This window comes from Coregonus lavaretus (assembly GCF_964263955.1).
Source record: "Coregonus lavaretus genome assembly, chromosome: 2".
NCBI lineage: Eukaryota > Metazoa > Chordata > Actinopteri > Salmoniformes > Salmonidae > Coregonus > Coregonus lavaretus.
The window spans coordinates 41,812,136-41,873,083 of record NC_139989.1 but is presented as its reverse complement, the minus strand read 5'-3'; the positions used below and the strand labels follow the sequence as shown (position 1 = coordinate 41,873,083).

Sequence of the window (60,948 nt, the reverse complement as noted above, 5' to 3'; positions counted from 1 at the left end):
TTGGAGTCATTAAAACTCGTTTTTCAACCACTCCATAAATGTCTTATTAACAAACTATAGTTTTGGCAATGACACAAGTAATTGTGCATGACACAAGTAATTTTTCCAACAATTGTTTACAGACAGATTATTTCACTTATAATTCACTGTATCACAATTCCAGTGGGTCAGAAGTTTACATACACTAAGTTGACTGTGCCTTTTAAACAGCTTGGAAAATTCCAGAAAATGATGTCATGGCTTTAGAAGCTTCTGAAAAGCTAATTGACATTATTTGAGTCAATTGGAGGTGTACCTGTGGATGTATTTCAAGGCCTACCTTCTTTGCTTGACATCATGGGAAAATCAAATGAAATCAGCCAAGACCTCATAAAAAAATTGTACACCTCCACAAGTCTGGTTCATCCTTGGGAGCAATTTCCAAATGCCTGAACGTACCACGTTCATCTGTACAAACAATAGTATGCAAGTATAAACACCATGGGACCACGCAGCCGTCATACCGCTCAGGAAGGAGACGCGTTCTGTCTCCTAGAGATGAACGTACTTTGGTGCGAAAAGTGCAAATCAATCCCAGAACAACAGCAAAGGACCTTGTGAAGATGCTGGTGGAAACAGGTACAAAAGTATCTATATCTACAGTAAAACGAGTCCTATATCGACATAACCTGAAAGGCCGCTCAGCAAGGAAGAAGCCACTGCTCCAAAACCGCCATAAAAAAGACAGACTACGGTTTGCAACTGCACATGGGGACAAAGATCGTACTTTTTGGAGCAGTCCTCTGGTCTGATTAAACAAAAATAGAACTGTTTGGCCATCGTTATGTTTGGAGGAAAAAGGAGAAGGCTTGCAAACCGAAGAACACCATCCCAACCGTGAAGCACTGGGTTGGCAGCATCATGCTGTGGGTGTGCTTTGCTGCAGGAGGGACTGGTGCACTTCACAAAATAGATGGCATCATGAGGAAGGAAAATTAGGTGGATATATTGAAGCAACATCTCAAGACATCAGTCAGGAAGTTAAAGCTTGGTCGCAAATGGGTCTTCCAAATGGACAATGACCACAAGCATACTTCCAAAGTTGTGGCAAAATGGCTTAAGGACAACAAAGTCAAGGTGTTGGAGTGGCCATCACAAAGCCCTGACCTCAATCCTATAGAACATTTGTGGGCAGAACTGAAAAAGTGTGTGTGAGCAAGGAGGCCTACAAACCTGACTCAGTTACACCAGCTCTGTCTGGAGGAATGGGCCAAAATTCACCCAATTTATTGTGGGAAGCTTGTGGAAGGCTACCCGAAACGTTTGACCCAAGTTAAACAATTTAAAGGCAATGCTACCAAATACTAATTGAGTGTATGTAAACTTCTGACCCACTGGGAATGTGATAAAAGAAATAAAAGCTGAAATAAATCATTCTCTCTACTATTATTCTGACATTTCACATTCTTAAAATAAGGTGGTGATCCTAACTGACCTAAAACAGGGATTTTTTACTAGGATTAAATGTCAGGAATTGTGAAAAACTGAGTTTAAATGTATTTGGCTAAGGTGCATGTAAACTTCAACTGTAGGTGTGTCCAAACTTTTGACTGGTACTGTATGTCTAATATTTTCTATTTCACACTACACTCTTGCAATAAAAAAAGGTGATTTGTGTTGGTGTATAAGTCATATTCAAGCATCATGAATATAATGAACTAAGCTATAGTTTATTATAATATTCCTGAAATTCATATAAAAAATTATTTATCATACTCTTCAGTGCAGTCAAATCAATCTGTCTCACCCTTCTCAGAGATTGTTAACGGAAACTAAACAGTGGTTTAACTCATTGTGATAACAGTGCAATTGCAATATCCAAATGACAGAATCCGATACCTAGAGTGGCGAGTCAATTTATCAGATGTAGCCTACCGCTGCCAAGCTTTTAGTTTACAGTCACGCGTAGCTATAATTTCTTATCAGCAAATGAGAATGGCAAAGATAAATGATCTATTTAGTTTGCATACAATGACAATACTGCATTAAAGCAGACCTAAATCTGTATTCTGATGCATTTATGTATCGTACAGAAAAAGGAGACTAATATCTGAATGTTGGAATGCTCCCATAACCTAATAAGAATTATTTGACCACTATGGGACTTCATCATGCATATGAGAATAAATAGTGGGCAATTCTCAGTTGAAACAATAACAAAGCGGTCCCAGCCTCTGTTTTGTTAAAAGCTGAGGGATGGGCCTGGAGAAATGTAACCACTCATAAATTAATAGACAGCACTATAGATGCAAGGAATCCAATAACTAAAAATTATAGTTTTAAGCATATTTTGAGGCTATACAGTTTTTGTTTCTATGTTTACAAACATTGGAATAAAACAAGCTTACATTTTGGGTTCTGATGGGGTACGACAGTTGAACTAAGCTCATGAGGCATTGCAAGTGATATTCTTCAAGAATAAATGAGTTAATATAATTAATTTATAAGTCAAAAAATGGATGTAGCATCTGCGGATTGTACCTTTAAAGATTTAACAAGCGATTGAAAATGAATGCAAACTCCTCAATTGGATCCATTGTCATATACATAAGAAACATTAGATGCACAACAAACATGATATAAAAACAAAATCCTATCTACATGGAAATTGCATGAGAAATGAAGCCGTAGAAAATAATTAATTACATGAAGGCCAAAATCTAGGCCTGGGAAGGCCAAAATGACTTATCTACATCTATTTACATAACACATTTTGACAACTATTGTAAAACAATATTATTGTATTACCATGATAAATAATCTTTATGTTGGGAAGAAATCATTCATACTCCACTTTTTAAAAAAATATTATGAACAATATACCTATGCCAGGGAGAGTAAGGCATTTTACAAATATGCTGAAGCACTGTCAGTGACAGAGGATATGAGGGAGAATTCACATTGTTCTGTTCTGTCCTGAGTTGGTTGGGTCCTCTTGCATAGTTTTACCTGTCATCCACTGTTTGACATATTCGGAAGGGGAACTGCCTACCCCACTCAGTAAAGCAGAGTCTATCTGCTCCTCAGAATCAAAGTTAGTGTTCACAGGACTGCTACAGTCAGACTCAACAAAGACTCCACTGTCAATGGTGTCCACACTGTCCAGATCCAGCATCATGGGAGGGTAGCCGTCCTCTGAGACCAATGAAATCTGCTCTGGTTGATTGTTCCGGGCCTGTAGCTGGAGCTGCCACTCCATAGCAGGCAGGCCCGTTGATGCCCGTCTTCCACTCTGCCCACATAACCCTCCTTCCTCTTCTGCCCCAGCACCAAGAGGGCCCTCCACCTCACTGTCCATACCTCCTCTGCTGCCTCCAGTATATTGGGAGAAGCTTCCCCCACCTTGGCTGCACTTGTAGGTCTCCCAAGAACTCCCTGACAAAGCTCCTTCCTCCCCAGATACCATCACAGTTTCGATGGAGATGTGTCCAGCGGAGTGACAGGCGCCCTGGTCCCCACTGCTGCTGCTGCTGTCTTCCTCCACACTCAGCCTGGACAGCCCGAGGATGTCTAGCTGCTTCTCAGTCATCATCTGTGTAGGTGTTTTTTCCCCCAAAGGATCCAGCTCACTGAAGATGAAGACAGGTCCAACCCATTTCTGCAAAATATAATGATAAAATGGATGATTAAGGTGGAATAGGTACACTTGAGGTGAAAGGTAGGCCCGCACTGTCCAGAAACAAACCTTGCCCCTATAGGCTCATACAGTATATACTGTATGCCATTTAGCAGACGCTTTTATCCAAAGTGACTTAGTCATGCATGCTTACATTTTTCACGTATTGGTGGTCCCGGGAATTGAACCCACTATTCTGACGTTGCAAGCGCCATACTCCACCAACTGAGCTACACTTGAATGTAAAAGGTTGAATGAGAGCTTATCACTATTATTGGTAGCAGGTCATGGTAACCTCAGTTGTCAATATGAAAATCGATCACAGAAAGAATGACCTTATATTTATATATATATATTTTTTGTTTACATTTAGTGAACATTTAGAAATGGTTATGAAACTGATGGCAGTTATTTTGCACAACTCTGAACCCTTCTAGAGCAAGATGTTGTCCACAGATATGCATGGGCAAGCTTTTGCATGAGAATACCTTATCTGGGTGAAGAGCAATTCAGCAGAATCCAATCACTGTTTTTCATCTGAAAAGACAGCAGTAAGTGGCCATACTGCACCGCTAACAGCTGTCAGAGAGCTAAAGAGAGAGGGCATTTAAAAACATCTACCTGACTGTGCTTATCATATATTTACAAAAATGCTTTCTTTATATAATGTAATTAGCTGTGAGGTCATTTTTATACTATATGATCAGGGACTTGCTTTATGTGTGTTCATCACTGACATTGAGCTTATGCTATAAAACAGCATAGTTAGTACAGCAATGTCATGCTCCTCAACTATAACCAAACCCTGTGGACATCCTTATAACTATGAACTTCTCACAGAACATCTGTGCAGTTCAGAAAAATTTATACTGCTGAGTGAAAGGGAAACCTAAAGTACATCCTTTATTTTTAAAAAAAAACAGATTTGTTTAGGTTTACATTAGGTTGAGCAGAAATACGATCTAATGTGTCTCATGTATGGCAGAGAAGTGAAGATACCAATCTACAGTTCTTGTAGTGCTTGCAAGATCAGTGTCTCATATCTGTGGGCTGCTGCAACAGGATGTTTCACAGGTTCCAGTAACTCTGGTTTATCTTTCATTAGCTTTTTTAATCTTTTGAAACTATTGCCTGCTAAATCTTTTGAAATGATGTGACTGTCATGTGACATGGCATTAACTACATATGAGGACACCAACAATTATTCTTGATCTGTCCGAGTTCCAATCGCGCCTGCTTCTTTGTGAAAAGTGGTGTGTTCGTTATGTTCACCTTCGTCCCCCAGATTTGCCTTTTTCGTAGCACATTCACCAGTCTCTCAAACGGATAACTCTGCCCTCTCGGGGTACAGGCCGGGGCCTGAGACGTGAAGCGAACTACCCAAGCTCGGAGTCGGCTCAGTTGAGTAGGCAAAACTAGAGATGCTGCTCGGCTGCTGACTGTGTTTGCGAGATGCCGGACAAAAGCCGATTTTAAAACCGTCCCGCGACTCCTGCCGTGTCTACAGACATCCCTCAAACAAACAAAAACCGACTCTGAGAATGAGCGCACAACTGGTAAATAGTCGCTTCTAGATATGTCAGTCAGTCAGGTGGCTAGCTGCGGGCAGAGACTTATATCGCAGTAACGTTGAAGGGATCAAGCTATTCGGCATCCTTGGGACGTCCCTAAAGCATTATAGTTGAAGTGTAAAATAGTTAAGGTAAGGATAGGTTAGGGTTATGGTTAGGGGAGGGACGTCCCAAGGACCCCGGATAGCACTAACCAACGTTGAAGAGCTCTGGCTAGTTTTACTTAGCCAACCAGAAGGATGAAGTAAGAAGCTAACGTTAAACGGAGCCTACCTCAGCAGGAGCAAAACATAGGCTACTAAGTTATCATAATAACTTTGCTTTACAGCGAGCATGCTACTGAGACATTGGTGTGGCGATCAGTGGTGATCGAGGCTGAGGCAGGCTCCAATGCATGCAGGAGGAAGCAGATGAGAGAGAGTGGGGAAGCAAGGAGAGAGAGGTTAGTACAGTGGTTCCCAAACGTGGGGTCTGGGCCCCATATCTGTACTAATCTTTTCAAACAAGTTAGGAACTTTTTCAATATGAACATCTCCACAGGGCCTATCATCCCTATATGCCTACATTAAAATGCAATCAAAATGCAAACAATACAGTTATAAAAATGTAATACGTTTTAGTTTATATTGGTGAATGTTCATCTTATCCATTACTCACATTTTTTTTAGAACTTCATCACTGATATTAATACAGAATCATAAGTAATATTCTAATAATTCATGTGAATGTGATAATACGATCATCTTTGTGCAGTGTTGGAAAAAGTACCCAATTGTCATACTCAAGTAAAAGTAAAGATACCTTAATAGCAAATGACTCAAGTAAAAGTGAAAGTCACCCAGTAAAATACTACTTGAGTAAAAGTCTAAAAGTATTTGGTTTTAAATATACTTAAGTATCTAAAATACATGTAATTGCTCAAATAAAAGTATCAAAAGTAAAAGTTTAAATAATTTCAAATTCCTTATATTAAACAAACAAGACAGCACCATTTCTTGTTTTTTTTTAAATGTATTTATGGATAGCCAGGGGCACACTCCCAACACTCAGACATAATTTACAAACGAAGCATAATAATAATAATAATAAATAATAATAATTATTGTGTGTTTAGTGAGTCCACCAGATCAGAGGCAGTAGGGATAACCAGGGATGTTCTCTTGATAAGTGCGTGAATTTGACACATTTTCTGTCCTGCTAAGCTTACAAAATGTAACGAGTACTTTTGGTTGTCAGGGAAAATTTCTGGGGTAAAAAGTACATTATTTTATTTTGGAATGTAGTGGAGTAAAAATAAAAGTTGTCAAAAATATCAATAGTAAATTACAGATACCCCCCCAAACGACTTATGGAGTACTTCAAAGTATTTTTACTTAAGGACTTTACACCACTGTCTGTGTGCTCCATTTGGATGTATGTTTGTGTGAAACTTGATTAGTAATGCCTAGGAATACAAATGTGAACACTATCCACTGAGTGGGCAAAGCATTATGAACACCTTCCCTTTCCATGACATAGACTGACCAGGTGAATCCAGGTGAAAGCTATGATCCCTTATTGATGTCACCTGTTAAATCCACTTCAACCAGTGTAGATCAAAGGGAGGAGACAGGTTAAATAAATATTTTTAAGCGTCGAGACAATTGAGACATGGATTGTGTATGTGTGCCATTCAGAGGGTGAATGGGCAAGACAAAAGATTTAAGTGCCTTTGAGCGGGGTATGGTAGTAGATGCCAGGCGCACCGGTTTGAGTATGTCAAGGACTGCAACGTTGCTGGGTTTTTTACAGTCAACAGTTTCCCATGTGTATCAAGAATGGTCCACCACCCAAAGAACATCCAGCCAATTTGACACAACTATGGGAAGCATTGGAGTCAACATGGGCCAGCATCCCTGAGGAATGCTTTCGACACCTTGTAGTCCATGTCCCAACGAATTGAGGCTGTTCTGAGGGCAAAAGAGGGTGCAACTCAATATTAGGAAGGTGTTCCTAATGTTTTGTAAACTTAGTGTATGTAATTTGAGGAAATTTGAGTATGTAAAGAGTTGATGATTTTATCATTTTATCATTACAACTGACTGAACAATAGTTGATGCTACGTGTCAATGAGAATCATTTCTCATATTTCCCCCCTTTCAGGGGTATAACATTACAGTTGTATTGTTAATAGGCTATGTGTTTGTAGATCAATTGAGGTGAATGAACCTACAGCAGCCAAGGTGATAATGGCTGGGGTCATTTTTGCTTATTTTTGCTGTTCTCCGAATAGCATTTGAACGTTTTTTAATTGTATAGAAATGCAGTAATGCAAACTTTTTTTTTTTATCAGGACCTCACTATAACTCAAACCTAGTTACGGCCCTGGTCATGGACACTTCTTGGAGTCTTTTTCTGATATTTTTCTAAAGAGAGTTCTGCCTATAACCTCATGCCAGACTCTCTGCAGCCACAGAGGAAGTAAAATATTTCAGCGCTCTTTTGAAATACTTGCATTTTCATAATTTTTTATGAAAAGATTATCTACATCTATCCACAAATGATTCATGAAAATCTATTTGTTTTGTGTAATGTGTGTGCGTGTGCATGTGTGTGTGTGCAATAGTTCTACTCTGGATGATATGAAAAGGGATCTTTTGGACTGATATTCTGAATAGGCAATTGTGTTTGTTTTGACACCATGGGTTGTTCACTGACTTCAGACACAAAATCTATGTCTCTCTCTACACATATTCTTTCCCATGGACATCACTTCCCCCTACTGGATGTTAATGTAACTGCAGTTGAGAAACCAGCAGGGGCCTCATTTATCAAAGGTGCATATGCACAAAAAAGACTATTGCGTATGACACAAGGGAATTAAAATAATGGTAGGCTAATAAAATCTTTAAAACATAGCCTAGTGATAAAACAGATGCATTTGCCATTGGCAAGGAGATAGCTTAGCAACATGTAGACTATGTTTCTTTGACTTTTATTATATGGGCCTGAATCGTGATCATATTTGGTGGTGTGATGGAGACATGTTAGCTGGGTGGGGTCGGGGGAATGGGATGGGAGGGTGGGGGTGGTTTTTGGAGGCCCACTTCCTTTTTGTTTCTTTTTTTCTTTACATTCTGAATGTATTATTACTTAAACTCTAATACTATATTTTTCTGAGTAGCAGCCCACAGGTACAACACAAATATATGTGTGAAATAATGAATGGAAAACATGATATGAACAGAATATTAAATTATATGAACGTAAAAAATACAACAAATAAAGAAAAGTGGTCAAAAAACTAATTCCGGTACTAAAGTACAAGTGTAGACCTGGTTTGTATGAATGTTAAGGCTTGGGCACTGGGGTAGACCTGTTCTATATGAGTGTGCCCATGGATTTACTTGGTTTATATGGGTAATGGGGTGTAGGGATACACAAGGCTCATAAAGGCAATGGGTCTGGATGGATGTCGATTTGCCTATTCAAATACTTTCTGGCAGCAAGTTTGTGGTAGGAAAAAAAGTGAATGGGGCTGGGGCATATGTGTTATACCACTGTATTATGCATTTATCTATGACATGATTAGCGGAATACTTGGGGGAATACAGACCTAGGCAAAGTGGGGAACAGGGCTGAGATAAGCAAGTAACAGGGATGAGGTATTTTGGCAAAGGAACTGGGGTCTATGGGTAAGAAATAGGACTTATAGGGCTAGGATACAGGTGTATCGGGACTTGATTGTATCAATATTAAGGTATTGGCATGAGGGTCTTAGGGTAAGGGCATTGGGGTAACAGGGTTGGGGTGTGTGGGTAATTGGGTTTAGGTGTGTGTGGGGTTACTGGGTTGAGGTACATAGATATTGGGGCTGAGGAATAGGGGTTCATGTCTGTTAATTTTATTATAGGCATAGCACTGTATGTTCCCAATATCACATACCTTTTTCACATACAGTGCCTTCAGAAAGTATTCATACCCCTTGACATTCCATATTTTGTTGTTACAGCCTCAATTCAAAATGGATTACATGTATGTTTTACTCACCCATCTACACACAATGCCTCATAATGAATAAGTGAAATAATTAAAAATGAAATACATAAATAGCTAATTTACACAAGTATTCACACTCCTGAGTCAATACTGTAATCGCTGCCAAAGGCAATTCTATCATCAGGGGCCTCATTTATCAACTGTGCGTACATTATCAACTGTGCGATTACAGCTGTGAGTCTTTCTGGGTAAGTCTCTAAGAGCTTTCCACACCTGGATTGCGCAACATTTGCCCATTATTATTTTCAATATTCTTCAAGTTCTGTCAAATTGGTTATTGATAATTGCTAGACAACCATTTTCAGGTCTTGCCATAGATGTTCAAGTAGATTTAAGTCAAAACTGTAACTCGGCCACTCGGGAACATTCACTGTCTTATTGGTAAGCAACTCCAGTGTAGATTTGGCCTTGTGTTTTAGGTTATTGTCCTGCTGAACAGTGAATTAATCTCCCAGTGTCTGGTGGAAAGCAGACTGAACCAGGTTTTCCTCTAAGATTTTGCCTTTGCTTAGCTCCATTCAGTTTATTTTTTATCATGTAACACTCCCCAGTCCTTAACGATTACAAGCATACCTATAACATGATGCAGCCGCCACAAAAATTGAGTGGTAATGTGTTGTATTGGATTTGCCCCAAACATAACACTTTGTATTAAGGACAAAAAGTTAATCGCTTTGCCACATTTTTGCAGTATTAATTTAGTGCCTTGTTGCAAACAGGATGCATGTTTTGGAATATTTATATTCTGTACAGGCGTCCTTCTTTTCACTCTGTCAATTAGGTTAGTATTGTGGAGTAACTACAATGTTGTTGATCCATTCTCAGTTTTGTCCTATCACAGCCATTAAACGCTGTAACTGTTTTAAAGTCACCATTGGCCTCATGATGAAATCCCTGAGAGGTATCCTTCCTCTCTGGCAACTGAGTTAGGAAGGATGCCTGTATCTTTGTAGTGACTGGGTGTATTGATACACCATCCAAAGTGTAATTAATAACTTCACCATGCTCAAAGGGATAGTCAATGTCTGCTTTTTGTTTTACCCATCTACCAATAGGTGCCCTTTTTGAGGCATTGGAAAACCTCCCTGGTCTTTGTGGTTATATCTGTGTTTGAAATTCACTGCTTGACTGAGGGACCTTACAGATCATTGTTTATATGTGTGGGGTACAGATATGAGGTAGTAAATCGAAAATCATTGAGTCCATGCAACTTATTATGTGACTTGTTAAGCACATTTTTACTCCTGAAATTATTTAGGCTTGCCATAACAAAGAGGTTGAATAGTTATTGACTCAAGACATTTCAGCTTTTCATTTTGAATTGATTTGTTAATACATTTCGAAAAACATAATTCCACATTGATATGTGTAGGCCAGTGACAAAATAAAAATCTCAATTTAATCCATTAAAAGATCTGGCTGTTACACAACATAATATGGAAAAAGTCAAGGGGTGTGAATACTTTCTGAAGGCACTGTACTTTTCTCAATACAATAATAATAAAAAAGCAATATGGATTACACTAAGGGTTACTAATGACATTAGATTTGCATTTGCATGTCTGGGATTTTTTGGAACAGATCGGTTAAAACATTCTGCCCACACCTCTACAGAAATGTGATCAAATTTGCTATTGCACTTTCTTGTAAATTAGAAACGTACATGGCCTAGTTCCAACATTTCCAAACCATACAGCTAATTATGGTATTTTTGTTACCATAAAAAGTGAATGGAGGGCGTTTTCCAGGTGGGATTGTAGCGCTCTTTCCCGAGTTCACAAATATAGTATGGCTCTGATTTATATATTTTGTTGCATACACAAATCCTAGAACCTCCACGAATGCAATAATTTAGTAAGAAATGTAAGTAGAGTTGATAAATGAGGCCCCTGATGATACACGGTAATGGGATTACACTTTAGATCTAGGTGGCAGAGGCTGTTGATCTTGCTATTTTTTTAATCAACACATTTGTTTCCTTCATCAGGATATAATTATAGTCAGGCGTGAACGTAAGCCGGTATGGTAAATAGTGGCAGTAAGCCATACCGGTAAAACATTAGCCCATCACAACAATTTAAACAAAGATAGCAAGAAAACTGTAGGCTATTACACCATAATGTATCATTACCGCCTGTCAGTCGCAATAGAAATGAGCGAATTTACTTAAAAACGTGTGGTATAGGCCTACGCTCCAAAACGCTGTGAGGTTAGATGTGAACAATGACATTTTGCCAAGGCAGAGATGACTGGCCGAGGCCGAGACCGAGACGCGAGTGGGCAGCAAGACGCATCAGGCTACAAGAGTAGACCTATTATGACAATCACTAAATGTCATTGCACTTTTTGGTGTTTTGTAGCCTAACAGATGTCTCTTTCCATTCTTCAAATGGCACAGTGCACTGTTTGGATGCTGGGATTATTTTGTGGACAAACGTGCGCAGGTAGCCTACTTTTTGAAGAAATTGGCTACAGATCTTCATGCGAATATTAAGAAATCTGCATAAAACAAATATGCGCATTTTCCCACCAGAGATGTGTTTCCATCAAATTGACTTGTTGCAGATAAAAGGCTGTGCATGATGATGTAGTGCACATAAAAAAACATTTTGCGTTTAAATTCCCATGTACCCAATAAAAAATACAAGTTAAATGGGTTTCCATCGCATTTTCAACTCATGTTTTTTTCACAAAATAATTTCCATGATAACTTGTGGCAGGTAGCCTAGCGGTTAAGAGCGTTGGGCCTATAACCGAAAGGTCGCTGATTCAAATCCCCAAATCGACTACGTGAAAAATCGGTAATGTACATGTGAGCAACGCGCTTAACCCTAATTGCTCCTGTAAATCACTCTGGATAAGTGTCTGCTAAATGTAAATATAGTGTGCCCTCTCTGGTATTGACACGTGTGCTCTAGCCCAGGGGTTCCTAAACTTTTTCACTCAGGCCCCCCCATCCCACGTCTATTTATGTGTGCACAAGTACTGTTCATCACACAAACCCCTCTTTATTCTACACATTTTGTCATGGGTTGCAGAGAGCATTTAGCAGTTTTAAAGCTCATTTTCTTGTAATTCTATACATTTTGCCATGTCTAATGTGTATGCATGTGATATTTGAGTGACTCGAACATTACTACAAAATCTATGGGCTAAAAAATCTAGCAAAAAAACATTAGCTGACATGGGCTAGTTGATATGGACATTTATAACAAGTTATAAATAACTCTCTAAGGTATGCAATGACAAGAGGAAAATTGATGATGCACTACCCATTTTCGGAATTAGACCTACTATTACATTATTTAGCAGACCCTCTTATCCAGAGCGATTTACAGTTAGTGAGTGCATACATTTTTCATACTGGCCACCCGTGGGAATCGAACCCACTTCCCTGGCGTTGCAAGCGCCATGCTCTACCAACTGAGCTACAGGATGGAATTACAGCTTTCAAGAGTACATTAAAAGCCCGACTGCGTTCCCCCACAGTTTGGGAACCACTCACTGCTCTAGCCAACAGCGCTATCTGCGCGCTGTTGGCTAGAGCGCATTTATACCCTACATGGTGCGATTATATGGACAAGAGCGAGATTATTAACATTTTCAAACGGCAGCCAAGCATCGACTATCATGTCACCTGAATAAGACCCTAGCTATTTATTGGAAAGAAGCATCAAGCTCATAACCTTGCACTTTCACCACCCTGTGAAGTTAATCATAATGTATTTCATCTGTAGTTTAATAAACTAAACTGCTTGCTTTCCCGACAAGTCATAGTGGGAGGAACACACAACATGTTATCGCGTGACTCCAAGTTCACTTCGAAATGATGGTTATTATATCAATATTTGCACAGAAAAGCGTTTCCACCGACATTTCTCGCATAATTCATTTTACTTACACAAAAAGATCTCACTTTGTCTAGCATATTTTCATGCCTGGTTGTATTCATGACACATTAAAAGGCAATACATTTTTACAGTTAAAAATGATATGTTTTTACTATTCACTAAGCATAGTGAATATGACACCTTCATAAGAGTGTCATTTGTTTTGTAAATAATAAATAAAAAAGACAAATCTAAAAAGATAAGTGGTTACCCAAACCTGTCTGACTTTCTGGAATATTTATAAAATACTCCTCTAAGCGGAAAATATTTAAATATAACCCTAGCAAACATCTGAGTTTAGATTTCTACCTGTGGTATTTTCCATTGGGGGGTGAACTGCTCTGATGTAGTACATCAACTCAACTTCTACTGAGCATCCACCCACATATGAGTTGAAAAACAAGCCCTTGAAGCCCCTGCAGACTGAGTCATTTGAATGCCCCCCTCATATGTGTAGTCATTGTGGGATTTGATAATGGGAAAGTCCCATTGTTGGCCATGCTGAAGTTCCCCCTATAGGCAACACCTGCTGGAGGGGTTTAGAACAAGTCCCGCATACACAATGAGTTATTTTAGTTTTGCCTGTATTTTTACCTTAAAATCCCCTCCATATGTGTGGTAGAGAGGCTTGAAAAAGTCCTCTGGGCTTGGGGAATAGTTCATCAAGTGTAGCCTCTTCGGCCACAATCTGCAGGGAAGAGATGTAGAGGCAAAGTGACAAACAGGCAAAGATGTTTTCACAAAGGAAATGATATGTGAATGTAATGCATGTGAAGGTGACATAAGCAGAACTATTCAGGTCTTCACAAATACTCTTTCACTTTTCATTTCTGGGAGGATGGAATTTTTCTCTATGCAGGTGTTATAATATGTTTTAAAGGGTAAATGGTGTCATTTAGAGTGTCTGACACTTACACCGTGCTATCGTTGGTTAGGTTTGGTGTAATAATAATGTAGAAGCAGCTCTGACTTCCTGTGTCTTCTAACCCCTATATCTACATGGTGTATCTGCAAGTAAAGAGCATCAGCTGTGGTGTCTGTGTATGTGGGAGGTTAGGTCAGGAAAGTGTAGTCTATTCACGCTTTCTGTAAAAACACCAAGAGGCTGAACATTTCTAGCCTGTTCACAGATCAATTTGTGCTTTAGCCAACTGTTGTGTTTGTTCAAGGCATCTGACGAAAGTCAGAGAAGTTGGATATAGCATATATGATGGTGACCAGGCTAGAACATGTGATTTATTGGCAGACCTGAAGAAATTGAGGATACAAGTTGGTGTCTGATCAAAAATGCTTATCTGTATAAAAACACTGTTCAATAGCAAACACTTACTGTTGCCTGAATGATCATAAATAAGGCATACTCACATTTTAAAGAGGTAGCACAGGCAGCACAGGATCAAACAGGGGACAATGGTCAGTAAAACGGGCCACTGCCACCAAAACTTATCATCCCCTTCTGTAAATATACACATAGTGTATAGAAAGAGATAAACATTTTACTCCATTTCATACATTACTATAACCTGAAAAATGAAGTCCCAATCCAATATATCCAGGAAGAGCATGTAACGCAGATCAGTAAAATCTCAACTTGCTGCATTGATGTACCTGTAGTCCTCCATTCTACGGTGGAGCTCCATTCGCTCCAGGGACCTTGGTAGTTGGACACAGGGTTCACTGAGGCCTGGACATTTGCCACATACTCAGTTCCTGGTTGCAGTGTAAGGTTGTTTAGCACTAGGTACCTCCGGTCCTCTCTTACAGGGTAATAGACTGGATCCTGTAGGTCAAAAGAAAAACTCATATTTAACAGTTTGAGGGAACTGGTCTTTCACATACTGTAACATTTTATTGGAAACATGTAACATAGCAAATATATTTAGTTTACCTTTAAATAATGTTTTGTTCTAATCCGCACCCTGTACATGAACAGTTTATCAAGGTAAGTGTTTTCATCCATCTGCCAAGTGATGTTGTAGCTGTCAATGTTCTCTGTTACTTGCACATTGACAGGATGCTGCGGCTTCACTATGGAAGAAAAGGCAGAGAAGCTTGGGTTGGAACCATTATATGAAAAAGGCATGGATTCAAGTGCACACAGCTCAATCATTTGTACCATATTAGCTTTCAAATGGGGGTGATACATAAGAACCCAGGACACACAGTCCCCACCACACAACAATCCTCATTGTAAAGACTGTTCAACACTGTCATTTCAAAGCTGTGCAAAGTTCAAAACTGTTGATAAAAATGTGTCACAGCAGAATAGGTCTTAAGACACCATACTCAATCCAGTAAGTGGTTGATAAGATTATGTTACTGCTAATGATAAACACTTCTTATTCATGTCATATCTTGTCACTGAATCAGAGGCGATGTTCAGGGGAAAGTACCAACCATCCTAAGACATAGGCCTACTCCACTTACCTAATTGATACAATTTCCAGTCAGTTGAGTCATCCGTTTTCATTTTGTCTTCTTTTCCTGTGTGCTTTACTCTTGCAGTGCAAGTAGTGTCAGAGGATATGTACATGTAAAAATCTTCTGGTTGTATTATGCACCAGCTTTGTGAGGGTGTTATTTCACAGCTATCATTCACTTGCCCGTCAAAATCTCTGAAAAGAGAGAAGAGTGATTATAATATTCAAATACAGCTTTTGTGAGAAAACAAAAAACAAATATGAAAAGGTTGATGTAACATTCAGATGTTTTTCTTAAAATTAAATGTTTAAACTTTACAGTACATAAACATGTATAAACGTGATCTCTTAAACCTATCGGAGCAAGGCCAGAAGCACAGCAGTGACAGAGAACAGTGTGTACCTGCACTCTGCCTCAAGGAGAATGGGAGATGAGGGCACTGTGCCTGAGCAGGAGCAGTTCAGGGATGTCTTGTAGTCTGTGGTGCAGGTGACATTGCAGAAACATGCAACTGTGAATGCAGAGGAAAAGGATGATGTGGTCAGTGTGATGCCAGTGCCATGGTGCCCAGACTCATAGTCTATATAAGGCTCTGCTGGTACCCTGATGTGGTAAAACATTTCCTGCTAATCTAACAAATTACTACTCATAGGGGATAACTATCTAGATATGTGTTTGAGAAAATACATCACTTGAAATTCAATACAATATGTAGCACAAATAATAGATGAGAAAAAGTGTAACTTACCGTATTGAATCAGGTAACACAACACCAGTGAGGTGATTAGCAGTTGTTTCAAAGCCATGAGGGCAACAATGGACAGTAGTCTGTTCTGCTCAATAACTGATATCACCAATGGCACCTGAAAGCCTGAAAAACAAGAAATCACATTTGTCCTTGTGTTGGAGTTCATTACTTGAAGTAAAGTAACCATTACTGGAAGTGTATGAAACAAATATATAGTAATTTATTGGAGTCGAGAAGAAGGAACAAGTTTAATTCAAGACTATCACTTTCATATCAAGCAAAGGTTAAGTCCAGAAATGGAAGCAACAAATGCGTTTACAAAAACACCAAACCCCACACAAAGAAATGTAATGATAGACAACGCTAACAATAGAATAAGGATATTGTACTTCAATGTTATTCATGTTATTCAGAAAAATACTATTCAGATAGTATTCTTACCTTATTGGTTCTGATAGATTCTGCTAACCATGCCACATGGCATCATTGTTCGATTATTTCTAAAGCCAAATTAATTCATTCATTTGTGTCACAGACTGAGTGATGAAGTTCAGGGCACAATTACATATCTGACAAATTGAAAGTCGTCATCTGCTGCAGTGTCACTGAGGATGTGGTTGTTTTGTGGCTACCCTATGAGCATTGTACAAGTTCCCTCCCAACCCTACTTCTGTCTCTCCATCTGTGAGAACAAAGTTTAAGACATAAACTATATATATATAAAAGTATGTGGACACCCCTTCAAATGAGTGGATTTGGCTATTTCAGCCCCACCCGTTGCTGACAGGTGTATAAGATCGAACACACAGCCATGCAATCTCTATAGACAAACATTGGCAATAGAATGGCCCGTACTGAAGAGCTCAGTGACTTTCAACGTGGCACCGTCATAGGATGCCACCTTTCCAACAAGTCAGTTCGTCAAATTTCTACTAAGCTATATGGAATTGTTTTAACAAGGTCATACCAAGGATCAATTTGCTATTTGAGTTTGAATTTTAAGACCCCTTGAAGTACATTAAAAAATAAATAAAAAACATATTTGATGAAACATTTTTGGCCTTACTACTATTAGCCCATATATTGAATAACAGATTCCCCCCCAAAACAAATTATTATAATAATAACAGATTCACTACATGGAACAACAGATAGTCCCCCCAAAAAATCAAAAGGAAGTTTGTTCTGAAGTGTCTGTCCTATATCTGAGAGATATAAGACAGATCAGGAAACATTATTATTATTTTTTGTACATGTATTGAATTTAATTAATTTTTGGCACTAAACAGTCTCCATATATACTTCCAGACCTTCAGACAAGTCTTGTGAGGCCTAGAGAAAAACAACCGACATGTATGTGTTCGTGAGAGTCTCACCTTTCCACAGAGGGGTCATATTAGTGTGAATCCAATGCAAAAACAGATATCTCCAGCTTAAACTGACATATTTTTATGGGGATGTTTTTATTATGCTAATTAGATTTCTGCGGGGCGGACATCGACTCTAGTGGGTTAAAGGTCAAATACAACAGCATTATTGACACTGCTCTAGAATGTGGCTATTGAAACAATTTCAGATTGATAAATTGATATTTCAATTCAATTGCATCATCTTAATCACAAGTTAATGCAAAATCTTATTTTCACATTGTGATCAAATTACACCTGAAGCCTTACAGTGCTCCATTTTCTCAATTTTCCTCAACTCCTCTATGGTTTATACTGACAGGCTTCCTGATGATGATTGATGATTTATTAGTGATTTATTACAGGCTGGGGCCTATGTGGTCCACATTACAGGCCACAGCATGGGTTCAAATCCATCCCTCTGCCCTTTGACTCATCCTCCCCCTTAGCCTTCGCGTTCCTATGCTACTGTATCCCTTGGACAACATAGTCATATACACTACATGGTATGTGGACACCTGCTCGTCGAACATCTCATTCCAAAATCATTGGCATTGATTTGGAGATGGTCCCCCCTTTGCTGCTATATAACATCCTCCACTCTTCTGGGAAGGCTTTCCACTAGAAGTTGGAACATTGCTGCGGTGACTTGCTTCCATTCAGCCACAAGAGCATTAGTGAGGTCGGGCACTGATGTTGGGCGATTAGGACTGGCTCGCAGTCGGCGTTCCAATTCATCCCAATGGTGTTCGATGGGGTTGAGGTCAGGGCTCTGTCAGACCAGTCAAGTTCCTCCACATCGATCTCGAGAAACCATTTCTGTATGGACCTCGCTTTGTGCACGGGGGCATTGTCATGCTGAAACAGGAAAGGGCCTTCCCCAAACTGTTGCCACAAAGTTGGAAGCACAGAATCGTCTAGAATGTCATCGTACGCGGTAGCGTTAAGATTTCCTTCACTGGAACTAAAAAGCCTAGCCCGAACCATGAAAAACAGCCTCAGACCATTAGAAGAAGGCAGTGGGAAGGTAGGCCCCTAAATGGCAGATAATACAAAGAAAGAAGACGAGTAGGCGGCCGGTACGTTGCAATAAACTTTAGTGAACTCTTAACAGTAAATATTTACAAAATAATACATATGGGAGGATATCAGGATGCACAACTACAACGCGTTTCGACTACTAGAATCTTCCTCAGGCAGCGTTGTGAAATTATTTTATGTTGTATTATTCCAACCTCATACTGTAGATTATATTTATACAACATTTTGACTGCACTGGGCCTTTCCAACCATGGGTCTGCTGCAGGTGCCTGACATTTCACTTCATCTCTACTTCCCCTCATGTGGCAATTGAACGCAAGCTTCACAAAAAAAAATGCATAGTTAAAAAATGTCTAGCCTGTTTATCTATGGGTAACAGGGTTGAGGTGTTATGCTCGACTCGCTCATTTTCCCACCAAAAAACACCAGAAATTTGCCATAAAGAGTAGAAACAGCTCACCTGCTTTTGCTATATGATTTGACTATTAGATGTTCAATGTTTCTTTTGAAAATATTTAAAAAACAAGAGTTCAGTTCACATACCAGGGTTGACCTTAAAATGAGGGCAGGTAGCTTAGTGGTTAAGAGCGTTGTGCCAGTAACTGAAAGGTCGCTGGTTCTAATCCCTGAGCCAACTAGGTGAAAAATCTGTTGATGTGCTCTTGAGCAAGGCACTTAACCCTAATTGCTCCTGTAAGTTACTCTGGATAAGAGTGTCTGCTAAATGACTTTAAAAAACAAAATAATTACGGCTTTGAAATGATGGTGAAACTTTACTTGGCGATACTTTCTTTGTTCCCATTTCGGAAGGGACAGGTGTCTTATAAACATATTTGTCCAGTTGCAGGTGGAACTCCGATAACAAGGACATATTCAGAAATATATTAAATCCACGTTTTGTACCGAGTTAGAAATGGCATGTGTGTGTGTAAATCTTTGTTTGTGTTGTTTGGCTCGCACTCTGGCTGCAGTGCTTAGAAATGACTAGTTCCTGCAAAGATGCTGGGAAATGCGAGATATGGCTATCACAAGCTAAAATAATTAGCTAATGATGATAGTCATTTCATTTGATATCAGCTACCTCCTCCCAGCTTTCCCATCTTTCCAAAACAGTAGGCTACTATTGTATCTCTTTAATAAAGCTCAATAAATGCGAAAGGAGTGGCAGTCCCACTACTTTAAAAAAGATGTAGACTATAGGCTGGATAATGTTTTATGTATGAGCCGGTCGCCGGGGGACACGAGTGTATCACCGGCTGGGTATATTATAATATGTTTGGATGCCAGAAGACAAATGACATCAGGAATAATAGCGCCATCTGGCGGACATTTGGGCTGAGGCTGGAGCAGGAGGCGGAAAGGGATAACGTGCAAACATTTTGGTTTTAGGGCCTGCTATCAAAATAATGGTAGGAGTGGATTTACAGAAGGTCTTACAAAACAAACAAACAAACAAACAATGGACAAAAATGAATCTCTGCAAATAAATAAAAAATAGATCTGATATCAATCCAAAATCTGAATCTGGCCCAAGAAATAGACTATGTGCACTGTGAAGACAAAATACAGCCTACCCATGTGGACGCTCTCCCCATCAGGGCTTCCCGAAGTCAAACATGAACACTGGCAAAGCCAGATAGAAATACATGTACCTCAGTGGAGGCTCCTCAGAGGAGGAAGTGGAGGACCATCCTCAGTGAATTTCATAACATGTAAAATAGTGAAACTTTAAAAAGTTATCCTTTTTAGATAAAACTGTACGAAATATAATCACGTCACCAAATAATTTATTAAAACACACTGTTTTGAAATGAAGGTCTACAGTAGCCTCAACAGTACTCTCTGGGGTAGCACCATGGTGTAGCCGGAGGACAGCTAGTGTCCGTCCTCCTCTTGGTACATTGACTTCAATACAAAACCTAGGAGGCTCATGGTTCTCACCCCCTTCCATAGACTTACACAGTAATTATGACAACTTCCGGAGGATGTCCAACCTATCAGAGCTCTTGCAGAATTTAGGGGCTCCCGAGTGGCGCAGCGGTCTAAGGCACTGCATCTCAGTGCTTGAGGTGTCACTACAGACCCCCTGGTTCGATTCCAGGCTGTATCACAACTGGCTGTGATTGGGAGTCCCATAGGGCGGCGCACAATTGGCCCAGCATCGTCCGGGTTTGGCCGGTGTAGGCCGTCATTGTAAATAAGAATTTGTTCTTAACTGACTTGCCTAGTTAAATAAAGGTATAAAAAGAATGAATTGAAATGTTGTCCACCCAATCAAAGGATCAGAGAATTAATCTTGTACTGAAATCATAAGCTACAGCTAGCACTGCAGTGCATAAAATGTGGTGGGTAGTTGATTCAAAGAGAGAGAAAGACAATAGTTGAACAGTTTTGAACAAATTAATTTCTTTAAAAATGAAGGAGAAGCAAGAGCGGGAGAGCTAGCTATATTTCATTGTATTTTTTTTTCACTTTCACTTAAAGATGCACTAAAAGGAAATCGCTCATTGTAGAGAATAATTGTACCATCTAAACCGCTGTGAAATATATTTTTCATAACCCCAAAATATTGTATTTTCAGCTATTTGAAGCTGGTGTACAAAACCGAAAGTAAAAGACACAAAAACGAAACATAAAAACGGGAAGCATAGAAATACCGTACATAGAATAGCTCTACCGCTTCTTAGACTTGCTTTCAATGAAAATGACATATCTATAATACACATTTTATGTGAATTTGGTTGTTTCACCCAAAAAGTTACATATTGCAGCTAGCTAGCGAATGCAGCTAGCTAGTTTAGCCTACTCAAACACCCGGCTCAAATAGAGAGGGATGCTATGTTAACTAGCTGGCTATGGCTATCCAACACTGGAACTCTTCCAAGTCAAGTTTATTGCCACCAGGGCCTGCCGGTGTAACTGCTAAACTGCTTGCTGTACACTGTACTGCATGATTGTAGTGGGTTTACTAACGCGTTAGTTCTAGTAGCTATGTTGACTATGAAGTTATCTAATATGGTGACAACGATGTAGGCCGTGTGTAGCGGTTAGCAGTTATGGTATGAAGGTTTGGCTTGGAAAGGTTTTTTCGCCAGGTCACAGAATAGCGCGTAGATGCGAGAAGGAATTATACAATGTGCAAAGAGATCATGCTGATGTGGCTGCTATGAAAGTGAACTGTGTTTGGGGGTGAACAGGGGTGTATTCATTCAGCCGATTCTGTTCAAACATTTCTTAAATGGAAGCAAACGGAACGAAACGGGAAGAAACATACCTGAATTTGTCCAACAGAAACTCTTGTTTGCAACTCTTTGGACTAATGAATCCACCCTAGATCAGCTAGATGCAGGCAAGTGTGTGCAAGGCAGTATTGAATGTGTCACTGTCTGTCACCTTGATTACAAAAAAAAAAAATCTTGACCTGTGGACCTACATTGTAAACCTTTATTCATAGGCTAGGTTGTAGCAACTTCATGATGGGTATAGGGAAAATTTGAGTATCGTGTAGTAAGTAGCCTAAATCTATCAATGTTAAACTGAGCTGGGTGAATGGAATATGAATGACAGTCATCCAATATGCTGTAATAGAAAAAGGCCATGCTAATAAATAAATAAATCGTCCTCCCTAATGTTAAACAGCACCGACCACCACTGATGTATCTTGAGGCACCCCCTGGGCAACCAACCTGGTCTCAGAGCATTTCATATTATTCTGTATGTAAATCCGAGACAATCCATTTATACCGAACAAAACAATAAACACAATTCAACAATTTCAACAATTTTACTGAGTTACAGTTCATATAAGGAAATCAGTCAATTGAAATACATTCATTAGGCCCTAACCTATGGATTTCACATGACTTGGCAGGGGCTCAGCCATGGGTGGGCCTGTGAGGGGATAGGCCCACCCACTTGGGAGCCAGGCCCACCCACTGGGTGAGTTTTCCCCACAAAGGGCTTTATTACAGACAGAAATACTCCTCAGTTTCATCAGCTGTCCGGGTGGCTGGTCTCAGACGATCCCGCAGGTGAAGAAGCCGGATGTGGAGGTCCTGGGCTTGCATATTTACATGTGGTCTGTGGTTGTGAGGCCGGTTGGACCTACTGCCAAATTCTCTAAAATGTAATTGGAGCCGGCTTGTGTTGTGTACCAAAACTTCACATTTTGGAGTGGCCTTTTATTGTCCCCGGGACAAGGTGCGCCTGTGTAATGATCATATTGTTTAATCAGCTTCTTGATATACCACACCTGTCGGATGTATTATCTTTTCAAAGGAGAAATGCTCACTAACAGGGATGTACACAAATTTGTGCCCAACATTTTTGACAAGTAAGCTTTTTGTCCATATGGAAATCTTTTATTTATATATTTTATTTCAGCTCATGAAACATGGGACCAACCCTTTACATGTTGTGTTTATATTTTTGTTCAGTATAGTAGATATGTTACGTTTCGTATGGTATGTATTAATTGGTGGATGTCCCATTACCCATTTTGTATGATATGTTACGAATTACAATAGGTTAAAGGGTTAAGCTTAGGGTTAGGGGAAGGCTTAGCTAAAAAGGGTTAAAGTTAGGGGAAGGGTTACCTAACATGCAAAGTAGTTGCAAAGAAGCTAAAAAGTTTTAAGTAGTTGAAAAGTTGCTAATTAGCTATAATGCTAAAGTTGTCTGTGATGAGATTGGAACTCGCGTTACACACCCACCCATCCACCCCAACCAACCACCCTACTTTCGTTTTTGCCTTAAATAACCATCTGTCTTATGTAACCATACCAAATGTAACATATCATACTAATTTGAGAACCAAGATTTACATTTACTATGTTACATCTAGTCTATGAGACCAGGCTGGGGAAGTTGAGACTATGTAGGCCTACTACATCAGAGCAGTTCTCCCCCCAATGGAAAATACCACGGGTTAAAATCTAAATTCAGATGTTTGCTAGGGTTATATTTAAATATTTTCCGCTTAGAGGAGTAATTTTGAAATATTCCAGAAAGTCAGACAGGTTTGGGTAACCACTTATCTTTTTAGATTTTTCTTTTTTATTTATTATTTACACAATTGAAACTTATGAAGGGGTCATATCCACTATGCTTAGTGAATAGTAAAAACAGGTCATTTTTAACTGTAAACATGTACTGCCTTTTAATGTGGCATGAACACAACCAGTCATTATGTTTTCATCTGATTGTCAAACAAATTATTTAAAAAAGTAGGCTACCTGCGCACGTTCGTCCACTAAAATAATCCCAGCATCCAAACAGTTCACTGTGCACCCGCCATTTGAAGAATGGAAAGAGACATATGTTAAAAACACAAAAAAGTGTATGACAATTCGGTGATTGTCATAATAGGTCTACTCTACGTCTTGCTGCCTGGCCAGTCATCTCTGCCTTGGCAAAATGTCAGTGTTAACTTCGAATATAATATAATTATTATAAAATTAACTCTGTCCATAAGGTGTAGATAGTAAGTATAGACCGGAAGTAGAGGCCTGGGCATTGTTGTTCACTAATTTACTCCAAGTAGGGAAAGGATGGTGGGGTTGAAAAGTAATAAAGGGGAGTATGTATATAAAAAATACAAATAAAAATAAAAAAAACATGGGGGATTGGAAGTGATGCAGACAATTACATTGATAGAAGATACAATCTATCTGCAATATTAAGCTGATCCATTCCCCCCGAAAAAAAATAAAGTAAAAAAAGTAAAAATAAAACAATAGAAAAAATAAAAATACAACTTTGAACCACTCCGCATAATCAAATCAAATCAGATTTTATTTGCCACATGAGCCGAATACAATAGGTGCAGACATTACAGTGAAATGCTTGCTTACAAGCCCTTAACCAACAATGCAGTTTTTAAAAGAAAAAATGTAAAATAATTTTTTTTTAATTTTAGAAAAATAAAAAATAAAAGCAAATAGCTAAAGAGCAGTAATAAAACAAAATAGCAGTAGGGAGGCTATATACAGGGGGGTACCGGTACAGAGTCAATGTGCGGGGGCACCGGCTAGTCGAGGTAATTGAGGTAATATGTACATGTGGGTAGAGTTAAAGTGACTATGCATAAATAGTAAACAGAGTAGCAGCAGCGTAAAAGAGGGGGATGGGGTGGGGGGGGGGGGGGGGGGCAGTGCAAATAGCCATGATTAGCTGTTCAGGAGTCTTATGGCTTGGGGGTAGAAGCTGTTGAGAAGCCTTTTGGACCTAGACTTGGCGTTCCGGTACCGCTTGCCGTGCGGTAGCAGAGAGAACAGTCTATGACTAGGGTGGCTTGAGTCTTTGATAATTTTTAGGGCCTTTCTCTGACACCGCCTGGTATAGAGGTCCTGGATGGCAGGAAGCTTGACCCCAGTGAGGTACTGGGCCGTACGCACTACCCTCTGTAGTGCCTTGCGGTCGGAGGCCGAGCAGTTGCCATACCAGGCGGTGATGCAACCAGTCAGGATGCTCTCGATGGTGCAGCTGTAGAACTTTTTGAGGATCTGAGGACCCATGCCAAATCTTTTCAGTCTCCTGAGGGGGAATAGGTTTTGTCATGCCCTCTTCACGACTGTCTTGGTGTGTTTGGACCATGCGTATAGCACACGTTTTTAAGTCCATTCGCTCATTTCTATTGCGCCTGACAGACAGTGATGATAAATTATTGTGTAATAGCTTACAGTTTTCATGCCATCTTTGTTTAAATTATTGTGATGGGCTCATGCTTTACCGGTATGGCGTACTGCCACTATTTATTTTGCTGGTATTCGGTACCGGGCAACACCATAACCTCAACAAGCAGGGATAAATATGAACAATTAACTGGTTAAAACATCCTTTATTAGCTGAAAGCTAAAATAAACGTTGAAGCAGACTATCATACATCACATAATATTCACAGGCCTTTCTCAATCAAACCGGTGTACATTTTCAATCTCATCAAACAAAATAATACATTGACCAAATGACAGAACCTGTAGGGAAAAGGGGTGCACAGTTCTCGAGTATCGGCGAGTATTCTTGTACACTAGTGATGCGTGCAGTGTTGCCAACTCCTCAGTAAGGAAAGTAGCTATTGGCTGTCCTAAAAGTGTCTAGAAGTCGCTAAATGATGTCATCACCTAATTTGCATAATTGGCCATGTGCATGTAATTGTGATGGACGCTGTAGGAGAGAGGAATAACATTGTGGGAGAGACAAAAAGTGAGTAAAAAACACCCTACATTTACATCCAGCCAACGGCGGCTTCCCGCATGCGTGATTCATTTGCAGTCTGGACGCGGACGGGTGAACATCTCCTGCTCTGACTGCAGCTGGGAGGGACTGCTGCGCGAGGACTGGGCCGCCTGTGAGTGCTTTGGGACGGTGCTAGGGCCCACGGCAGCACCCGCTGCTCGTTGAGAAGAGTAAGAACGATATGTGCTTTCACGTCAGTCTCCAAAAGTATCCAATAACACCAGAAAAAGTCACTAGATTTGTCGCTAGTCACTTTTTTGAAAGTGTGTCGCTAGAGGGGTCTGAAAACTCTCTAAATATAGCGACTTGGTCGCTAAGTTGGCAACACTGGATGCGTGGTTGACTCATAACCCGCAGTCTCCGCAGTGTTGATTTAGGGTAATGAAATATTGTGTGGATGAAGGTTGTTGAAACAGTACATAAAAAAACATCCATAAATGTATAATTCTTGTGCAATTTATATCTATAGGCCACATTGAGGTTTTTCTTGTATTATTTTCTGTCTCTCTGACATTAGTGTGTAAGCTTAAGGGCAGGGGTGTTAAACTCATTCCATGGAGGGCCTAGTCTCTGCAGGTTTTAGATTTTTCCTTTCTATTAAGCCCTATAGACAACCAGGTGTGGGGAGTTCCTTACTAATTAGCGACCTTAATTCATCAATCAAGTACAAGGGAGGAGCAAAAACTTGCAGACACTCAGCCCTCTGTGGAATGAGTTTGATGCCTGTGCTTTAGGGCCTAACTTTAGGCCTACATGCATGAAATAGCCTACACGCCAATCGTAAAAACAATGTTTGGGAACGGGCAGAAAAGGTTAATGTTGATCCACTGAGGCAAAAAGGACAATGTCTGAGTTTAAGACGATAAGAGAAAAGCTACGAAATGGGGAGTTTAAAATAAATAGAAGAGAGGGCCAGAAAAATAATGTTTGGGAAAGATTTGGTGAAGTGGTAAAAGAGGATGATAGCAGTACAGTACCTACAGTGGGGAAAAAAAGTATTTAGTCAGCCACCAATTGTGCAAGTTCTCCCACTTAAAAAGATGAGAGAGGCCTGTAATTTTCATCATAGGTACACGTCAACTATGACAGACAAATTGAGGAAAAAAAATCCAGAAAATCACATTGTAGGATTTTTAATGAATTTATTTGCAAATTATGGTGGAAAATAAGTATTTGGTCACCTACAAACAAGCAAGATTTCTGGCTCTCACAGACCTGTAACTTCTTCTTTAAGAGGCTCCTCTGTCCTCCACTCGTTACCTGTATTAAATGGCACCTGTTTGAACTTGTTATCAGTATAAAAGACACCTGTCCACAACCTCAAACAGACACACTCCAAACTCCACTATGGCCAAGACCAAAGAGCTGTCAAAGGACACCAGAAACAAAATTGTAGACCTGCACCAGGCTGGGAAGACTGAATATGCAATAGGTAAGCAGCTTGGTTTGAAGAAATCAACTGTGGGAGCAATTATTAGGAAATGGAAGACATACAAGACCACTGATAATCTCCCTCGATCTGGGGCTCCACGCAAGATCTCACCCAGTGGGGTCAAAATGATCACAAGAACGGTGAGCAAAAATCCCAGAACCACACGGGGGGACCTAGTGAATGACCTGCAGAGAGCTGGGACCAAAGTAACAAAGCCTACCATCAGTAACACACTACGCCGCCAGGGACTCAAATCCTGCAGTGCCAGACGTGTCCCCCTGCTTAAGCCAGTACATGTCCAGGCCCGTCTGAAGTTTGCTAGAGTGCATTTGGATGATCCAGAAGAGGATTGGGAGAATGTCATATGGTCAGATGAAACCAAAATAGAACTTTTTGGTAAAAACTCAACTCGTCGTGTTTGGAGGACAAAGAATGCTGAGTTGCATCCAAAGAACACCATACCTACTGTGAAGCATGGGGGTGGAAACATCATGCTTTGGGGCTGTTTTTCTGCAAAGGGACCAGGACGACTGATCCGTGTAAAGGAAAGATTCGTAAGAAGCATTTCAAGGTCCTGGAGTGGCCTAGCCAGTCTCCAGATCTCAACCCCATAGAAAATCTTTGGAGGGAGTTGAAAGTCTGTGTTGCCCAGCGACAGCCCCAAAACATCACTGCTCTAGAGGAGATCTGCATGGAGGAATGGGCCAAAATACCAGCAACAGTGTATGAAAACCTTGTGAAGACTTACAGAAAACGTTTGACCTGTGTCATTGCCAACAAAGGGTATATAACAAAGTATTGAGAAACTTTTGTTATTGACCAAATACTTATTTTCCACCATAATTTGCAAATAAATTCATGAAAAATCCTACAATGTGATTTTCTGGATTTTTTTTTCTCATTTTGTCTGTCATAGTTGACGTGTACCTATGATGAAAATTACAGGCCTCTCATCTTTTTAAGTGGGAGAACTTCCACAATTGGTGGCTGACTAAATACTTTTTTTCCCCACTGTATATGTTTTGGTTGAGGATAGGGGTTTTTGTTTTTATAAGGAAATACGTAAGTTAAGGTTAAAAAATCTTATGAGTCTCCGTTGGTGAGAACGTTAATAATTGTTAACTATATATGAGCCCCCTGGAAGGACGTTAAGGTTAAAAATCTTATGAGTCTCTATAAAAAGAGAACGTTTACTAACTATTAGAATATCATGAGCCTAAAGGGAGGAGTTTTAACAGTGTATAGAGATGTTTTGTAATGGATAAGAAAATAACTATAAAATCTGCAGATTAGGATAAGTGAAGTTAAGAAACTTCAAAGTAGGATTTGTGTTTTATGTTTTATGTTGGTTTGTGAGTTCTGTTAAGTGTTACTGTTTGTCTATGAGGGGAAAGAGAGGAAGTACAGCGGGACTGTCTACTTTCTGTTGTCTAGCTGGGAGAGAGCTGGGAGAGAGCTCCCTCCACTCTGAAATCGCACTGGTGAATGTACTACGCATGCGTGTGATTTTATGACTTTAGAGTTACGTAGAGCAAATATGCCACTCCCCTGCCTGCACTGAGCTGCTGGGAGACGCAGACTCAGAGCAGACAGAGAGAGAGGAGAAAGATTTAGACACTAATAGTGTATTCTGTTTGTTAAATTGGCTGTTGTTTAACGATGAAACTGTTTTCTTGAGACCTATCGAATTGATAAACTAGAGATATGTTGACGGATTAAAAATAAATAAAATAAAATGTTATTGAGCTATCTATAAATATTCCTGAGTTAAGTTGTTTGCTTATTTTTTAGCGCGAATGTGAACGGAGGAATATTGAATGGTTGAAATAACTCAGTGAGTGCATAAACTACTAAATTCTTGTCTGTTTCTTTGTTCTTTTGTGATATGAGAGATGATAAGAAGGAGGAGACAGAGAGAGAGAGGAAGTGCTGACGAGTGCATCATGCGACAGAGTGTGCTGCAACGGATCAAGTCAAATCAAGGTTAGTACTGTTCTATTCACAAAACTTACCTTCCCATTTTGGGTGCCTAGCATATTTGATGTTATGGACTTGGCAACAGACTGATCAATTGATGAAAATAAGAATTGCATTTTGGAGTTTTTGTGCATGAGTGGGTTTGATTAGAGTTGAGGGGGAAATCAAGCATTGAAATTATTCTGTAAAATTAAGGTTATTGGGTGCTTATTAAGCAATTGGTTTGTGAGTGCTGTAGTGTTGCTGGATTATAGGTCTTTATTTTTTGGATTGCTCTGAAGTTGACTACTTTCATTTACTTTCCTGATCGGATGTGGTAAGATTGCCACTAATCAATAATTTGGTAAAATAAAATAAATTGATACAAATAAATAAATTGATGAATAAATTAATTGATTAATTAATTAATTTGGGGAAGAAGAAAAAAATTAAAAAAAATAAAAATAAAGAGGGAAACCATAAGCTATATAGTCTAAAATAATAACATAATTCACAATAAAGGAATATAAAAGAGTTGTTACAAGGGGGGAAAAGGACATCAAAACTATGAAAGTAATTACTCCTGTTGATGTATTAGAAAATAGTAATCCTTTAGTTAATGGTATTGCAAGGTTATCTGGAAAAGGGAATAAACGTTAGCATGATATTGAACAACCATGGCCAGTGGAAGGGACTCTTAACCCTGACGTCATCAACATAATGAAAGTGATTGAATAATAGAGAGAGGACAAGCAGAAACGACCATAAAGATGAATCCAAAACTCCAAAAGTAGGAAGAAAACGAGATGTCTGGAAACTAAGGGTGGAGTGAGGTTCAGGAAGATGGAACTTGAAGATGATGATGATGATGATGATGATCAGAGTGATTGAGAGGAGATCATGGGTGGATATGACTCTGTGATCAGAAGGAGGTTGGCCAGAGCGGAAAGAAGGGGTGATGGATGTTTGAAGAAGAAGAATACAAGATATTCTAGTTCTGATGAAAGCGAAGATGAAGACAGCGATAAAGATTTGGAGATTAAAGGTGCTTCATATTCAAGAGGATTTTATCCTACAATGACTAGCACAGAAGAAATAGAAAGAGATATAGACCGATGCGTATCATGCCTGGATAAGGCCAATAATTTAGAAGAAGTAAGAGAACTGGAACAACAACTCCAGAAGCTGAAGATACAGAAGAAAAAACTGCTGAGAAAAGGATCCCAAGAATTGGAGAAAAAGTATACATTGAGGCCAAGGAAAGAGGGCACCAGTAAGAAGATGATGCCAGTGATCATTCGAGGACAAAACTTAGAATATAAGCCTTTGAAGAATACTGATATGTCAACAACTAGAAAGAACAGGACCAAGAAACTCTCAGAAAACTTGATGAAATACAACTGGGGGGAGAATAAGAAGGAGAAGAAAAGCTTTGGTTATGCAGAATCAGTGTTCACCAAATCAACAATCACTGCCACAGCTTCAACCGGACCAGTTCGAACCGCAATTGTACCAGCCACCAATAGCGGTACCAGTTGTTTCATATCCACAGCCAGTTTCTGGACAGACACAGAATTGGAGAGGAAGAGGACGAGAAGGCTTAGAAAGAGGAAAAGGAGGAAGATTTAAGCCATACTTCCAGCAATCTCCAGAAGTGTGTTATGATTGTGGACAGGTTGGTGACTTTGCTGTGAGTGTAATGGGCCAGAAGGAAACACAAGAGGGAATTTCAGAGGAAGATACAGGAGCAAGTGAAAATCATCTGGAGGACAGGTGAACCCTTATAGGGGCAAGGAGCAAGGATTCTAGGGGTGCCTAGAAGATCCAAAAGGGGGGTGTCAGCTGGTAACCAGACGGCTGTCTGGTAGAAGTGCCAAAGGAAAAGGTTTATCAATGGTTGATGATGGCAGAGATGGATTTGTCTATAGTATTCTGGATTGGAAATCTCAGTGAAGATTTTTAGGAGGCAGACCTCCTTGGAAGAATCAGTATCCATTGAAAGATGAAGCAATCTTAGGGATTGAACCAGAAATTGAAGGACTTTCAAAAGCAGGTGTTTTGAAGACAATAGAAAAAATCCTTATAGTAAGAATGTTTGTTATTTTGGGAGAAACCATGAGGGGTTGATAGTAGCGCCTCTGGACCTATTAGGTCTGATGATTTAGAAAGCTAGGGATTAGCTAATGTTGCAAGGGGGGAGATTAGGAGAAAGATCACAAAGGAGTAGGGTTTTTGGGAACCATATTTGCTTGAATAGATTGACTATGTCATAGGCAGGAGGACAATCTGTCTGAAAAATAATGTTTAAAAGGGGTGACTGTAATTCTTGGTTATATTCCTACACCAAGAGGTGAATAAGATGTCAAACTAAGCTAAAAGATGCTCAATCGTTTGCCAAGTTTTTGTGTAAAGAAGTCATAAGCAGGTGGGGACTTCCGGATCAAATATCCTAAAATTAGAGGGAAAGGAATTTGTGGATAAATCAGTGAAATGGTTTTTGAAAAATTAGGAGAAAAAGTCAGACTAAAAAGTTATGAAAACTAGGGTTGAAGGAACTCTAGGACAGTGAGCTCAGCTTCCATGTTAGTAGGAAGAGAGAGAGAACAGTGGTGAAGGGACATTTAGAGTTCAGTGGGAAGATAGATATGGCAGGAGTTTAGATCTGTTAGGAGCAGTTGCATTGAGAAAGTATGCGTTGCTGAATGATAAGAGAAGAATGAAGATTGAGGGTGATTGTAGTCTCTATGTGTACAATTCCCAGCAGGGGGATCAAAGTGATTATAAATGTAATTTTTATAATCCACAGTTTGAAAGTGAGGGATTAGAGTTGGGACTGAGAGTTAATGTAGTGACACTAGTGGTGATAGATGGAAATACAAGTAAAGAGTTCAAAGCTTTAGGGAGAATGGATGAATCAACAACAATGACATCAACACTTCAGCCTATTATAACAACAGTGAGAAGCAATTAAACTCTTTCAACATTGTCAGTTATTAAAGCTATAAATGTATCACATTTGATTACAAGGGAGCCAATCGCTCCAGCACCAATTTTAGAGGAAAAGACTGTCATTAGGGTTAGGATGGGTGGTACAGCTCATCTTCCTTGTAGATGTGAGAGAAGGAATGTGTAGAGATGATATTCCTCTCATGTGGAGATATAATTATGGAGAAGAAGTGTTGTTATGAGGATAAGAAGTAGAAGCTGTTTCACCTAGTGAAAGGAAGTATATTTTGTTAAACAATATGAAGTAGAAGAGGGATATGAGTGATTGCTAACTTATTTTGAGTAATGTTAGAGGAAAGATTAGGGAGAATACTATCATGGAGGTATAGGATGAGTTGTTTGATTTTGATGGAAGACAAGAAGATATATCTGATAAATACAGTTTGTTAGGGAAGAGAGAAACTAAATGGAAGGCATATGGATTTGATTTTTCTGTTTTGCAAATTAAAGATGGATGGGCAGGTAGGAATCTTTGGTTCCAGCAGTTAACTCATTCTGTAAGATCAGTGAGGAATCTTGAGGGTCGATGCCTGTTGAGAATTCCAGCACCAGGCACATGGGGTTCTATCTTAGAGACGGTGGCTAAACCTCTATCAAGTACGTGTCAATCTTATGCTTTATCATGGCTGTTGTATCAGCAACAATCATTAAGAGATAAAATAATGTAGTTGTCGAAGCATTTGTTTAGGCCTAGGTTTAATTGTTCTTGGTTAAATGAATTACCCTATGTGAATTTGTTAGATGGGAAGGAAAATCAGTTAACAGCGATTCCTGAAGCATTGGAGGTGAAACCAGTGAGGGCTAAAAGCTGTTTTTGTTCTAATAAAACATATGATGGAAAGGGTATGTTTATGGGAATATCAGATTGTGATGATTATATGATGACTTTGGGTAAGCATGAACATAAGGTTAGTAATGAGAAATATAATGTAACTTTTTATGTTCCAGTTAGTAAGAAGAGCAGGACTTTGATGGTGAAAGATCAGCTTTTGCCTGGTAATGTGACTATTGGAAATTTTAGAGATATTTGGTGGGTTTGTGGTGATAAAGCGTATATATTCTTACCCTATGGATGGACAGGATGTTGTTACATGTCGACGTTGAAGCTTCCATATGAGGTTTTTACCATTAAAAGAGGGGAAGCACGGGGACATAGATAAATCTGATTCTGAAAGAGAGAGATTTAATAGTCTGGAAGCCTACCATTGGAGGATAAGTCTAGGAGAGAAGTGGGGACTTTTATATAATATATATAATATAATATGCCATTTAGCAGACGCTTTTATCCAAAGCGACTTACAGTCATGTGTGCATACATTTTTACATATGGGTGGTCCCGGGAATCGAACCCACTACCCTGGCGTTACAAGCGCCATGCTCTACCAATTAAGCTACAGAGGACCACAATGGTATGGTGTAAAATATGGGAAGATAACATAGATCATATTACCTATACTTTGAAGGGTTTTGCAAATGAAACGATAAGAGGGTTTAACCTTCTGTCAAGACTCAAAGGAGTATTGATAGATATATATCAATTTTGAATTTTTCAAATGTTTTTAAATATTGTGGTGAATCAAAGGGGGAAATGGTATATGATTCATTTTATATATAATTTTATATATCATTTTTAGTTGATATTGATGTTTTAATTTGAATGTGTTTTTTTTGCAAAATATACTGTTTGGTCTTTTCTTTTCTTCCAGAAGCATATGGGGGAATGTGTAGAGGGGATTCAAATACTCAAACATGGACAATATGAAGGGACAATATGAATGGACTGGAGGAAGTGGAACAAGGAAGGTGTGGAAATGTTCAGATTCCATCATCAACATTGCATTGGAAGTCGACACTGCTGAGGAGATGAAGTGTTGTGGACTACATTCCAGTGTCTGCAATGATATATAGACATATTTGCATGTGTAATACATAATTTGTGTCATATTCTTTCTGTATTAATTTTTGAAGAATGATATTTGCTGTTATTGGGTACATGTGGGGATCTCAGATGTTTTTGTTTATTTCGTGGATGCTTAGGGATATTGGGTCTAGGCAGGGATAGAGAGAATCCACAGGAGGGTCCGATGGGTCGACCAGCCTGAATGTGGACATTTCTGATTGTATTTTGTTTGCTGAGGCTTTCATGTGTATTCAAATTGCATCATAGTTTAAAATGCATTGATAAAGATTTATGAATTGATCTGGAGTACTTAGGTGGTTGCCTGGGGCAGAGGGGCCGTGAGAGAATTTTACTGTCTTGATTGATTGATGGATATTTGGAAAGAAAGCTGCCAGACAGGTTTTTCGCTCTCACACTCCATAAAGATTTGTTCATATTTCATAGAAATGTATTTGCACTCCATAGAAAAATGTGTTTTTGGTTTATTGTTAAAGATACTCAATAAGAGAAATTGTTATTTGTCATAATCCTATTCTTTTTGTTTTCGAGACTTAATTAGTCTCGAAGGGGGGAAATATGTAGTGTTTAAACAGTTTATGACTTTGCTAATGGTTTCAAATGGTTTTAGAGGATGTTGACTCAGCTTAAGGGAGCATCTGGGGAGTAGTTCTATAGGGGCACCCTAAAGCCGAGGGAGTCTGTTAGGTGGAGTCCTGGGATTGGTTTATGGGAAAACACCCATATTATGTTACATAGGGCATAGGATATAAATACCACGGTTAAAACAAAGGAGGACAGAACAACATATTATTTTGAGTCCGTTGTTCTCCAGATGCCTGCAGATGTCTGTCAATTTACGCTGAAATCTTGTGATATAAATAAACCTTTATAATCAAAGTACAGTGTAAGCGGACTCCTTGGTCTCACAGCATAATTAGCATCATATTATTTAGATACAACAGTGTCTACACCTACATTTAAATGTGTCTACCGTGTCCACAAGGTGTCCAGATTCCCTTTTCCCGTGCTATATTCAAATACCAGTATGCATTCTACAAATGATTGAATGGGCAAAATATGATAATAACACAACAACTGATGTAAGTAGCTAACTACTGTAATTAACTAGTAATTTCACCTCTGTAGCTAGCCAGCAAGCTAGCAAGCAATGCTAAAGGGATTGCAAACGGGTTAGCATAACTCTAGCCAAACAAAACAATTGTTTTTCTAAATATTAGCTAGCTGGCTAGCATTTATGAGGCCAGTAAACATGTTCCTCACACGCTAGGAACGTATTTCCTCTAACATTATAATAAAAAAGTGCCTCTCGTCCCAAAACACGTTTTCTGGAGACTTGTGGGAGGAGTGCTAAGGACATCGCCCACTTATGCACTTTCGGTAGCCTGATTGTGTCCAGATTGAGGAGAAATCTGCACACAATGCATTCCTGACCACCTCCTGAAGTGGTCAGCCAGATCTGAACACAATCAGACCACAAAGCAACTTTTGTGCGTCTAGACCTGTCTTTTCAATGCAATCTTCATATTCGGAGAGCAGTAGTCGCATTTAAGTGTCAAGTGTAGACACAACCAAAAAATCATTCCGCCATCTCTGAGGGTGTTTTCACATATGGTCCGTTTTAAAATAACCAATCTCTTTAAAGCAAAATAACTCTGTTCTCTTTGTATTCACACTGCCCTTGCCTTTGAATGAGGATTCAACTCTTTTGCCAGGTCACTTCACCTATTTTGTCTGAGTCCTCTTTGCATTCATTGCTATGTTTAGAAAAGAACCAAGATCTTTTTCCAACATTCACTCAATGCACTCTGGGTTTTTACAAAGTGCAGGACCAGCCATTCCATCAGAACAAGTATGGGTATCTGCAGCCCAATATGGTCACCGGAGTATGGGCGATTGGATGTGTCAAAAGGAGTGGGTGTATGGAAAGCGAATCAGCTAATTGGGCAGATTTGTTGCCACTCAAGACTGTTTTGCGTGGCTGATTGGGCTGCACTACGAATCGATAGTAAGCCGCCGACCAGTGCTCTGGTTTTGTTACCCACCGACTTGAAGAGCTTCCTACTGGGTATCATGGTCGTATCACCGGCGGGAGCTACGTGGACATTTTTTTCTCTCACATGATTTTATTTAAAGTAGGATAGCAGCATACACAATAAATAACTAATATTGATAACCATCTAGATGTCACCTTGATACAATGTCACCTCTACTACTCAATGGGGAGGGCATGAACGGCAACAACACAGCCACAACACTGGGACACAGTGCCCTTCGCTCCCGCTTGACAAGTACTACTGCCCGGCTAAGGCGTGGGAAGTAGCTACCTAGTAGCCAATATCAGGGTGACAGTCACAGTAAGCACACACATACAATGCATGAAGCAACAGTACACCCATCATCAGTACTGACAATGTACAATTATTTGTTGTAAAATTAACAGTGAAATACGACTCAGACTCATCCTCTGGCTTCAAAACAGAAGTCCAAACTCTCGCAGTATGGCATCTCAATGTATGGTAGCTGCGTGGTAAGAAACGGAATAAAAAAAATACAGCTCAATTAAAACCGTCTAACCACAGAGTTTCTAAACTATACTATTCTGTCTTTAATCTAACCTATAGCAGAGCGCTTTCGACACACTCACTCCTTTCCACATGCCCACTACTTTCCTTTCGACACACCCACTCGCCAATACTCCAGTCTCCATATTGGGATGCAGCTACCCCCTTCTACATTAGAAGGTGTTATCGGACAACTAGATATACCTACTCACATTTTGGAAGCTAATAGATTGCATTTAGTTAAAAGATGAGCCATAATAATTATAATCAGAAGATAATATTAACATGTAAATGTATTGATAACAGAATAATTAGCATAATAACTGTAGATTATGCTGTAAATAATGCTGTAATTGAAAATTGTACACCCAATGTAGGCTACTGCCCCTTTAAGAGCTAGCGTTGATTTTGTACCAAATATGTTGTTGTCTTTTCACACTATTCAAACCCACAATGGAATAAAACATTTTTGAAGCTCGCTTAGCCTAAAGATCACATATTGCAAACAAACAATCTAAACGACGTGTCAGTACAAAACTCCACCCATATTTTGTAATGTCTGTGCATCCTTCACAATCGCTAATCAATATTCAAAAACCGTACACGTTTTCTCCGCCATCTTCTTTCTTTTGTGGCACCAATGTGAGGGGTTATGGCAGGGGAAACAGTGCTGCAGTAGTCTAGTGCAGGGGTAACTCTTACCCTATGAGGTCCAGAGCCTGCTGGTTTTCTGTTCAACCTGATAATTAATTGCACCCACCTGGTGTCCCATGTCTAAATCAGTCCCTGATTAGAGGGGAACAATGAAAAAATGCAGTGGAACTAGCTTCGAGGTCCAGAGTTGAGTTTGAGGGGAGTGTGTGGTGCAGGAATAATGACAAGCGAACCTGGGAGCTTTGTGTTCACATTGCCCTAATAAAGGGAACCAGAATGTGGAATTCAAGCGAATCGAACTCAGACCACCTCTCGAGATGGTCTCAGTTCGGTTCGCTTCGTGGGCTCTTTTGAGGGGTCTGAGTTCCATTGGAGTGTTCACACTGCACAATAAATTAAGCGAACTGCACTGAGTTCACAAACATTGTCTGAAAGGGACCAAGTGTGAAAACACCCTGACTGTAGCCTACAGCGCATTTTCTGTATTTGCGGGTTAGGGTCGGGCACAGGTCTCAGATTTTCCCTTTATCACATATAGTCGGGCGGTTGGGGATGGGTTACTAGCAATTGTTGGTGGGTGCGGTAAACAAACAGCTGACCCGCGCACCACTATCCCACAAGTCTGTGGGCACGCCTCATAGTGCAGATGTGCTCGAGCAGAGATCCAAGAAGCGGCAACAGGAACAAGAGTAGTCACGAAACGTGGCGATGCCTTCAATTGTGTAGGCAACGCCATGCACATTTACATAGAAAAAACCCTAAACGTCCCTTGTCTGTCACAAATGTTGAATACAATTATATCTGAAGTTATCTGTGGTGTTGATCCTATGCATAATTTCCAATCCCCCATATATTTTTGGGTATATATATATATATATATATATACAGTACCAGTCAAAAGTTTGGACACATCTACTCATTCAAGGGTTTTTCTTTATTTTTACTATTTTCTACATTGTAGAATAAAAGTGAAGACATCAAAACTATGAAATAACACATATGGAATCATGTAGTAACCAAAAAAGTGTTAAACAAATCAAAATATATTTTATATTTGAGATTCTTCAAAGTAGCCACCCTTTGCCTTGATGGCAATTGTCTCCACCCCCCTCCAGGTGTCGCTCATCTTCCCCATTATCCCCAGTGTATTTATACCTGTGTTCTCTGTTTGTCTGTTGCCAGTTCGTTTTGTTTCGTCAAGCCTACCAGCAGTTTTCCCCCTTGCGCCTGTCTTTTTCAAGTTTCTGGTTTCCTGGTTTTGACCATTCTGCCTGCCTGCCGTTCTGTACCTTGTCACACCACCCTGGATTATTGACCTCTGCCTGCCCTGACCCTGAGACTGCCTGCCGTTCTGTACCTTTTGGACTCTGATCTGGATTACTGACCTCTGCCTGCCCTTGACCTGTCGTTTGCCTGCCCCCTGTTTTTGTAATAAACTTTTGTTACTTCGACACTGTCTGCATCTGAGTCTTCTCCTGAAACGTGATAATTACTTTAAGACATGAAGGTCAGTCATTCTGGAAAATTTCAAGGACTTTGAAAGTTTCTTCAAGTGCAGTCGCAAAAATCATTAGGCGCTATGATGAAACTGGCTCTCATGTGGACCGCCACAGGAAAGGAAGACCCTGAGTTACCTCTGCTGCAGATAAGTTCATTAGAGTTAACTGCACCTCAGATTGCAGCCCAAATAAATGCTTCACAGCGTTCAAGTAACAGACACATCTCAACATAAACTGTTCAGAGGAGACTGCGTGAATCGGGCCTTCATGGTCGATTTCTGCAAAGAAACCAATAAAGGACACCAATAAGAAGAGACTTGCTTGGGCCAAGAAACACAAGCAATGGACATTAGATCGGTGGAAATCTGTCCTTTGGTCTGATGAGTCCAAATTTGAGATTTTTGGTTCCAACCGCCATGTTTTTGTGAGACGTAGAGTAGGTGAACGGATGATCTCTGCATGTGTGGTTCTCACCGTGAAGCATGGAGGAGGAGGTGTTATGGTGTGGGGGTGCTTTGCTGGTGACACTGTCTGTGATTTATTTAGAATTCAAGGCACACTAAACCAGCATGGCTACCACAGCATTCTGCAGTGATATCCCATCTGGTTTGTGCTTAGTGGGACTATAATTTGTTTTTCAACAGGTCAATGACCCAACACACCTCCAGGCTGTGTAAGGGCTATTTTACCAAGAAGGAGATTGATGGAGTGCTGCATCAGATGACCTGGCCTCCACAATCCCCCGAACTCAACCCAATTGAGATGGTTTGGGATGAGTTGGACCGCAGAGTGAAGGAAAAGAAGCCAACAAGTGCTCAGCACATGTGGGAACTCCTTCAAGACTGTTGGAAAAGCATTCCAGGTGAAGCTGGTTGAGAGAATGCCAAGAGTGTGCAAAGCTGTCATCAAGGCAAAGGGAGGCTACTTTGAAGAATCTCTAATATAAAATATATTTTGATTTGTTTAACATTTTTTGGTTACTACATGATTCCATGTGTGTTATTTCATAGTTTTGATGTCTTCACTATTATTCTACAATGTAGAAAATAGTAAAAAATAAAGAAAAACCCTGGAATGAGTAGGTGTGTCCAAACTTTGACTGGTACTGTGTATATATACATACCTTTAAGAAATATATTTTCCTTTATTATTTCCCCTATTTGGAGTAAACTAATGAACAACAACACTTAGGCTTCTACTTCCAGCTTATCCTTACTATATACATTTTACGTACACAGTGTATTTTATGTAACCCTCTCACCAGGCTCGAATTTGACTCTCACGATATTACCTTATTTAGAATATCTGAACATCATGGGATATTAGGTGAGAAAGACATCTCCAATAAGAATCCCTATTGTAAACTTGCTAGGGTGAATGACAAATAGGGTATTAACTTCAGATAGAATGATTATAGACTTGGTTATTGTTATAAGGATATGCTTTCCCATGCATTAAATGAAACTGAAACAGTAAATGACTCCACCAATACAACAGACATAAGGTTCAAGATCTATATTAATCAAATGTTCAATGTATCACATCAAAAGAAATAAAAATTATAAACCCCAATGATTTTTCCACAACCCATGTCCAAATTATTTGCAAGCTTGCTTAAACCCTGGGCGCGCGTTGGAGCTCATAAAAAAAATGACGACATACATAAAGTCCCGAAGTCCACCCCACATTTGTAGTTACTCACTACTTGTAGATAATGCCTCAGCAAAATATAGTAGTTCCGTGTAGGTGTCCTCACAAGATTGTTAGAAATTGCGTAATTCAAATCTGGTATTGGAATAAGAATCAAGAGATCTTCAATCCAAGCTTAATTTATTATATGCAAAATGTATGTATGATAAGTATGAAGGTTCGTGTATACGGGTCCACTGAAATACCTCGCAGGGCACTCAGAGAACTAAACCATTGTTTACAGGTTCTTTCTCAAATACTCTGACAGAGAGTTCCCACCTCTTCTGTTGGCCAATCAGAGTAAAGGACTGAGTGTGGTTTAGACTTTACTCAGCCAATCCGTTGGCGCACGGGTTAGTCCCAACCCCTCGGCGCTCCATTTGTTGCACACTGTTGCCAGGCATAAGTTTATCATAACAACCTGTGGAGTTAGCACTTTTTTTGCAGTACCCATGTCCTTGGAAGGTTCACAGATCACAAAGAAGCAGTGTTCGTATCTGTGAGAAATACAAGTCTTATCTATAAGAAATACAAGTTTTATCTCATCCTAGCCCCTAACGTTCCTCACATGAATCACAGCCTGTTATGTGAAACAATTTATATCAGTATAGTTCAAACATATGCTCCTCATTAATGCATTCCTTCTAAGCTATTCATCACTTCAATCCAATTATTAGAAAATAGAACCTCACAAGATCCACAGCGAACACAGCTATCAATGCAGCCAGTACTCGGTAGCAGCAACAGACATCCGTTGGAAACCCGAACTGATCGTCACAAGCAATTCTCTCCAAGTCTTGCACGATGCTAGGCTAACCTCTAGGATGTCGAATGTCTCCACAATGCGACGGCAGCTTAAGTCTCTACTAGGTCTTTCTTAACGAAATAATAAACACTCTCTTATAGAAATAAAATCAGGATTTCCCTTTAAAAAACTCTGTAGGTATGGTTTTGTTCTCTCTTCATTGTTTCCTTTGGTCGTTTTTTCCTTCACCAACCCCACTAACGTCTCTCCTCTCCCTTCTTTCAACCTTTTCCCTCTCTTTTCTTTCCCAGCAACCAGTCCACTCTCCCATTGGCCACAACTTAACAAGTTACCTCATTGGTCAAAACTTTAACGAGATACGTGGGAAACTTAAACTTAAAAGTAAACCAACCTATTCACTTGTACATTTTTTTAAAACATTGCTTCAAAAGAAATGCATTAATGACATTACAAATCAGGAGCTATTCGATCACCTTTTAAATCTAATACCAATGAATTATAACAAATAAACTCTATACTTGGTTTTAGAAAGGTATTACATTTACAATAGTTATCTTTTTATTAGTCCCACCCTTCAGCTCCGTTCAACCCCTCCCATCTATCTCTTAACACCATCCATATTGGACTTCTATTTGCCATATATTTTTCAACTGTGCTGTGATATTTCACAAAAGTTCTGAACCTTTCTATTCTCATAGTTTCTACAAATTGTAAATTAAAGAAACATTTTTGCTAAAAGTATTATTATACACTGCTCAAAAAAATATAAACAATGTAACTCAAAGTCAATCACACTTCTGTGAAATCAAACTGTCCACTTAGGAAGCAACACTAATTGACAATACATTTCACATGTTGTTGTGCAAATGGAATAGACAACAGGTGGAAATTATAGGCAATTAGCAAGACACCCCCAATAAAGAAGTGGTTCTGCAGGTGGTGACCACAGACCACTTCTCAGTTCCTATGCTTCCTGGCTGATGTTTTGGTCACTTTTGAATGCTGGCGGTGCTTTCACTCTAGTGGTAGCATGAGACGGAGTCTACAACCCACACAAGTGGCTCAGGTAGTGCAGCTCATCCAGGATGGCACATCAATGCGAGCTGTGGCAAGAAGGTTTGCTGTGTCTGTCAGCGTAGTGTCCAGAGCATGGAGGCGCTATCAGGAGATGTGGAGGAGGCCGTAGGAGGGCAACAACCCAGCAGCAGGACCGCTACCTCCACCTTTGTGCAAGGAGGAGCAGGAGGAGCACTGCCAGAGCCCTGCAAAATGACCTCCAGCAGGCCACAAATGTGCATGTGTCTGCTCAAACGGTCAGAAACAGACTCAATGAGGGTGATATGAGGGCCCAACGTCCACAGGTGGGGGTTGTGCTTACAGCCCAACACTGTGCAGGACGTTTGGCATTTGCCAGAGAACACCAAGATTGGCAAATTCGCCACTGGCGCCATGTGCTCTTCACAGATGAAAGCAGGTTCGCACTGAGCACATGTGACAGACGTGACAGAGTCTGGAGACGCCGTGGAGAACGTTCTGCTGCCTGCAACATCCTCCAGCATGACCGGTTTGGCGGTGGGTCAGTCATGGTGTGGGGTGGCATTTCTTTGGGGGGCCGCACAGCCCTCCATGTGCTCGTCAGAGGTAGCCTGACTGCCATTAGGTACCGAGATGAGATCCTCAGACCCGTTGTGAGACCATATGCTGGTGCGGTTGGCCCTGGGTTCCTCCTAATGCAAGACAATGCTAGACCTCATGTGGCTGGAGTGTGTCCTGCAAGAGGAAGGCATTGATGCTATGGACTGGCCCGCCCGTTCCCCAGACCTGAATCCAATTGAGCACATCTGGGACATCATGTCTCGCTCCATCCACCAACGCCACGTTGCACCACAGACTGTCCAGGAGTTGGCGGATGCTTTAGTCCAGGTCTGGGAGGAGATCCCTCAGGAGACCATCCGCCACCTCATCAGGAGCATGCCCAGGCGTTGTAGGGAGGTCATACAGGCACGTGGAGGCCACACACACTACTGAGCCTCATTTTGACTTGTTTTAAGGACATTACATCAAAGTTGGATCAGCCTGTAGTGTGGTTTTCCACTTTAATTTTGAGGGTGACTCCAAATCCAGACCTCCATGGGTTGATACATTTGATTTCCATTGATAATTTTTGTGTGATTTTGTAGAAAAAAGTAAAGAAAAAAGTATTTAATAAGATTATTTCATTCATTCAGATCTAGGATGTGTTGTTTAAGTGTTCCCTTAATTTTTTTGAGCAGTGTATTATTGATCGATTGACTATAACTTTTCAAATCACCCGGTAGTGTTATCTGCAGAGTTAGCTCCAGGTAAATGTTGCAATTCTTCAGCCATTCCTGGACCTGTGACCAAAAACAAGCTACATACAGTGCTAAAATAAATGATCTAATGACTCTGTCTCTTCGCAGCAAAATGTGCAGAGCTGGGAAGGTTGTATTCTCCATATATATATAACATTCTATTGGTTCCAAGAATTTTGTATAATAATTAAAATGGAAAAATGTGAAGTTTTAAATCCGGCGTCGTTTTGCGTATCAGTTCATAAACCATGTGCCATGCAATCGGTACATCGAAAATCTCTTCCCAACTATTTTGCAATCTATATGGCACAGCTGTAAATGTTTTGGTCCTTAAATTAAACTGGTATTCTTCTTTCTCACAATATTCTTTAACCAATTTTGGTCTTTAATGCAGACAAGTTCCTTACTCTTTCCCACTTCCACTTGTCTCTTCCGTTTTTGCGGTAATGCTGCAATTAGTTGGTGGTAATTTTGGGTAGAGCAGACATTTCCATATATTTTTGTTAGCTGCATGTGTGACATACTGTAACTCCACCAGTCCTATTTATGATATAATTTACAAAGATTATACAGTTTATCAAAACATTATGTTTTTTTTAAATCAATTAGTATATTTGAGTTTAACCACAATATTTGTTGTATTATTTGTTCTGTCTATTCTGGGGGATTAAACTGAAATTGCAACAAACTTTCTATGACTTGTTTTTAAAATAGCGATATTTTGGAGATTCTTTCATAAAAAAAACAAAAAACGAAAGTGAGAGGTTGTAATCTGAATAAATGTAAAAGGCCATTCTTGAATATGGGGTGAGACATTCTTACTAATTTGCTAGAGAACCAGTTCGGATTTAAGTATAACTTTTGTATGACTGACACCTTTAGTGAGAGGTATAATGCTTTAATATTTAATAATTTCTGCCCTCCGAATTTATGTTCATTATATAAATAGTTCTTTTTAATTTTGTCTGGCTTGCCATTCCAAATAAAATGGAAATCAATCTTCCAAATCAAGATGTGTTTGCTCATGATCTAAGGCACTTTCACAACAGAAGTACATGCACGTGATGCATGCATACTAACATTTTACATGGTTCTGCGCATGTGCCAGGTGGCACTCTAAAAAGTTGGGAAACAGTACCCACTGGGCACACACTGACTGAATCAATGTTGTTTCCACATAATTTCAATGAAATTACATAGAACCAACGTGGAATAGATGTTGAATTGAAATCCGTGCCCAGTGGGATATTTTCCTGTGGATGTTTTGTCTCACGTTTTGGGCAGCTGAAGGACGAACCGCACAGACAACCGGTAGAGTAAGTTCAAATGGAACTTTATTCAACATTGTCACGTCCGTTGAGTACAGGATTGGACCAAGGTGCAGCGTGGAATGCATACATGTTTATTAACGAAGTCACACACGACCAAACAACAAACGCAACATAACGTGAAGCTCACAATGGCTACACACAAACAAGCAAAACAAGAGTCAAGATCCCACAACATAGGTAGGCAAAATGGCTGCCTAAGTATGATCCCCAATCAGAGACAACGATCGACAGCTGCCTCTGATTGGGAACCACACCCGGCCAACATAGATCTACAAACATAGAATGTACACATAGAAATACACATCGATATTCACACCCTGACCAAACCAATGAGAAACAACAGGCATTAAAGGTCAGGGCGTGACAAACATTCTGGCTTGTAAGGAACATTTACAAGATTTTGCAGTGCTTTGTTTCAGACTGTATACCAAGAAGTGTGATTTGGCAAGAACAAGACAAACACAAAGTAAGCACTCAAAATCACTGCACAAATTGAAGGATTTTATTTTTATATTTTTTTACTTCATTTGATCACAAGATAACTGGGGCACTTGCTAGCAATAAGGGAAGTATTTAGCAGTGTGGGCCTGTGTTAAAAAGGATCTAGGCCTAAAAGTAAGTATATTGGCGCAAGTGTGTGCACAGGCACCCATGTTGCCGTCACAAAATGATCAAATTAATCAAACCATTCTATAAAACCACGCTAGGTCATATTAGGCCTACATGTGTGGATTTTTAAATAATCATGTGTCCGTAGCTAAATTAGTCATCGTCGCTCAAATCTATGGAGATTTTTCTCATTATGTGCTGTGGGGTGTGGTGTGCTCATGCAGTCTACATTGCAGTGAAAATAATTCATTATTTTCAAAATCATTCTTGGTGACTGACTTCCTTTCTCCAAACAGCAGAGGGCAATATTCACATGGCTGAATCGTATATAATTTTGAAGAGCTGTAGAAAAAAGCAGCTTATTTTTTAGTTTCAGATTCTTTGGCATTAAATGTTGCATTAAGTAATGTGCTTTAACATTTACTGTATAATACAATACAGAGGCACTGAACACTGGGATAAGATAGAATGAAGGAAATCTATGTAATGATAGCATCATACAATGTTTCCCAGTAAAATGTATGGTCTACACCCTTCTTTTACGTAAGGTCTATGGTCTGCACTCTAGTCTGAGCTACTTGGGAGAGATTTAATTGGATAGATATCCTAATGATGAGAGGTGCTTCTGGGATGCACAGTAGCTAGTCACTGTGTGTGCTGAGGTCAGCTTAAAAGAGCAGGAAATTAAGCCATACCTGAGCATATGGGAACTAAATGATCTGGGCATGTGGTGGCAGCATATGGATGAATCTGTATCGCTAGGATCTATATCTGGGTAGCCTACTTTTACCTTACTTCTAAGTTACACCAACCCAATAGCTATAGCGAAACAATAGCTAAAGGTCCAAGAAAGATATTGATGAGGAAAGTGACTCATGGCACTATAATTAAAAACACACATTTATTCACCACATCCTTGCATCTTTAGGTCAGTAGCATTTGTAGGTGTCAAAACCATACTACGTTCAATGGAAAACAATAAGGGAAATACATGAACCATTAGGCCTACATAATTTTATGTTGTTTGACATTGTGTCTGATGTCTGAAAGTAGACTATACATTACAAAGCTCGCTGTGCCTCTCCCTCCCATCTCAATTGTAGAGAAGTCTAAAGGACAATTTGCATTAGGCTAATTTCATGCTGTGCTACATGACAGAAGACATGCTGATTGGTGGGTAGAGGATTAGGAGGCGGGCACAATGAAGACTCAAATTACAATTGGTTTTATGTTGGTGACCTTGACTGCTGATTCCCTCATCAGACTGATTCTCTTTCCTCTGACACCAAGCTAAAATAGATATTGTTTTACTATGTCTGTGTGTTTTGCATTTTAGTAGATAATGGAGCCAAATTTAGTATTTTGATAGGCTAATGTGTGTATGTGATAGGTTACATAAAATTCAATAAAGCTAAATCCATCACTGTATGATGAGGCCATGCAGCCAAGATGTGGCAGTCAAGGATTGATTCCACCATCCTATTTGTTGTACATTTTGTATGTTGTGGTGTATTAAAATACCAGTAGATCAACTTGATGTCAGACTGGATCAATGTGGGAACTGAAACATACCTCCTCTCAGATTTCATTAACCCCATTATCATAGGGCCTCACCCTGTACTATAGGAGACCCAACCCACTCATACTTGCAACCAAAACAAATTAATTTTAAGAAGCAATTATTTATGTCAATCTTACAATTCTATTTTTTGGACTGTCCTTAGATCAGGAAGTATTTCCTTAATTGTCAACTGCATGATTATGGATAGGCTTACCTTTGAAAAAAAAACATTGATTTTATTATTTAAAAATGCACATTTTGATACTTTGATACAAAACGTTTGGTTTATGGAGAAAAAAAAAGTCACAGTGGAACCCCCCTCCCTCCCCCAGTTGTATTTTGGCGTTGACTCTGTTACGTCAGCTGTTTCTCTGCGGTCCTGCAGTGTCCGTGTTTTTTTTTTAGCTGATATTGTGAAAAACTGACTCCGTTGCACTGGAAAGTCGGATTTAGGAGAATACTTCAGTTTGGAAAGCATAGGACATGTTACAATCCCACTCAAGTTAATCAAGGACACGGAATTAAACGTCTCTTGGCTACATTTATATTTTCGATGAGGACACTTCTGCGCAAGGGACTCATTTATGCCGTGGCTAGCATCTCTGGCTAGCTAATGTGCAAATGCTAACTATAAAAACAATCAGCTAGCTACAAGAAACGACTTGCAAGAACGTCAGCGGATACGTTGACTTGTTTAGCATATAAAAATGCATTGACAACTTATTGTCATTTGTGTATTTTACTAAATTGAATCACTTAAAATTGATTAATGTATGGCTTGTAAGCTAGCTAACTAGCCAATTTAGCTAGCTGATTCGCTAACTAGCTACCTATGGATTGTTGCTGTTGTGTTAGCTGACACACTAACGTTAGCTATGCAATTAGATCAACATAACAATTGTCTTTGGAAATGTGTTGACACGTATTTAATGGTAGTCAATGCTATACCCCTAGTATGGGAAATATATCCCAGCAAGCTAGTTTATGGGTTGAGATGTAACTTGACATCCCAATCCCAGTTGAGATGTAGCACAAGACAGCTGAAAGTAATTCTAGTTAGCTAGCTAACTCAGCTCGTTCAGCACAGGAAAGATTGAATTTTGACATTGATTGCATGAGGGGATGCCCAACAAGTCAGACAATCATGTCTAGTAAAGCCACGACTAAAGAGAAGAAATCTGGTAGCTTCAGCAAGAAACTCTTCAGACGAGGCTCTGTGCGCTCTGTGGGTAGTTTTATGGGGAGAGTCCTCAGGACCCTGTCAACCTTGTCCCATTTTGGATCAGATGGGCATGCTATTGAAGGTGACAAAGACGATGGGGGTTTCACATTATTCAAAACTGGAGGCAAAGATTCAACAGCTTTGGATGATAGTGACCGTTACCTCGGAGAGAAGGTCCCTGGAGTGTCTGGTCTCAAAAACCATGGTAACACTTGTTTCATGAATGCCATCCTCCAGTGTCTGAGTAACACTGAACTCTTTGCTGAGTATTTGGCACTGGAACAATACCGGGGAGTCGAGGAAACGGACGAGGAGAAGGAGAAACTGAAGACAAACTGTGTGCATTTGGGGAGGAAGGGCCCTCAGGACAGAGGCGAGGTGACAGAGCAGCTGTCTGGACTGGTCCGGGCCCTGTGGACATTTGAATACACCCCACAGCACAGCAGGGAGTTCAAAGTAAGTTGGTACAATGTATCATAAAGCAAAACTGCTTGTCTCACAGGACTGCATTTAGCCCTCAGATTCAGCCTATACTACAGATTTTTGAAACAGCCTAATGGTCAAATACATTTAGGCTACATCATACTTCTGAGACTAGGCTATCACCAGAACTTTCAAGCAGTGTTGCTTGTGCTGTTTGTTACAGAATGCTGTCTCAAAGAGCGCTTTGCAGTATAGAGGCAATGCTCAGCATGATGCCCAGGAGTTTCTGCTCTGGCTTCTGGACAGGGTACATGAGGACCTCAACAACCATCCCAACAACAGGCCTTCCATTAAGGTAAACTTTTGTTTGTACATCATAGAGTTAGGGGCTACTAATGCAACTTCAGGAACGGTGGTAGTGGCTAGGTTAGCACAGCGAGACAGTTAGTGATGTGACCTCGAGCCAGCAGGGAATGGAGTTGTACCTGAGGTGAGTCAGCAGTCTGAGTGGATGAGGTGACTGGCTAATTGTGATGTCCTTTGAAGCCTCACTCAGACATTCCAAACGGAATAACATTGGAGCGAGGGAAAGGGCCTGGCATCCTGCAGGCCAGGGCAGATTTACCGACCTAACCCATTTCTGAACGCAGAGCCCCTTATCAGGCATCAATCTTCCAGCGCACTGGAACAAACAAGTTAGGAGATAGAGCTCACTTCCCTACTTTACAGTGTGCTGACTGATTCATCTCCTGTGGGAGAATGAACAGGAAGTGATGGTGTTCTGTGTCCCCTTCCTGGATTTCTCAGTCTCCTCGGTCTGCTATCACTCACAGCTCCCTGCTCTGTAAAGGCGTCCGCATGCTTCCCATCCAAAACAATCAGAGACTAATCGTTTTCATGCAAATGTTGTTCACCTGAGAAGTAAAATTGTGCGACTAAGGTCTCCTCTGCAAAAACGTCAAAGTTAGTGACCGATATCTTGAGTTATCTTAGATGAATTCTGTCTATGTTGAGGAAGTGTATACTGGCTACGGTGTCTCAAGATGGACAAACGGTACTATTGCTGCTTTCCCGTTTTTCAAGCAAAGGTCTTTTAAGGGAGTATGCGAGCACATTCGTTCGCCTAGCTGAGTTCGACTAGGCGCCAGCAGAACCAAAGCACGTGGAAGGCTTTAGACATGCAGAGTGAGAGACGTGACCTGAATAGACCCCACAGAGCTTTGTTGATTAGTCCGCCATGTCAAATGCCCATACATCCTTGAGGATAAGTCAGAGGAGCTGCAGCATCACTGGCAGTTTTGTTTGTATTTTGGTCTCTTATCCTTTCGATGTCTTTCAGACTGTGCTTTGGATGCTCTTTGACGTAGTGAATAGAATACAGCCTCAATATCCTAAATCGTCTAATATGCAGTGAGAGCTCATCCGCTCTGTTTTCTCCTATTAGCCACCAGTGGAAGAGGATGATGGGGGTCTAGAGGGGCCTTCTCTTCCGCTCTCTACCGGTTCATTTGTGCAAGAGCTATTTCAGGCCCAGTACAGGTAGGTCTTATTTGATGCTTACCGCTGAGGAGTTTTATATTCTCCATTCTGTTTATTCCTCATGACTTCTTCTGAGACAAAGTAGTTCCCTTTCTTACCGACAGGTCGTCGCTCACCTGCCCGCATTGCCAAAAACAGAGCAACACCTTTGATCCTTTCCTCTGCATCTCCCTGCCCATCCCCTTACCTCACACAAGGTGAGTACACATCTCTGCTGTGTTCCAGCATTGGGTCTGGTGGCCGGAACAAGACTGTTGAAATGTACATCTTGAGACTACTTGAGACTGTGGTTCATTTCAATTTCCCAGGGATGCGGAAGCAAAGCAAATAAGAAGGAATGTCGTTTGGGGCCAAATATGCCATTTAGGAGACTATCTGCAGACCAAGCCAAGACAGTATTATGGGACTAATCTATTTCTAAAGCCAATTTAAGGGCTACATGCCCAGAAAAACACTCAATGGCTAAAGCAAAAAGGAAAATAGACGTACTTTTAAATTTGAAATGAAGATGTAGGCCTATGACATTTTAGAAATATGTTGTGTTCTTCTCTGTCATCATTTTAGTATTTTGAATTTCATTATTTGTGCCTAGCAGTCAAAACCACCTTTATGCTCACTCAGCTGAGGATTCATAATGCTCCTAAACTGAGGTACCTGGGACATGTATGGCCTTTTTGTCCTCATGACACAGTGATGCTATTTTACGATGGTGTTATACTGTCACATCAAGGAGAGAGTACCCTGTTCGATGCAGATTCTTTTTTAAGCCACTAAATTCATTACTGCCCATGCATAATTAAAGATGGGAAGGATGAGGTGAAATTAGGAGATAGGCAGTGGCACATTACGTCCCATTAGTCCTCCAGCGAATCTGATTGATGACAGAATAATGGTCCTCCAGACCAAGGCTCAGTGGCTCACCGCTCTGGCTTCACTTCTTCTTCTTCCTCCTCCTCCCAGAAACACAATCCTGTTACTCAAGTTTGGGTTATCAGTTATCACTCATCTGAAGCATCTAGGTTATTTCTCAGAATCAAAATGTTCTGCTATGCCTGTAATGCCACTGTTTCTGGCCTTAGTTGAGCTGATGTGAAGACAGATCCCACATAACTGAAGTTCAAATGACAGAGAAACTCAGAAATGGCAACCATCTTGAAAATGTGGGTTCTCCAAAATGTGGGGTATCTGAAACTGAACTCCTGAAAAAGCTGCATTGCTGTGCCTGCTGGCTGAGTTCTTAGTGTCAGCTTAGAGAAGCACTGATCCACACAGTCACCAGAGGAATCCTGCTCAGTGCTCTGAGTAATTACAAATTAGCCAGTCTCCAGACAATGAGGTAGCAGCATTATTAGAGGAGATGGAAACCTGTCCTCTCCTAAGAGGTTGATTATTGGACGTAATTGTGTTTGATATGGCGACAGTTGAGTTTGTCCATTCTGTTAATTCCTGGACCTTGTCAGTGGTTTTTATCTGGTGTTTTGTAATTATTTCATGCAGGGTGCCAATATTTGATCCCTGTCATTTCCCATGTTTCTTCTCCTCCCAGGCCTCTGTATGTGACAGTGGTCTACCAGGGGAAGTACTCTCACTGTATGAGGATTGGAGTGGCCGTGCCCCTGAACAGCACCGTGTACAGACTCCGAGATGCTGTGTCACGTGAGACCAAGATCCCCCTGGACCAGGTGCTGCTTCCTTCCTGCTCTCTTATCCCTAGCAGCCTCAGCTCTGTCTTACTAGGTTACATACACACAGACGTTAACTTGAATGTTTTATTTTATTGTGGTATCTAGCTACTAAGGATTTCAAAGGATTGTTATCTGAAAATAACAGTAAAGGAGCACCCTACTTAGGCTTACTTTTCCTTGAATGATTAATCCCTGGGTACTAGACTGATTGTGTGCCCATTTCAGTATTAATAGCTGCTTTATAGTGTTGTGGTATTAGGATAGTGAATCATAGTCTCTTTAATCAGGATGAAGGGTTCACTGGAACAGAGCCCATTGTATCCAAGAACAACAGAACTGATGCTTAGGTTTGATGTGGCTGAACCTTTCATACAGTGATGTCATTGGATAACATTAAGTAAAACACTAGTCTGTGTGAAATCCTGGTCTGAATAAGAAAAGCTGATATGATTGAGGGATAGGTCAAGGACTCCAGGAGGAAGGGAGGGGGTTTTCAATCATAGTGTGTAGCCTTCTGTATTTACCATTGTTCTGTATTTACAGAAGAGGTAGGCCTATACACTGTAGAGAATACTGATGTTTATTTGTGTTCTGTTTTTCATTCACTAAAATGGGCATGGCCTAACTAATGTTTCACCATCTTATCTGAATAAAAGCATTTCAGAGTTGACTAAATGGCAGCAGCGTATTGATTTGTTCTGACTTCCTCTTATCTCTGTTTCAGTTTGTTTTGACGGAGATGTACTACGACGGTTTCCATCGCTCCTTCTGTGATGATGACGACGATCTCGATATCATTCAGGAGAGCGATTCCATCTTTGCCTTTGAGACGCCTGAGACCTTCAGGCTAGAGAACATTCGAACCAAGAGAGGTACCTCTTCACTATTAATCTACTTTTGATATCAAATTATTCAATACGTTTTGGGCATAAAAAAAATAATAATTTGTGCAGTTTTGGTAGTGTACTTGTCATGCATTTTGTGTAATGTATATTGAAGTATTGACTGAGTATCAATGACCAATTGGGATTTGAAATCCAGGGAGTCTCCTTGCCAACCTGAACCAGAACAACTTAAAGTTTGGGAGTGAGATGAGCAGGACTTCATCTTTCATGCAAGGAGCTGTGAATCCTGCCACTGCAACGCCCAATAAGAACATGGGGGCCGACAAGATGGTCCTGCTGATCTGTAACCGAGCCTGCACCGGCCAGCAAGGGAGGAGGTACTATAGAGATGCACTATTAATAATATTGATTACAATGTTCTAATTGTATTTCTATGGGTACTACAGCCCAGCGTTTTCCACTGTCCTCTGAAACCGTGCAGGTCATATGAGATTTGTTATATTAAGGCATATTTGGAGTCTGTTAACAGTAGAATATCATTCCCTCTGTTCCAGGTTTGGTCTTCCATTTGTACTGTACATGGATCGCACTGTGACCTGGGATATCCTGCAGAAGGTGATCCTGGAGAAGATGCATCACCTGCTCAGGCCAGGAGTTTACATTCAGGTGGGTGAATGGAAACACAACCCCACAGAATTGAGGTAAACTGTCAACTAAAAAACAATGATGATATGGCGAAAGACTCTGAATTACAACCTGTGAAGGCTTTCACTAGCAGGCACTGTGGTTTACTGCATTTAACCCCCTAGAGTCGATTGACGCACTGGAATCTAAATGACATAACAAAAAAATCCCCATCAAAATCAGTCAGTATAAGCTAGAGATATGTTTTTTTGCATTGGATGTGTCTCAATCCACTGCATCCGCCAGTGTCGCACTTGCGCATCTGCGGTAAAAGGCGGCAGAGCTAGAGCGGTGTGCGTCAGACCATGAGAGATCCATAAAATCGTTCTTCTCATGAAAACGTCTGAACAGTTTGACCTAGAAATTATTATGACCGCTCAATGGAAAGGTAAGACTCCCACAAACTCAGTTTTGCTCTACGACCCCCACAAGTGTCACAGGATTCGTCTGAAGGTAACCGGCACCGGTTTAAAAAAACGAATGGAAGTATGAAGGGAGTTTTGTGCCTACCCAAAAAAGGGGTTAAATATGTGTAAAAAAAATATATATATACAGTACCAGTCAAAAAATATATATATACAGTACTATTATAGAATAATAGTGAAGAATTCAAAACTATGAAATAACACATGGAATCATGTCGTAACCAAAAAAGTGTTAGACAAATCAAAATATATTTTATATTTGAGATTCCACCCTTTGCCTTGATGCCTTGATGACAGCTTTGCACACTCTTGGCATTCTCTCAACCAGCTTTACCTGGAATGCTTTTCCAACGGTCTTGAAGGAGTTCCCACATATGCTGAGTACTTGTTGGCTGCTTTTCCTTCACTCTGCCGTCAACTCATCCCAAACCATCTCAATTGGGTTGAGGTCGGGGGATTGTAGAGGGCAGGTCATCTGATGCAGCACTCCATCACTTTCCTTCTTTGTAAAATAGCCCTTACACAGCCTGGAGGTGTGTTGGGTCATTGTCCTGTTGAAAAACAAATGATAGTCCCACTAAGCCCAAACCAGATGTGATGGCGTATCGCTGCAGAATGCTGTGGTAGCCATGCTGGTTAAGTGTGCCTTGAATTCTAAATAAATCACAGACAGTGTCACCAGCAAAGCACCCCCACACCATAACACCACCACCTCCATGATTTACAGTGGGAAATACACATGCAGAGATCATCATTTCATTCCTCGCCGTTCTCATGATCATTGCAACTCCACGAGGTGAGATCTTGCATGGAGCCCCAGGCCGAGGGAGATTGACAGTTCTTTTGTGTTTCTTCCATTTGCGAATAATTGCACCAACTGTTGTCACCTTCTCACCAAGCTGCTTGGCGATGGTCTTGTAGCCCATTCCAGCCTTGTGTAGGTCTACAATCTTGTCCCTGACATCCTTGGAGAGCTCTTTGGTCTTGGCCATGGTGGAGAGTTTGGAATCTGATTGATTGATTGCTTCTGTGGTCAGGTGTCTTTTATACAGGTAACAAGCTGAGATTAGGAGCACTCCCTTTAAGAGTGTGCTCCTAATCTTAGCTCGTTACCTGTATAAAAGACACCTGGGAGCCAGAAATCTTTCTGATTGAGAGGGGGTCAAATACTTATTTCCCTCATTAAAATGCAAATCAATTTATAACATTTTTGACATGCGTTTTTCTGGATATTTTTTTTGTTATTCTGTCTCTCACTGTTCAAATAAACCTACCATTAAAATTATAGACTGATCATTTCTTTGTCAGTGGGCAAATGTACAAAATCAGCAGGAGATCAAATACTTTTTTCCCCTCACTGTATCTCCTAAATTTAGGACAGACACTTCAAAACCTTGTTTCTTATTATTTATATTTTGACTGTCCTTTTTGCCATATATGAATGTGTTATTCAATGCGTTTCTATGGGCTTTAGTAGTAAAGGCCAAAATCAATATGTTATCAAATACATGTTTATATATTTTTTATTATATCTAAAGGGGTCCTAAAATTCAAAATATAATAGCTAAATTATCTATAGTATGACCATCTTAAAACAATTCCATATGTCAGCTTAGCACCCCCTATCCTCCAACGTCTTAGACTCTAAAGAAATAAACAGTTGATTCCCATGTAATGGCACGTTGGACGTTTTAAGTTGCTTCATTGGATAGAATGCAGTTGGTCTGGTTTGAAAAGCACAGCCATGGCAACATGTCTATACGTAGCAGTCAGGTAGTGGGAATAGGGATAGTGAGTAACTAAAGTCTTGGTATTATCTGCAGGTGGGGCCCTTCAGCCTACGAGTGGTTGGTGTGGTTGGCATCACGTACCTCCTGCCCCAAGAGGAGCAGCCTCTCTGTCACCCAACAGTGGAAAGGTCAGTCTCCTTGTTATTCCTGGTCCTCTGTAGCTCAGTTGGTAGAGCATGGTGCTTGCAATTCCAGGATAGTGTGTTTGATTCCCGGGACCACCCATACAGATGTGATATCTTAATTTGACTAGTTTCTATATTATATGGATTATAATGAATGGACATTTTTATAGGGGTTGATACATTTTTTGTTCAACCTCGAATGCAATAAATTTTCATTTCCTGTTGCGCAGGAAAATTCTCTGCGACAACAGGGTGATCAAATTAAGATAGCACGTCTGTACGTAAAAAATGTATGCACACATGACAGTAAGTCGCTTTGGATAAAAGTGTCTGCTAAATGGCATTATATTTTATATTATTCAACTGTAACTCTCAACCAGGGTCATGTTCAGTAGGGCACATAACAAAACGTTTCTCATCACAAAAAGGACATCTGTGTTCAGGTAGTATCTCCCCTTTTCAAAATGTTTTCTTCCTACTGAACACCACCTCCTCACCCCCAATGCACACTGTTGTTTACTGTTCACTGCCTCCTTGTAATCCTCTAACCACACTTGAATGCCAGATCAGATGCTCTTATGTCACCAGAACCATTAAATGGCGTGCCTTTACATGTTTTGGTGTCTGTTTCTTCACACACACTGCTTGCTCAGCAAGTTTGGTTTATAGTTTATATCCCAGTTGCTGATTCAATTGAATAGAATGGAAGTTTGTCACACAGTACACACATTAAAAAGCTGGATAGATATGTGTACAGCAGGCAAAAGGACAGCCACATGGGTAATGTAAATCCAATTCACTTAGATTTGTAGTGTTTTAAAGATGAGAGGAATACAGCTTATTGGTTGGAATATTTTTAACTTGTCAGGCAGGGTTGTGAAACTGGCTTGTTCTCGTTTTCCCTCATAACATAATCTTTCATCGGCAGAGCGTACAAGTCCTGTGGCCAGGGGGGACCGCCGCACGTCAAGATAGTGGTGGAGTGGGACAAAGAGACCAAGGATTAGTGAGTGAACGCTGCACAACAATATTGCTGGTGCTCTGCATCCCTTTGATAAACGCCATGTTTCTGGGGTTTTGTGGTGAGATTTATCCTGCAGGGAAATACATTACCGTAAATGATCCCCATAAAGCCACTAGGGATGGGGACGGTTGTTAGAATATTTGAATATCCAAATGGAAGTTAGTATTCAATTACTTGCGAGAATATATACAGTTGAACTCGGAAGTTTACATACACTTAGGTTGGAATCATTAAAACTCGTTTTTCAACCACTCCACAAATGTCTTGTTAACAAACTATAGTTTTGGCAAGTCGGTTAGGACATCTACTTTTTCCAACAATTGTTTACAGACAGATTATTTCACTTATAATTCACTGTATCACAATTCCAGTGGGTCAGAAGTTTACATACATTACGTTGACTGTGCCTTTAAACAGCTTGGAAAATTCCAGAAAATGTCATGGCTTTAGAAGCTTCGGATAGGCTAATTGACATAATTTGAGTCAATTGGAGGTGTACCTGTGGATGTATTTCAAGGACTACCTTCAAACTCCGTGCCTGTTTGCTTGACATCATGGGAAAATCAAAAGAAATCAGCCAAGACCTCAGAAAAGAAAGTGCAGACCTCCACAAGTCTGGTTCATCCTTGGAAGCAATTTCCAAACGCCTGAAGGTACCACGTTCATCTGTACAAACAATAGTATGCAAGTATAAACACCATGGGACCACGCAGCCGTCATACCGCTCAGGAAGGAGACGCGTTCTGTCTCCTAGAGATGAACGTACTTTTGTGCGAAAAGTGCAAATCAATCCCAGAAAAACAGCAAAGGACCTTGTGAAGATGCTGGAGGAAACAGCTACAAAAGTATCTATATCCACAGTAAAACGATTCCTATATCGACATAACCTGAAAGGCTCTCAGCAAGGAAGAAGCCACTGCTCCAAAACCGCCTTTAAAAAGCCAGACTACGGTTTGCAACTGCACATGGGGACAAAGATTGTCCTTTTTGGAGAAATGTCCTCTGGTCTAATGAAACAAAAATAGAACTGTTTGGCCATAATGACCATTGTTATGTTTGGAGGAAAAAGGGGGAGCTTGCAAGCCGAAGAACACCATCCCAACCGTGAAGCACGGGGTGGCAGCATCATGCTGTGGGGGTGCTTTGCTGCAGGAGGGACTGGTGCACTTCACAAAATAGATGGCATCATGAGGAAGGAAAATTATGTGGATATATTGAAGCAACATCTCAAGACATCAGTAAGGAAGTTAAAGCTTGGTCGCAAATGGGTCTTCCAAATGGACAATGACCTCAAGCATACTTCCAAAGTTGTGGCAAAATGGCTTAAGGACAACAAAGTAAAGGTATTGGAGTGGCCATCACAAAGCCCTGACCTCAATCCTATAGAACATTTGTGGGCAGAACTGAAAAAGCGTGTGTGAGCAAGGAGGCCTACAAACCTGACTCAGTTACACCAGCTTTGTCAGGAGGAATGGGCCAAAATTCACCCAACTTATTGTGGGAAGCTTGTGGTAGGCTACCCAAAACGTTTGACCCAAGTTAAACAATTTAAAGGCAATGCTATGAAATACTAATTGAGTGTATGTAAACTTCTGACCCACTGGGAATGTGATGAAAGAAATAAAAGCTGAAATAAATAATTCTCTCTACTATTATTCTGACATTTCACATTCTTAAAATAAAGTGGTGATCCTAACTGACCTAAAACAGGGAATTTGTACTGGGATTAAATGTCAGGAATTGTGAAAAACAAAGTTTAAATGTATTTGGCTAAGGTGTATGTAAACTTTCGACTGTACTGTGTGTGTGTGTATGTGTATATATATATATATATATATATATATATATATATATATATATATATATATATATATATATATATATATACACACATATATATATATATACACACATATACACAGTGGGGAAAAAAGGATTTAGTCAGCCACCAATTGTGCAAGTTCTCCCACTTAAAAAGATGAGAGAGGCCTGTAATTTTCATCATAGGTACACGTCAACTATGACAGACAAATTGAGAAAAAAAAATCCAGAAAATCACATTGTAGGATTTTTAATGAATTTATTTGCAAATTATGATGGAAAATAAGTATTTGGTCACCTACAAACAAGCAAGATTTCTGGCTCTCACAGACCTGTAACTTCTTCTTTAAGATGCTCCTCTGTCCTCCAGTCGTTACCTGTATTAAATGGCACCTGTTTGAACTTGTTATCAGTATAAAAGACACCTGTCCACAACCTCAAACAGTCACACTCCAAACTCCACTATGGCCAAGACCAAAGAGCTGTCAAAGGACACCAGAAACAAAATTGTAGACCTGCACCAGGCTGGGAAGACTGAATCTGCAATAGGTAAGCAGCTTGGTTTGAAGAAATCAACTGTGGGAGCAATTATTAGGAAATGGAAGACATACAAGACCACTGATAATCTCCCTCGATCTGGGGCTCCACGCAAGATCTCACCCCGTGGGGTCAAAATGATCACAAGAACGGTGAGCAAAAATCCCAGAACCACACGGGTGGACCTAGTGAATGACCTGCAGAGAGCTGGGACAAAAGTAACAAAGCCTACCATCAGTAACACACTACGCCGCCAGGGACTCAAATCCTGCAGTGCCAGACGTGTCCCCCTGCTTAAACCAGTACATGTCCAGGCCCGTCTGAAGTTTGCTAGAGTGCATTTGGATTATCCAGAAGAGGATTGGGAGAATGTCATATGGTCAGATGAAACCAAAATATAACTTTTTGGTAAAAACTCAACTCGTCGTGTTTGGAGGACAAAGAATGCTGAGTTGCATCCAAAGAACACCATACCTACTGTGAAGCATGGGGGTGGAAACATCATGCTTTGGGGCTGTTTTTCTGCAAAGGGACCAGGACGACTGATCCGTGTAAAGGAAAGAATGAATGGGGCCATGTATTGTGAGATTTTAGTGAAAACCTCCTTCCATCAGCAAGGGCATTGAAGATGAAACATGGCTGGGTCTTTCAGCATGACAATGATCCCAAACACACCGCCCGGGCAAAGAAGGAGTGGCTTCGTAAGAAGCATTTCAAGGTCCTGGAGTGGCCTAGCCAGTCTCCAGATCTCAACCCCATAGAAAATGTTTGGAGGGAGTTGAAAGTCTGTGTTGCCCAGCGACAGCCCCAAAACATCACTGCTCTAGGGGAGATCTGCATGGAGGAATGGGCCAAAATACCAGCAACAGTGTGTGAAAACCTTGTGAAGACTTACAGAAAACGTTTGACCTGTGTCATTGCCAACAAAGGGTATATAACAAAGTATTGAGAAACTTTTGTTATTGACCAAATACTTATTTTCCACCATAATTTGCAAATAAATTCATAAAAAATCCTACAATGTGATTTTCTGGATTTTTTTTCCTCATTTTGCCTGTCATAGTTGACGTGTACCTATGATGAAAATGTCTGGCCTCTCATCTTTTTAAGTGGGAGAACTTGCACAATTGGTGGCTGACTAAATCATTTTTTCCCCACTGTGTGTGTGTGTATATATATATATATATATATATATATATATATATATATATATATATATATATATATATATATATATATATATATATATAGGCTAGGCCTATTTTAATGAAATACTTTGTCTAACATTTTATTATCTATGTGATATTGCAACATATAAGGATATACCATGACATTAGACATTTTAATAAAACAGCAGTTTTATTATGACAGTTTTTATGAGTGCTCTCCATTTAAAAAAAAGACGTACCGGTAGCCTACACACACTTTATGAGTGTAGCTTGTTATTGTCGGTCAATCAAAGCAGCACTACCATCAAAAGCTCCATGTGTACCAAGTGAAGTGG

General features: G+C 40.1%; 2 protein-coding genes across 2 annotated transcripts in view; one reads left to right on the top strand and one right to left on the bottom strand.

Annotated features, from left to right (window-relative positions):
• Positions 1-2,897: 2,897 nt before the first annotated feature.
• Positions 2,898-16,415, bottom strand: LOC311137691 (interleukin-21 receptor-like). The gene is made up of 8 exons (XM_084172236.1): positions 16,324-16,415; positions 15,978-16,086; positions 15,582-15,769; positions 15,043-15,182; positions 14,763-14,934; positions 14,520-14,610; positions 13,749-13,842; positions 2,898-3,637 (listed from the first exon to the last, which is right to left on the bottom strand). The coding sequence occupies exons 1-8, from the start codon at positions 16,379-16,381 to the stop codon at positions 2,936-2,938; spliced, it is 1,554 nt and encodes a 517-aa protein (XP_084028362.1). The 5' UTR covers positions 16,382-16,415; the 3' UTR covers positions 2,898-2,935.
• Positions 16,416-48,288: 31,873 nt separating this feature from the next.
• LOC311150414 (ubiquitin carboxyl-terminal hydrolase 31-like) overlaps positions 48,289-60,948 on the top strand; it is an 18,647-nt gene continuing 5,987 nt past the window's right edge. The window contains exons 1-10 of the mRNA XM_084187884.1: positions 48,289-49,002; positions 49,193-49,324; positions 50,414-50,508; positions 50,613-50,705; positions 52,055-52,190; positions 52,918-53,065; positions 53,235-53,415; positions 53,593-53,704; positions 55,971-56,065; positions 56,991-57,068. Of these exons, the coding sequence (XP_084044010.1) occupies positions 48,439-49,002; positions 49,193-49,324; positions 50,414-50,508; positions 50,613-50,705; positions 52,055-52,190; positions 52,918-53,065; positions 53,235-53,415; positions 53,593-53,704; positions 55,971-56,065; positions 56,991-57,068 (1,634 nt within the window). The 5' untranslated portion in view covers positions 48,289-48,438. The remainder of the gene's footprint in view (positions 49,003-49,192; positions 49,325-50,413; positions 50,509-50,612; positions 50,706-52,054; positions 52,191-52,917; positions 53,066-53,234; positions 53,416-53,592; positions 53,705-55,970; positions 56,066-56,990; positions 57,069-60,948) is intronic.

Coding starts and splice junctions, on each gene's coding strand:
- LOC311137691 (XM_084172236.1), bottom strand. CDS start 16,381: ATGGCTTTGAAACAACTGCTAATCACCTCACTGGTGTTGTGTTACCTG. Junction 16,087..16,323: donor GTGTTACCTGATTCAATACG/GTAAGTTACACT, acceptor CTGCATTCACAG/TTGCATGTTTCTGCAATGTC. Junction 15,183..15,581: donor CTGGAAATTGTATCAATTAG/GTAAGTGGAGTA, acceptor TTTCTTCCATAG/TGAAGCCGCAGCATCCTGTC.